The sequence below is a fragment of the Oncorhynchus tshawytscha genome, linkage group LG10 (genome assembly GCF_018296145.1).
Source record: "Oncorhynchus tshawytscha isolate Ot180627B linkage group LG10, Otsh_v2.0, whole genome shotgun sequence".
Classification (NCBI taxonomy): Eukaryota; Metazoa; Chordata; class Actinopteri; order Salmoniformes; family Salmonidae; genus Oncorhynchus; species Oncorhynchus tshawytscha.
The window spans coordinates 64,527,227-64,597,062 of record NC_056438.1 but is presented as its reverse complement, the minus strand read 5'-3'; the positions used below and the strand labels follow the sequence as shown (position 1 = coordinate 64,597,062).

The 69,836-nt window shown below is 41.4% G+C and overlaps 4 protein-coding genes and 1 long non-coding RNA gene across 6 annotated transcripts; 3 read left to right on the top strand and 2 right to left on the bottom strand.

The window, feature by feature from the left end:
* Nucleotides 1-4,849: 4,849 nt before the first annotated feature.
* Nucleotides 4,850-11,783, bottom strand: LOC121847635. The gene is made up of 3 exons (XR_006084472.1): nucleotides 11,641-11,783; nucleotides 7,441-7,578; nucleotides 4,850-5,080 (listed from the first exon to the last, which is right to left on the bottom strand). It is a non-coding gene; the product is annotated as an uncharacterized LOC121847635 (long non-coding RNA).
* A 12,193-nt stretch (nucleotides 11,784-23,976) lies between these two features.
* On the bottom strand, nucleotides 23,977-26,650 carry higd1a (HIG1 hypoxia inducible domain family, member 1A). The gene is made up of 4 exons (XM_024435919.2): nucleotides 26,493-26,650; nucleotides 25,911-25,985; nucleotides 25,222-25,356; nucleotides 23,977-24,514 (listed from the first exon to the last, which is right to left on the bottom strand). The coding sequence occupies exons 2-4, from the start codon at nucleotides 25,978-25,980 to the stop codon at nucleotides 24,423-24,425; spliced, it is 297 nt and encodes a 98-aa protein (XP_024291687.1). The 5' UTR covers nucleotides 25,981-25,985; nucleotides 26,493-26,650; the 3' UTR covers nucleotides 23,977-24,422.
* A 420-nt stretch (nucleotides 26,651-27,070) lies between these two features.
* Nucleotides 27,071-29,046, top strand: LOC112260645 (atypical chemokine receptor 2). Its single transcript, XM_024435918.2, has 3 exons — nucleotides 27,071-27,415; nucleotides 27,510-27,560; nucleotides 27,669-29,046. Exon 3 carries the CDS (start codon nucleotides 27,684-27,686, stop codon nucleotides 28,797-28,799), a length of 1,116 nt encoding a protein of 371 aa, XP_024291686.1. The 5' UTR covers nucleotides 27,071-27,415; nucleotides 27,510-27,560; nucleotides 27,669-27,683; the 3' UTR covers nucleotides 28,800-29,046.
* A 13,232-nt stretch (nucleotides 29,047-42,278) lies between these two features.
* LOC112260644 (5-beta-cholestane-3-alpha,7-alpha-diol 12-alpha-hydroxylase) lies at nucleotides 42,279-44,639 on the top strand. Its single transcript, XM_024435917.2, has one exon. The coding sequence runs from the start codon at nucleotides 42,353-42,355 to the stop codon at nucleotides 43,889-43,891; it is 1,539 nt and encodes a 512-aa protein (XP_024291685.1). The 5' UTR covers nucleotides 42,279-42,352; the 3' UTR covers nucleotides 43,892-44,639.
* Nucleotides 44,640-49,863: 5,224 nt separating this feature from the next.
* On the top strand, nucleotides 49,864-69,230 carry gjc2 (gap junction protein gamma 2). 2 transcript variants are annotated; one of them, XM_024436467.2, is made up of 2 exons: nucleotides 49,864-49,953; nucleotides 67,549-69,230. In XM_024436467.2, the coding sequence occupies exon 2, from the start codon at nucleotides 67,569-67,571 to the stop codon at nucleotides 68,832-68,834; it is 1,266 nt and encodes a 421-aa protein (XP_024292235.1). In that variant the 5' UTR covers nucleotides 49,864-49,953; nucleotides 67,549-67,568; the 3' UTR covers nucleotides 68,835-69,230. The 2 variants fall into 2 exon arrangements, with proteins under 2 accessions (XP_024292235.1, XP_024292234.1); XM_024436466.2 differs by lacking the exon at nucleotides 49,864-49,953 and adding an exon at nucleotides 62,466-62,857.
* The last annotated feature ends 606 nt before the right edge of the window (nucleotides 69,231-69,836 follow it).

Below are 69,836 nucleotides of genomic sequence, written 5' to 3'. Positions count from 1 at the left end.
GCTACAGATTTTGTCACACAATTGCACATTTGTATTGCTTTTCTCAATACAAATTGCTGGCATGATCAGTTATCCACTCCAAGCCTTTGCTGTACTCCGTGTAGACACTAGACAGTGGGCAAGGCCTTGACTAGACGATATACAGCTACGAAAATAATGTACTTTTTTGTAGCAGGTTAGGAGAACTTATGCAGCAGGTTAGGATAATTAACATAGTAGCTTAGTAGAAATAGGTTAATGTTAGGAAAAGGGTTTGAGTTAGGGTTAGTTAAAATGATAAAATTCTCCCCGACCACTAGACCTACAGGCAACATGGGAATGAACAATTGGCCAATTAGGTTTTATTTTCTATAGTCACAAGATGCGAGGGGGCAGCTGTCATCTTCACAGCGCACAACAGGAAATAGGCAGCAGTCACGCTCAAAGACGTGCTGATATTCTGTTCTCTAACAGCTAGGTCTGGAACAACATGTTTGTGGAGGAGGATTTCCCTCATGCTCTTTTCTTCTTCATGACAGTTCCCATTATGGTCTTTTTCTATATATATATAACCATTACTTACTGATTTGTCACAATGTTAGTCTTACATACAGTAGCTATATACTGTATCTTTATTTGATTTTTAACATATCCTTATTAGATTTCTTGTACATTGGGAAATAGGGTTCTTCACTGTTTGACCCAGTGTACTTTGCACCCTGACTTCTCCTTCGACCTACTCTTCCTCAGATCAAGTGGATTACATCATGTGCTAGAGACACACACACACACACACACACACACACACACACACACACACACACACACACACACACACAAACACACACACACACACACACACACCAAACACACACACACACACACACACACACACACACACACACACACACACACACACACACACACACACACACACACACACACACACACACACACACACACACACACACACACACACACACACACACCAAACACACACACACACACACAGGGAGCGACCTTTACCTTAAGGCCATTAAAGCTTGGGACCAGGAAGTAGAGGACAGAGCAAGGTGAGAAACAGGAAGTGCCCTCTGGTACACTTGAATAAATGTAGTCTGACAATAATGTATTACTCTATATGACCTTCAGTGATTGGATCCATCTAACATGAATACATTGAGATGCTGTGCGTGAGCAAACGTTGTCCTTTTGACAGCTGCTTTTGACAGTATCATTAGCCTATGAATTATTATTCATCTGACAATTTTCAGGGGATCTGACATTTCCTGGTCTGATCTATTTCTCCTTCGGACTAAGATCAGCATTCTTATCTGAGCAGGGACTGGAAAGACAAACTGATTTCTACAACCACTGAGAGAGCTTGACAAGCCAAGATAACCAAAGAAAATACCAAGAGAAACATGCAAAAACTAGCCTGCATTCTTAAAATACAAAATGAAATAACTTTGAGGAAAGAGAATATTCCCTTGATCAATGGTACTCTTCCTGCCGTTTGCTATAAACAAGGCAATTGCCCTGTATCTGTTTTGCCACGGCACTGTGATATAACACAACACCAGTCATATCCACCAACCATCTGTCGGCGGGGCGTCATGGACAGCAGTGTGTGAATGTGAAGAGGAGTTGAGCTAAAACGGTCGCCAGGCCTTATCCCCATTTATCCTGTCTTGCTTGTTTAACATATGACTCATGGCTGTACTTACATGTCAACTGGGGTACAAAGGGTATCTGCGTCAGTGGCTATGGCTATCGCTGTGGCAGACACATAACACAGTCAATCATTCAGACTTCCAGGCAGCTTGAGTTGGGCCTATTCATCCTTACTACCTCAGCCATAAAAAGTATATGCCCCTTTGCCATGAGGGATGATTGGTAATAATGTGTGTGGTGTCTTCTCAGTGAAAGGTGAAATACACTACCGTTCAAACGTTTGGGGTCACTTAGAAATGTCCTTGTTTTAGAAGGAAAAGCGCCTTTTTTGGCCATTAAAATAACATCAAATTGATCAGAAATAATGTGTAGACATTGTTAATGTTGTACACGACTATTGTAGCTGTAAATGGCAGATTTTTTTATGGAATATCTACGTAGGTGTACAGAGGCCCATTATCAGCAACCATCACTCCTGTGTTCCAATGGCACATTGTGTTAATTGTGCTATTCCAAGTTTATAATTTTAAAAGGCTAATTGATCATTAGAAAACCCTTTTGCAATTATGTTAGCACAACTGAAAACTGTTGTTCTGATTAAAGAAGCAATAAAACTGGCCTTCTTTAGACTAGTTTAGTATCTGGAGCATCAGCATTTGTGGGTTTGATTACAGGCTCAAAATGTCCAGAAACAAAGAACTTTCTTCTGAAACTCATCAGTCTATTCTTGTTCTGAGAAATAAAGGCTATTCTATGCGAGAAATTGCCAAGAAACGGAAGATCTCGTACGACGCTGTGTACTACTCCCTTCACAGAACAGCGCAAACTGGCCCTAACCAGAAGAGAAAGAGGAGTGGGACGCCACGGTGCATAACTGAGCAAGAGGACAAGTACATTAGAGTGTCTAGGTTGAGAAACAGACACCTCACAAGTCCTCAACTGGAAGCTTAATTAAATAGTACCCGCAAAACACAAGTCTCAACGTCAACAGGGAAGAGGCGACTCCGGGATGCTGGCCTTCTAGTCAAAGTTGCAAAGAAAAAGCCATACTGTATCTCAGACTGGCCACTAAAAATAAAAGATTAAGTTGGGCAAAATAATACAGATACTGGACAGAGGAAGATTGGAAAAAAGTGTTATGGACAGACGAATCTAAGTTTGAGGTGTTCGGATCACAAAGAAGAACATTCGTGAGACGCAGAAAAAATCTAAAGATACTTGTATAGTTTGGAGTGCTTGACGCCATCTGTCAAGCATGGTGGAGTTAATGTGATGGTCTGGCGGTGCTTTGGTGGTGGTAAAGTGGGAGATGTGTACAAGGTAAAAGGGATCTTTAAGAAAGAAGGCTATCACTACATGTTGCAACGCCATGCCATACCCTTAATTGGAGCCAATTTCCTCCTGCAACAGGACAATGACCCAAAGCACAGGACCAAACTATGCAAGAACTATTTAGGGAAGAAGCAGTCAGCTCGTATTCGGTCTATAATGGAGTGGCCAGCACAGTCACCAGATCTCAACAATATTGAGCTGTTGTGGGAGCAGCTTGACTGTATGAAGTGCCCATCAAGCCAATCCAACTTGTGGGAGGTGCTTCAGAAAGCATGCGGTGAAATCTCTTCAGATTACCTGAACAAATTGACAACTAAAATGCCAAAGGTCTGCAAGGCTGTAATTGTTGCAAATGGAGGATTCTTTGGCAAAATAAAAGTTTGAAGGACACAATTATTATGTCAATCAATTATAACCTTGTCAACGTCTTGACAATATTTCCTATTTATTTTCAACTCATTTCATGTATGTTTTCATGTGACCCAAAACTTTTGAATGGTAGGTATAGGCGACATGGGCAGGGGCGGCATCTTGCTGGGGGCGGCACAGGGCGCCCGCACAAAAAAAATCGTAATGGTGACATTTGTGCGATCAGTTTTCTGTTGCTCATTTGCATGTCACGTCAATGATATCATGTCACCGTGTGGGACTGTAGGTCAATTAACCTTGTCGGAGAGGGTGCCCTGATTCTAGTTTGTGTGCTTTTTTTGTTGTTGGGTGGGGTGGGGGGTTCGCCCAGGGAGCCATACAAGCTAGAACCGAGAAGTAATTTTCCAAAAGGATTGCTTTGATGGTAGCCTCTGTCACAGGCTACTATGATAGAGTTGGGGTCAGCTGCCAAGGTGTGCATCCGTTAACATCTGATAAAAGAATGTATAAAAACAGGTATAACTGAGGACAGAGTCATATGAAGACAAAACAGAGGAATTGTCCAAGATAAGATACTGGTGTATTGCAGCCTATGGTTTAGCAATTTGACCAAATACGTGAGCTACACAAAATGGGGTGCTCCCTTTCATTTTCAGAATAAAAGTGTTTATTTGAAGACTCAGAACATTGCTATTCGTTGAGGCCTCAGGCAACATCTTATCTTTTATTATTTCCCAGAAATGTTTTCTTCTTGGAAATAAAAGCAGTGCTTGCTGTACCTGTTGAAAATACAAGATAAGTCTGGAACACATAGGCTATGAATTCAAATTGGTAATTGAAGGGATAATCTAATTTATTAGAATAGAAAGATGCACAAATGAATGTATTTTGTCCATTGTGAAATCAGATGAGATGTTCATCACATGAAATTAAATGATAATTCATTGTCAAAATCATTTCATCAGAGGTGGAAAATTGAAATACAGAATTGACCATACTGCCATCTAGTGATATGCACTGAATGTAAATGTTGACCCTGTCCCGTCTGTTTGTGCTTAAGCCAAGTCTCTGTGTATAATATGTTTGTTATCATTCCAAAGATGAGTTGGTTACAGCACAATATGGTTAGTACTGTTTGGGTGCAGAGCTGGTTTGTGTGCGCAGTTTAAAACCCTGAGAACTTCCCTTTTAAAACCAATGACAGGGAGTGACTGACTGTGATATCAACATCTATCTATATTGTACATCATGATATATTGAATATCAATAGCAATGTCAAGATCAGTTTCAATTACCTTTTCCAAGTCACGTAGGGCAAAACGCCAATGAAGGTTATTCCATAAAAAAATGCATTTTCATTGTTGCAACCTTGATTTCTTTTTATCTAGCCTAAATACCTTTGTTGTAAAACCACAGTCTTGGCTTGCTTTCCTCCTTACTTACTGTAAATGACCAGATTAGGACTCATCTGGGGCAGCATATTTATTTGCTTTCCATTGCATGTAAATGAGAAAGTTGTTACAGTGGGAATGAATAGACTCATAGAGGGGCACACATACCTTCCGTTCATTTTCAGGGCCCAGAGAAATGTTCACACACACAGTATCCCTCAAATACTGATGGCTAACTTAAACCTCTGCGTTCACAGCTTCGGTGGTTGACTTTAGTTTCTGGATGCAGTGAATGGTCTGGAGGAAGCACTGATCCAGAATGAGGGGGAACACCTCTGAGGAGAAGGATGGAGAAAGGAGTCATTGAAACCTGGAATGACAAATAGGTCAGCATGTTTACGTACTGCTGTGTTTACACAAGCTTATGTTTGGCTTGGTGGGTTATTGGGCATTTTGGAATAAATCTACACCTTTCTGCGTAATCCAACTTTTATACAACAACATTAAAATCGTTTGGTTGAAATGTAATTTATTTGAAAGTGATGACAGTGACATCCCTGTAATTACTGAAGTCATCAGGAATAGACATATTAATGTTAATGCTGCATTTGTAAACAAGAGGTGGGAATTTACCTGCTGTGAAGTTGTAAATACCAGTTGGATGCATTCACGTGCCTTGAACTCATTCAAAGCATTCACGTGCTAATGACCAACAAGCTACATAAACCATAAACTAAAAGTACAGCTATCATGCTTGGAAACAAATTACAGTGTTCAAAAACCATATTAGTTTTATAAATAATGTTTTGTTGCCTCATTTAACTGCCGAAAAAGCTGTTATTGAGGTCATTTCCTTAGTAGGTGATGTCAGAGGTCAAAATGTGGGAGAAGTGGGTGAAGTTGGTCTGGATGATAGAGGAGTTTCCCACTAGTAATTTACCAGTGGAAGGGCCGTTGAAGATTTTTCCCAGTCTTATGTGGTAAATTCTCACTTCCCACTTGGTTACAAATGCAGCATTAGACAACATGGAGGTTTACTACTTGGCGACATACAGGAGTGACTGACAGCTCATTTAAGTTGCAAATGAATGCAATATAATGGTACAATTGTATTCATAATTGACTTACACAGAATGTAAAAAACATTAGTCCCGTGTGGCTCAGTTGGTAAGAGCATGGCGCTTGCAATTGTAACGTCAGGAGAGTGATGGGTGTGGAGTCAGGCGCAGAGAGCAGAAGTTTCACGGGGAAAAAACGCTTTAATGTCCACAGTAAACAGGAACAGGTTCAAAAATGGGTGAAGCCAAAACACAGGCGCAACACAACCCAAAGACCACTGTTACATAAAACGGACAGCGAAAACCCAAAATGAACAATACACCTCCAACGTACAATGACAACAAGCCCGCACAAACACAAGCGGGCTAAACAAACTTAAATAACACCCACCCCAAAACACCAACAAGGAACAGGTGAAAACAATTAGACCAAAACAAACGAAAAGGAAAAAAAGATAGGTGGCAGCTAGTAGACCGGCGACGACGACCGCCGAGCGCCACCCGAACAAGAAGGGGAGGCACCTTCTGTGATATTCGTGACAGCAATGCCAGGGTTGTGGGTTGATTCCCATGGAGAACAAGTATGATAAATCTATCCACTCAATACTGCAAGTCGCTCTTGATAAGAGTGTCTGCTAAATTATTCAAATGTACAAATGAATTAGGAAGACATGCTCTTTCCATGACAGACTTGTCACGCCCTGACCAGAGAGCCTTTTTATTCTCTATTTTGGTTAGGTCGGGGTGTGACTAGGGTGTGTAATCTAGGTTGTTTTATTTCTATGTTGGCCTGGTATGGTTCCCAATCAGAGGCAGCTCTTTAGCGTTGTCTCTGATTGGGGATCATACTGTATTTAGGCAGCCATTTCTCCACTGTTTTTTTGTGGGATATTGTTTACGTGTAGCTGCCTGTGAGCACTCCATAGCTTCATGCTTTGTTTGCTTTTTTTATTGTTTTGTGCGTTTCACGAAATACAAGATGTGGAACTCAAAGCTGCGATTTGGTCAGAATGTTATTTCGACGATCGTGACAGAAGATCCCTCCCTCTGCGCCGGTACCCAGTTCGGGTACGGTGTCCAGTCCAGCTCCATGGCCAGAATCTTCCTCTGTGTCGGGGCCCAGTCCGGGCATGGCGTCCAGTCCAGCTCCAAGGCCGGAGCCTTCCTCTGCACCGAAGTCCAGCTCAGGTCCAGTGTCCAGTCCTGCCTCCCTCTGCGTCCGTACCCAGTCCGGGTATGGTGTCGAGTCCAGCTCAGTAGTGGCTTCGGGACAAGTCCCTGAATGTCCTTGAGTGGCCCAGCCTGAGCCTGGACTTGACCCCAATCGAACATCTGGAGAGACCTGAAAATAACTGTGCAGCAACGCTCTCCATCCAACCTGACCTAGCTTGAGAGGATCTGCAGAGAAGAATGGGAGAAACTCCCCAAATACAGGTCTGCAAGCTTGCAGCTTCATACCCAAGACGACTTGGGTATGGCGCCGAAAGGAGATGGCTGCCGTTTTATGATCCTGCTACCAATTGTGCTTTTGTGTATGTTTTTTCGCATTATTTGTAACTTATTTTGTACATAATGTTTCTGCCACCGTTTCTTATGGCCAAAAAGAGCTTCTAGATATCAGGACAGTGATCACTTACCCTGTACTGGAGGAATACTTTCTCTTCAATGAGTCGGAAGGGAAGTATTTACTTCAGAGACGGAGGTATGGAAGATGAAGGTCTGGGTGACTTGTAAGGATCTCTTGCCGAGAGGGTAGTCTACCTTTACCATCAGTCCTATCAGCCAACATACAATCAATCAATAATAAAATAGACAAAGTACGATCACGTGTATCCTACCAACGGGCCATTATTAAAAACTGTAAAATGTTATGTTTCACACAATCTTGGCTGAACAACGACATGAATAAGATACAGCTGGCGTGTTGTAAGCTTTTTCAGAAGGATAAAACAGCGGCCTCTGGTAAAGACAAGGGATGGCAGTCTATGTATATTTGTAAACAACAGCTGGTGCATTAAATCTAAGGAAGTCTCAAGGTTTTGCTCACCTAATGTAGAGTATCTCATCATAAGATGTAGACCACACTATTTACCAAGAGATTTTTCATCTGTATTTTTCATAGCTGTCTATATACCACCACAAACCGATGCTGGCACTAAGATTGCACTCAATGAGTTGTATACGGTGTTACAATCTGGCACAAGAATGTAACAAACAATGGGGAACCACACACTGAGTAAAGGAATAACTAAATTAATTTATTCCTTAATCAGATGGGACATGAAGGTCAGCAAATTAGGTGTCAACTGCCAAAGTCACAGCGAAACAACCAAAGGTATGCATGGAGAGAGGTATCTCTTGCTGAATTGGGAAACAGTGGCTTTATGCCACATCTGAGCTTTCACAGGTGTGCCCCATCAGCACTGACGACCCTCCCAGCTCCGCCCACCTCTCCTAATCCGCCCAGCAAACTCCTGCTGGAAGTAAGCACAGCAAAACCCAGTAGACAGAGCAGGGACAAAAGCAAACAGGAAAACACTCATTCAGAGGTGGCGCTCCTAGTAGCCAGGGACGTTAATGCAGGGAAACTGAAATCCGTTTTTACCTCATTTCTACCAGCATGTTAAATGTGCAACCAGAGGGAAAAAACTCGAGACCACCTTCACTCCTCACACAGGGACGCGAACAAAGCTCTCCATCGCCCTCGATTTGGCAAATCTGACCATAATTATATCTTCCTGATTCCTGCTTATAAGCAAAAAGTAAAGCAGAAAGCACTAGTGACTCGGTCAATAGGAAAGTGGTCAGATGAAGCAGATGCTAAGCTACAGGACTGCTTTGCTAACACAGACTGGAATATGTTCCAGGATTCTTTCAGTGGCATTGAGGAGTACACCATATCAGTCACTGGCTTCATCAATAAGTTCATCGATGACATCGTCCCTACAGTGACCGTAAATACATACCCCAACCAGAAGCCATGGATTACAGGCAACAACTGCACTGAGCTAAAAAAAAAGAAGCGGGACTCAAACCCAGAAGATTATAAGAAATCATGCTATGCCCTCCGACGAAAGCATCAATACAGGACTAAGATTGAATCGTACTACTACACTGGCTCCGACGCTCGTCGGATGTGGCAGGGCTTGCAAACTATTACAGACTACAAAGAACAGCCGCAAGCTGCCCAGTGACACGAGCCTACCACATGAGCTAAATTCTTCTATGCTCGCTTCGAGGCAAGGAACACTGAAGCATGCATTAGAGCACCAGCTTTTCCCGGAAGACTGTGTGATCACACTCTCCATTGCCAATGTGAATAAGACCTTTACACAGGTCAAAATTTACAAGGCAGCAGGGCCAGATGGATTACCATGACGTGTACACCAAGCATGCGTTCACCAACTGGCAAGAGTCTTCACTGAAATCTTCAATCTGTCCCTGACTGAGTCTGTAAAACTAACATGTTTCAAGCAGACCAACATAGTCCCTGCCCAAGAACACTAAGGTAACCTGCCTAAATGACTACCAACCCGTAGCACTCACGTCTGTAGCCATGAAGTGCTTTGAAAGGCTGGTCATGGCTCACATCAACACCATTATCCCAGAAACTCTAGACCCACTCCAATTTGCATACTGCCCCAACAGATCCACAGATAAAACAATCTCTATTGCACTCAACACTGCCCTTTCCCACCTGGACAAAAAGAACACCTATGTGAGAATGCTATTCATTGATTACAGCTCAGCATTCAACACCATAGTGCCCTCAAAGCTCATCACTAAGCTAAGGACCTTGGGACTAAACACCTCCCTCTGCAACTGGATCCTGGACTTCCTGATGGACCGCCCCCAGGTGGTAAGGGTAGGTAACAACACATCCGCCACACTGATCCTCAACACGGGGGCCCCTCAGGGGTGCGTGCTCAGCCCCCTCCTATACTCCCTGTTCACTCATAACTGCATGGCCAGGCACGACTCCAACACCATCATCAAGTTTGTCGATGACATAACAGTGGTAGCCATGAACACCAACAATGATGATACAGCCTATAGGGAGGAGGTCAGAGACATGTCCGTGTCGTGCCAGGACAATAACCTCTCCCTCAATGTGATCAAGATAAAGCAGATGATTGTGGACTACAGGAAAAGGAGGACTGAGCACGCCCCAATTCTCATCAATGGGGCTGCAGTGGAGCAGGTTGAGAGCTTCAAGTTCCTTGGTGTCCACATCACCAACAAACTAACATGGTCCAAAGATGCTAAGACAGTCGTGAAGAGAGCACGGCAAAACCTATTCCCCCTCAGGAGACTGAAAATATTTAGCATGGGTCCTCAGATCCTCAAAAGGTCCTACATCTGCATCATCGAGAGCATCTTGACTGGTTGCATCACTGCCTGGTATGGCAACTGCTCTGCCTCCAACCTGCAAGACACTACAGAGGGTAGTGTGTATGGCCCAGTACATCACTGGGGCCAAGCTTCCCGCCATCCAGGACCTCTACACCAAGTGGTGTCAAAGACTCCAGCCACCCTAGTCATCGACTGTTCTCTCTGCTACCGCATGGCAAGCGGTACCAGAGTGTCAAGTCTAGGTCCAAGAGGCTCCTAAAAAGGCTCCTTCTACTCCCAAGCCATAAGACTCCTGAACAGCTAATCAAATGGCTACCTTGACCCCTCTTTTACGCTGCTACTACTCTCTGTTTATTATCTATGCAAAGTCCCTTTAACTCTACCTACATGTACATATTACGTCAATTACCTCGACTAACCGGTTTCCCCACACATTGACTCTGTACCGGTACCACCTGAATATAGCCTCACTATTGTTATTTTACTGCTGCTGTTAAATTATTTGTCACTTTAATTTTCTATTTTTTACTTAACACTTTTTTAAATTAAAACTTCTTAAAGTATTGTTGGTTAAGGGCTTGTAAGTAAGCATTTCACTGTAAGGTCTAAAACTGTTGTATACAGCGCATGTGACAAATACATTTGGATTTAATTTGACTCAAGCCTGTAGTCGCTACCATGGGTCCTTCAACAAAGTACTGAGTAAAGGCTCTGAAAACGTATGTAAATGTTATATTTCAGGGTTTTTGAATGATAAATTGACAAAAATGTATAAAAACTTGTTTTTGCTTCGTCATTATGGGTATTGTGTGTAGAATTATTTACTGTTATTTTATTTCTTTACTTACCTATTGTTCACCAAATACCTTTTTTGCACTATTGGTTAGAGCCTGTAAGTAAGCATTTCACTGTAAGGCCTACACCAGTTTATTCGGTGCACATGACAAATAAACTTTGATTTGATTTGATGAGAACATTTCTTATTCAATTATTTTAGAAGAAGGCTGTAATGGTAAATGTTTTTGAAAAAGTCAAGGGGTCTGAATACTTTTCAAAGGCACTGTATGAGCTGTAAGTGTAGTGAGTAATTAATTTCGAGAAAATCCTGGTTTCATTCGTGCAGATTGATGTTGTGAAGGGATCCCAATCATAATCATGAATGTTTGGTGTAGCCTAACAGTGTCAAATTGGTTATTGAGGAATATTCAGAATGCACACATCATCCATTGAGTATCCTACACTTAGCATATCAGACTTTGTCATACGATCATTTGAGGATGTTTCTATATCGTGATAATGTAGTTATTGCATATGATAACAATTGGCTCCATCAACAAAAGCTGTGAAGTTACTTTGATACAAAACCTGGCACCGTTGTGGTGAGAGCCTAAAGTAGCAAGTCCTTTGCGTTCTTCTCTGTCTTACCAAGTCAAAGTCACAGTAAGTAAAACGCTGCTAATAGTTCACTACCTAGAGTGCCTCACCTTCGATCCTAGGAGGTGTGCATTGCAACAGAAGCAGTTTTTTGTTTTGTTTCTTGCAGTATGAAGCATTTCTTCATCACCTCCTGAAGTCTGATATTTTTGTCTTGTGGCACTTTTTCTCTCTTTTGCTCGGTCCAGCCGGGACCCGCCAATCTCCCACGGGGTTCTGGGAGAAATAGTGCAGTATTTCAAGCAGCACACTAACTCAGCCATGGGTTTAAATTAAGCGTGATGTGGAGGGACGGGGAGGGAGAGCAGGGGGTTCTGCTGAAATCCTTTTGGCTAACTCCCACAAGGGTACACAGTCCAGTGGACAGATCTTTGGAATCGACTAGTGGAATGAGATGCACAGGTCATATACTGTAGATACAGTATGCATTGAGAACATGCTCTAGGGAACCTAGTTTGTGTAGCTTTAAGTCTGCATTCGTTTTCAACCACTATTCCCCCACATCTGGTTTTAAGTCAGAAGTGATTATCCGCGATAACTCTGAATAAATTGAGAACTATGGAGTGACTTTACTTTATTTACTATTTGGTTTGGGGTTCTCAAATATTTATGTGTGATACTGTAGCCAAGTCTAACTAAACATTACCAAATGTCCTTTCATTGATCAAATTAAAAGAATAATTATGTTGCTTTGTTGCTATAACATGTTGACAACTCCATTGGTGGAATACAAACACACTGCGGCTCTCTATAATATATCTTACAAACACACTAAGGCTCTATAATATATATTAGAAACACACCGAGAGAGTGCTAGAGGTGCTAAAAGGAGGATACACTATATTAATACGATATGAAAGTGACATTTAGAAAAGAAAAGCACCTATGGACAAGTCTATCCACTACATGGGGGCCATCAAAGTGGGTCATTGTCTTTTTGTGGTGAACAGGGTTAGCAGGGAGCAGTCGGGAGACCAGAAACCAATAATGACATTGTATTGCTGAAACAGACAGGCCTGTTCCATTACTGTTCTTCCTCAGAGCTGATATGACTGGACAAGAGGACCTAAAGGTCTTGTGGGACGTTGTTGAAGTCCAGCAGCCAGCCAGGGCCTATTATAACATAGCTAACTAACTCCCCTGGTTTGTGTCCCTGTCCTGCTTGTGTTGTCGCAGCGCCTGCAGGAAGACGTGCTTGACTTGGTTCATCATGTCACTGCAGAGCTGCATGTTCTCAACCTTGGCCTGGAGAGTGCTCCTCAGCTCAGCCCCTCAGAGCTTCATTCTACCCCTGCAGCACCGCCAGCCTGGGGGACAGAGGGAGGGAAACACACAACAACATGGTGGTGTGCTCCACTCATTTAGGAGTTTGTAATGTATGAATATCCTCTGCATTTTGCCAGCTGTTCTTAGTCTTCATAGAAAGCGAAACTCCAATGTGTACACATGTGATGCATCTATCTTTGTTTCCCTAATTGTGATTATACAGTACATTTACATTTGAGTCATTAGCAGACGCTCTTATCCAGAGACACTTACAGTAATGAGTGCATACATTTTTATACAGTTTTCCATTTTCCGTGCCATGCTATACCAACTGAGCTACACAGGAACACAGTACTGTGTACTGTGTAAGTATTTCTAGTATGTTAGTTATATTCTGTAGTCTTGTGTGTGATCTCACTGAAAACTTTCAGTCTTAACAGAATTTAACAGAGGTTGACAGTTTGTTTCTCCAGGCTGTGAGACTGACAGGGTAACCACCCACAACTTCAAGGAGAGATAGAAGACAAAATAACACTAAGTCAGATTCACTAGGTAGTTAGTTCATTGACTTGGGCCTCCCTGGAGAGGTCAGGAGGGCTTCGAGAGGATGATTCCCCCTGTCTCCCGCTGGATGAAGCTCCTGGGAAGCGGAGGAAAAACAACAAATAAGAGAAATAGCAGGAATGGATCAATATATCCCATTTTCAGTCTTCTCACTGTGTTACTGTGTTATAGATCAGTGTGCCTAATCCGAGACTTATTTCCAGTGCCCTTGTTGCTAGTTTTCCTGGGAGTCAATCCTTTGCCCAGATCCAGCTTTGCCTTCTCTAGCTGCTGCTCTAGGGCTACGGCCCTTCTGCGTTCTCCCTGGAATGTTTGCTCTGCCCCTAGGCACCCCTGCTTCACTTCCTCCTCCCTGTCACATCAATCACACCAGCCCAGTCTCTCACTACTACTGTGTGGTCATCATGAAAATCCCCATCAAGTACTGTAAGTGTAGTAATTACAAAGTAAGGAGGGTTACATTTCCATGGTGGAGAGAGATGTAAAAAAGCAGTGATAAAACAAGAAAGAGAAAACAAAAAGGCCCACATAAAATATTTGCATTCTAAACACCCACCCGGGAAACTAAACTAACAAACTTTACACAATACACCCCCAAAATAAAATGCACTGGGTTGCTGTATGTAATACCCGGGTTGCTGAAGCTTGACTAGCCCTAGGAGCCTATCTCTCTCCACACAGGCAGCCTCACAGAGGGTCTGGGACTCTGTACACTGGGGATTCAGGGACCTCACCTCCTCTGAACAGTGTTGACAACCCAAAGGAGCTCCTGCATCTCTGAGATAGTAGTGGTAAGCTGTATCAGTCCACCATAAACAGCTTTTATTGTAGTACTAACTTGTACCACACGCTGCTGAGGCTAAGACTTGCCTGACCTCGAAACTGATCCCAGCTGCTGACAACACTAGTTCATGTCCAAGTTTACATACTGAACTATATGAGAGAAGAAAAAAAACTCAATTGAGAAAATGTATAATGCATCAATATAGTCATTATACAGTCAATTACACTATCAACAGATAATTCAATAATTTGTAGGCAAGTTAGAGGAGTCATATGTACAGGAAATCTACATGGTCATGGATGTACTATAATATTGAGCTTATAACCTCTTACTGTTGTCTCCCCCTGCTGTCGAAGGCCTGGAACTGTCAGTAGTAGTCTTGAGCCTGACTGACCGTCATCCTCTCTCAGCAACACATTTACAAAGTCCATTGTGTTTCAATTACAGCCCTGAATTCCACAGGGCAATTTAATTTGAATACATGCTCTTCACCATATAGCATCCTTGTTACATTTTTCTATACCGGAAACGACAGGAACAAAATGGAACTGGAACAAAATGCTGGTGCCAAAACTCAGAAATAACTTGAATTGCTGCATCTCGTTGTGTTGTTGTCCTCCGGTGGTTAGCTACCTAGAAGAAAATGTCCCTTTCCTAAATTATCCATGGATGGAGATAGGGATTTTGACTTGTGGTTTTAATTAATTCTCCGTACTGGCCAGTGAATATAACAGCGATTCTGATCCAACCATTAATTCATACATTGTTGTGCCCCTGGCCTGAGAGGATGGAAGTCCGATATGTACAGTAGCTAGATGTAGAAGGCTAAAGTTATCTAGCTAATGTTGCCCATGAATGGAAGTTAGCCTAGGACAACAAAAAATAATAGCAGGTACTGTATGACAGAGTGATAGACCGTTTCGTCAACATGAAAAAGAGGAGGATGGCATTGGCATTTCTCCACAAGTAGGATGAGTCAACATGTTTTTCTACTTGCACGAACAAACGAATGCACGCACGCACACACACACACACACACACACACACACACACATGCGCCCGCAAACAGAAATCAGATCCATGGACAGCCACATTATATTTAGCTTATGTTGATTGGACTCAATTGTTAATTTGCTTAACCATGCTGTAGGTTATGTAACTGTCTGTTACATGTGATATGCATCATGGACTTCACTAGATAGAGGTTTCTGTAAGGATCTATGAGTGAACATTTAATAACCACGGACAGGAACAGAATACGGACAGCGTTTGGACAGGGGAAACCGAAAAGACAATAATGCTGACACGGGGATGAAACAGAGGAGACACACAGATATAGGAAAGGCAATCAAAACGTGAAGTAGTCCAGGTGAGTCAAATGAGCGCTGATGCACATAATAATGGTGACAGGTGTGCTTAATGAAAGGCAGCCTGGTGTCCTCGGGTGCCAGAGATGGAGAGCGGGAGCAGGCAAGACAGGTTTCTATCCGGTTTTGTGATTAATAAAAAGGTGTGGTTGAATTTATTCTGAACAAGAAAAAGTAGGCCGTCATTGTAAATAAGAATCTGTTCTTAACTGACTTACCTAGTCAAATAAAGTTTTATTAAAAAACTTTTTTTTTAAATACTTATTTAAAAACTTAGTGTATTCTGTTTAACATTTTTTTTTATAAATGTGCAAATGTTAAATGTGCAAATGTTTTTGCTTTGTCATTATGTGGTATTGTATGTAGATTGATGAATTTAATCAATTTTAGAATAAGGCTGTAACGTAACAAAATGTGGGGAAAGTACTGTATATATCACGGTTGCAAGCACGGTTGGAGTGCTTGGCTTCCCCAATGATTTTACCCACACACTGCTACTGGAGATAGGTAAGTATAATTAGTTCACAATACAATACATTCATTGCACTATAATGGTGACAAATGGTGCCCACAAACTGTTAGGGTCTACATAAAGCTGTCCCAACAGCAGTCCCAACATCTTACGACTGCTACACCTGGCTATCAGCAGAGCCTTGTCTGTCAGCAAAACAGTTCATTCAGCCTCATTTACTGTCTTTTAAAAAACATGGCTGATATGGCTGACTTGCTTAAACAACTGTGGTTTCTAATGACAATTGAGATGTACCAACTATGGCATAAGGGGACGACAAGCGCATAAGACTATCCGTAATTCCGATTAAGACATTAATGAGCGAGCTAGGATGGACGTAGTCAATATAACTATTTGTTTAGCACTTTTGAAGTGTACAGCGACAGAATTCAGAACATGGGCCATTCTTACAGTGTTCTCCTTGTACACCAAGTCAGAAGCGTAGGATAAATAAAGGGGGCATATAAGCAGACAATGAACGCTCTTACCATATTCAAAGATTACATTTCTCTTAAACAGGTTATAGGCTACATGTGCACCACCAAGTGAGAACCGCATGCAAAATGAATAGAGGTAAGTAGACCAAATTATTAGGGTGAGTCATATGGGCTACTAACATCTTAATACACAACACACACTTAGTATTAATTTATTAGCTACAGTATAGATATCTCCCTGGCATATTACTGCAGCATACAATACATTTTTGGACTCACATTGGGTTGTGCTCACTTGAACAGGAAGGTGGCGCAGTGGTCCTTCGTGGGCAAATGTTGTAATCAAAGTCTGGCATTATCTGGATTTATGGTGCTTTCAGAACAACAGGGAACTCTGAAAAAAACAAGGTTGAATCATGATGATGATCATCATGATCATTGTCTTGAACTCACTGAAGTCAAGTTTTCGCAGTTCAGAGTTAACAGTTGATTATTCAGTTCATTATTTATCTTCATATGACAAGTATTAAAAAGAATTTGCCAGTAGATTGTCGACTTGATTCATGATGATGATTGCTAGCTAAGATTTTGAAAGTATGATGTTGACATGATCAGTCCATTCACAACTACAGTACATATAATGTGATTTGAAGTAATTTTATCTGTGTTCAATGACCATGAGCGTTCTTGGATGGGCACTTCTAATGTAACTATATGGCAGCACCCAAGGGGCTAGATTTTTCTAGCTCTACCCTTAGACTTGGCGGTGACGAAGTGTCCTCATGAGTGACAAAACACTGAGGCAATCACGGCGCAATCCACCATCCTTTCTCAGGGCTTGCCCCACCATCACAGAAAGCACTGAGTTAGGCTGAAACACCTCCATTTTAGAGCTGCCTTACTCAAGAAAACAAAAAAGAGACCACGTTTGTGGTCAAAGATATGTTTTTTTTTTTTACATTGTTTGCAAACTGATATGTGACATGTATTAATGCCAAAATAACATGCAAAACAGGCAAGCCCCAAAAACAGGTGGCGTTCAGCCCCACATGCCCTGAATGACGGGTTGCCACTGCTCAGTTGACATGCCGGTAAGCGAAAATGAAAAGCTGATCGAGTTGTCATGTGACCGAATGCATTCACGGGTGACTACAGATAAGCGTTGGTTCCTGACTCAAAAGGATTACCCTGCTGTTTCTCCCTGACCATTAACTCCGCTTTCAAAACTCAGAAATCTCAAACTTCCGACTTCAGTACGTTCAAGACAACTGGGAATTTGGAAAAAACAGAGCTCTGTCTCGGAAAAAATAGTTTTTAACGTTCATCCAACTCGGAATTCCAACTCGGGAACTCTGCCTCTTTCTAGCGCTCCAACATTCCGACCTGAAAATCACTGACATAATGATTTGACCTTGTATTTTTCCAACTACCTAGTGTTCTTGAAAGAACCATAAAACTAATTTTACCCTTCGCCAAGTTCATATATATGTGAAGCTGGATTCAGTGTTTTCGTCTGCATTAAAAACAAATATCGATCCAGCCTTAATTTGACAGCAAAGAAGAGGTGCGCACTGTCGACCACGCCCCCTGATTTTTAAAATCTCCAATGCGACATGCATCAAGCACACCCATCTCATTAGTGTGGAGAGAACATACATTGTGTCTGACTAATTTGCAATTGAATGTCATAGCCCCACATTAAAGGTATGTGATGGTGAGTTGAGAAGACAATCAATGGCTGCTAATTGCATAATTTTTTTTCAGATGGTTGGGGTCATGAGAATTTACAGATTTCAAAATGGGGTGGTGGCCCTAAAAAGTTTGGGAACCCCAGGCTTACGGTATGCATGATGTTAGGCTGCATTGGGGGATAAAATGTTGTCCAACTTTAATAATATTGACCTAACTTTATAAAAATGCACACCTTTTACTAAGATCATCTGTGTGATCAGTGTCTAGCTGGGAGAGGTTCAAGTCGTCCTGGGTCTCAGTGGCCTTCTGCTCCCCTTCTGTTTGTCTAGTCTTCCCTGGTGATGTTTCTCCTGCTGCTCCCGTGGAGCCTCGAACTGTAGTCGTAGGCTATTGGGGGTCATTGGCGGAGATCTGTATAACTGGATCATGGACTCATATGGGTGAGGGTGGGATCAGATTTGTCAATGGGGTTGAAGTGAAGGATAGTACTCCTCGGGGAACTGTGGTTAGTCCGGTGTTGTTCGCCCTGATGACAGATTACATATTTAAGGAGGTGGGACAGGTAATGGGCGTGGCCTTGTATGCTAATGATGGGGCTGTATGGAAGACTGGTGGGAATGTGAAATATGTGATGAGGAAGATGCAAGAAGTTGTGGAAGATCGGTCTCTAACATGGGGTTTTAGGATGTCTGTGGTGTATTCTAGGGCGGAGGTTAAAGACGTTAGGTTGCAAATATACGGTCAGGATATACAGTCGTGGCCAAAGGTTTTGAGAATGATACGCAAATATACATTTTCACAGTCTGCTGCCTCAGTTTGTATGATGGCAATTTGAATATACTCCAGAATGTTATGAAGAGTGATCAGATGTATTTCAATGAATTGCAAAGTCCCTCTTTGCCATATGCAAATGAACTGAATCCCCAAAAAACATTTCCACTGCATTTCAGCCTTGCCACAAAAGGACCAGCTGACATGTCAGGGATTCTCTCATGCATTGACGAGGACAAGGCTGGAGATCACTCTGTCATGCTGATTGAGTTTGAATAACACACTGGAAGCGTCAAAAGGAGGGTGGTGCTTGGAATCATTGTTCTTCCGCTGTCAACCATGGTTACCTGCAAGGAAACACGTGCCGTCATCATTGCTTTGCGCTAAAAGGGCTTCACAGGCAAGGATATTGCTGCCAGTAAGACTGCACCTAAATCAACCATTTGTCGGATTTTCAAGAACTTCAAGGAGAGTGGTTCAATTGCTGTGAAGAAGGCTTCAGGGTGCCCAAGAAAGTCCAGCAAGCGCCAGGACCGTCTCCTAAAGTTGATTCAGCTGCGGGATCGGGGCACCACCAGTACAGAGCTTGCTCAGGAATGGCAGCAGGCAGGTGTGAGTGCATCTGCACGCACAGTGAGGCGAACACTTTTGGAGGATGGCCTGGTGTCAAGAAGGGCAGCAAAGAAGCCACTTCTCTCCAGGAAAAGCATCAGGGACAGACTGATATTCTGCAAAAGGTACAGGGATTGGACTGCTGAGGAGTCCTTTTCTCTGATAAATCCCCTTTCCGATTGTTTGGGGCATCCGAAAAAAAGCTTGTCCGGAGAAGACAAGGTGAGCGCTACCATCAGTCCTGTATCATGCCAACAGTAAAGCATCCTGAGACCATTCATGTGTGGGGTTGCTTCTCAGCCAAGGGAGTGTGCTCACTCACAATTTTGCCTGAGAACACAGCCATGAATAAAGAATGGTACCAACACATCCTCCGAGAGCAAATTCTCCCAACCATCCAGGAACAGTTTGGTGACGAACAATGCCTTTTCCAGCATGATGGAGCACCTTGCCATAAGGCAAAAGTGAGTGGTTCTGGGAACTAAGTGGCTCGGGGAACAAAACATCAATATTTTGGGTCCATGGCCAGGAAACTCTCCAGACCTTAATCCCATTGAGAACTTGTGGTCAATCCTCAAGAGGTGGGTGCACAAACAAAAACCCACAAAACCTGACAAACTCTAAGCATTGATTATGCAAGAATGGGCTGCCATCAGTCAGGATGTGGCCCAGAAGTTAATTGACAGCATGCAACACTGCAAATATTGACTCTGCATCAACTTCATGTAATTGTCAATAAAAGCCTTTGACACTTATGAAATGCTTGTAATTATACTTCAGTATTCCATAGTAACATCTGACAAAAATATCTAAAGACACTGAGGCAGCATACTTTGTGAAAATTAATATTTGTGTCATTCTTAAAACTTTTGGCCACGACTGTAGGTAGGGTGTCCGAATTTAAATATCTACGTATGTGGTTTGATGAGAGACTCACGTGGAAGTTGAGTATATTTAATTTTAGTGCAGGAAGGTGCGGAACCTCATGAGGGCAGTGGCAGGATGTGATTGGGGGTCAAATAGACAAACACTGTTGTGTATGTACCAGGCATTGATCAGGTCAATTTTGGATTATGGGTGCTTTGTATATGGATCAGCAGCCAAAACGGTACTATAGTACCTGGATAAGATACACTCAAGGGCATTGAGATTGTGTGTGGGTGCCTTCAGAACGACACCTGTTGAGGCATTACAAGTTACAAGGATAGTGAAGAACTGCCACTGAGGATAAGTCGGAACAAACTTGCATTAGCGTACTTGGGCGAGGTTGAAAGGGAGTTCAGAAGGACACCCTGCGGTCACAGTAACTGGGGAATGCTGGGAGCGAGGAATGGGTAAGCAGAGGGAGAACGGGTGGACAATCAGGAAGAAAGTGGTAGAATATGGACTGGGGAGAGAGAGATAGGGCGGGGGGGGCAGGGGTGTATATCCCAGATTTCAATGTTAGAGTATGTAAGCATTTAACTGATTTTGTGTCAGTGTATGCGGCTGAGTTGATGGCCATGATTATATATTTGAGATGGGTGGAAGAGGCGAAACCACATACCAGAGTGGTGATCTGTTCTAATTTGGCTGCAGTGTTTAGTAGTGTGAATACAGGCAGGTTGGATAGAGGAGACATGTTTGTGGAGATGATGGTGTTGTTATTGGGATTGGAGAGAATGGGAGTGGTGGTAAGCTTTTGCTGGGTTCCCTCCTATGTGGGTGTGGAAGGTAATGAGAAGGCCGATGTGGTGGCTAAGAGTGCTGTGACGAGAGAGGGAGTAGATATTCAGGTTCCACTGGCCCGCAGTTAAGTAAAGTCCTTGATTGGGGCAAAAGGGCTTGATCTTTGGCAAAGGGAGTGGTATGTTCGTAGTAAGGGGAGGCAATTTTATCACGTTCACCTGTCAGTAAAGGAAGAGGTGGGGAGTATGGGATGTAGGAGAGAGGAAGTTGTGTGGAGTGGACTACGGTTTGGGCACAAGGGTTTGAATGCCACATTGTGGATGATAAGGAAACATGAAACAGGTCTGTGTGATGTGTGTTTAGTGGAGGAAACGGTGGAGCATGTATTGATATTTTGTGAACTGCATGAAGTAGATAGCGAGAGATTGTGTGAAAGGGTTTGGGTGGTGTAGTGGGGGAGGAAAGGGGAGGGAAGTGATCCCAAACAAGAATAAGAAGAAAGGGAAAGCCCCACCCATAATCCCATTGTCAAGATGGCTGCGACTCAGTCCGTTAGTGTGGAGAAGCTAAAACTATATGGTATATCAGCTGGTAAAATGAAAGATGGACAGTCATGTTACCAATAAAATCAGCTTTACAGTCATATCAGATGATCTGGGTGGGACTGGGTAGGTCTGACTTGCTCTTTTGCGTAATACTAACCATTGCTACCAGCATTGTGAAAGGACGCACTCAGAACACATTAGGTATTTTGAACAGATGCTTTCAAAGCCTTGGCATGAATATGTTTTGGACTGTATGTATAGCCAACACACAGTGTAGGCCTATCTAATTGTGTCCTGTTTGTACAATATTTTCTAATTAGTTTTCCACTGGGAGGCAGGGACACAGGCCTACCCACTTGGGAGCCAAGCCCACCCAATCAGATTGAGCAAAAACAAAAAAGAACACATTATTACTACAAAAGGAACCAGTTTATAATTCCCCATGACCTGCTATGTGCAGTGGGGGAGGGGGACTTACTGAAGTAGTTAGACATTTACAGTGTTGCCTCTGAGAGAGGGCTGTGAGATGATGTGATAAAAGTCCCCAGCAGGGAATTTGTAGCAAAGTTGAGGCTGGGTGTAAACGTTTATTGTATATTGCTTTTACAGTGCCTTGCGAAAGTATTCGGCCCCCTTGAACTTTGCGACCTTTTGCCACATTTCAGGCTTCAAACATAAAGATATAAAACTGTATTTTTTTGTGAAGAATCAACAACAAGTGGGACACAATCATGAAGTGGAACGACATTTATTGGATATTTCAAACTTTTTTAACAAATCAAAAACTGAAAAATTGGGCGTGCAAAATTATTCAGCCCCTTTACTTTCAGTGCAGCAAACTCTCTCCAGAAGTTCAGTGAAGATCTCTGAATGATCCAATGTTGACCTAAATGACTAATGATGATAAATACAATCCACCTGTGTGTAATCAAGTCTCCGTATAAATGCACCTGCACTGTGATAGTCTCAGAGAATGACTTATAACATAGATGGGTAAAATTTCAGCAGTTTGTAGACAATAATGCCTTAAATGCAGTTCCATCAAAGTTATGATTATAGGCCTACTGCCCAATTACTTACTCTGTATAAACAATTCAGCCATTAGCTGTGTGAGACCATTTTATTACAGAATATCAATTTATTAAGTTTCTATCAGAAAACAAAAATCACATAAGGATCTCTTTTGAGATCCTGATTTAGGTAGTCCGAGTGCCAGACCTAATAGAGTGTGTTAGCCTCTCCTATTTTCAGGTCACAGGTCACTACCACATATTAGGGGGATGCTTTATTGCACTCATAAGTAAAGGCCATTTGACAATAGTAAGTTGCAACACATATTTTTCATTGGTAAAATACAATACATAAAGATGTACTATGCAGAAATCGCAAAAATTCCAATAGTTTGTCCAATTTCAGTTTGTGACAAAACAAGCAAGTATAGTGTAGAGAATCATTGTACCATCTAAACTGCTGTGAAATGTAATTTCACATAGGCAAAAATATTGTATGTTCAGCTGTTTGAAGCTGGTGCACAAAACCAAAAGTAAAAGTCACAAAAATGAAACTTAAAAGTGGAAAGCATAGAAATAGTGCACATAGAACAGATCCACAGCTAGACTTGCTGTCAATGAGTGACATATCGATTACTCACATTTCTATGTGAATTTTGTCAGGTCACCCAAAAAGTTACACATTGCAGCTTTAATAATAGAGTGAATCTAAATAATGTAATAATCAACCAATAAAATAAAAACAATAAAATACCCTTCAAAGGAAATCCAGAAAAGCATTCAGAGTGATGCTTGGAATAGTGGTGGTTGAGCAAGACCTGTGTCCTAATAACAGCTGGCTGTCTTGTACCAACACAGTCACTTCAACTCAAACTACCCAATAGCCTTTGCTGATCCAGAGCATGTTATATAGCCCTCAAACTCAAAGCCAGTTTCACTGTATTTTTTAATTGTTCCCCTTTAATCAGAGGCTGGGACAATAGGTGCATGCAATTAATTGTCAGGTAGAATAAAACCAGCAGGCTTCGGATCTCGTAGGGTAAGAGTACCCGTTTTATAGCATCAAATGGCTGTTTGCTCCTCATTTGATAACCAGATGTAACTAACATCCAATAAATATTTCATACAACATCCCGTGACCTATCCCAAAATATTGTTCTCCTAAAATCTAAAACATTTTTTTTTTTTTTTTTTAAGAATGTGAGTTTCCATGACCAATTGTCCTCTAGTCAACCACGTACCGTCAACAGGCTTGCATTCACAATAATCTCATACGTCATGTTTTGTGTGTCACTAAGATGCAATACCATCTCAGGTAGTTACAGTTGGCTCATATCTATGTCTCATCAAAGTGACAACCCACAGGAAACACACACATTTTGAAGATATGGAGACTCAAAACTGAGTTGAGGTAAGGCATGGCATCTTCGTCTAAAAAGAGTGCAGTAGACATTCTTGGTGAGTGAGAATTCCTTAAAACTACCTAGTACATTAAGAGGTGTGTTATATGTGGGAAAGGTGTAGATATACAACTTATGGCAAACTGAGGTAATATTAAGGGGACATACAAAATATCAATCCAAAAGAGTCCATATCCATATCAGGTTATTTGTGTTGAAATGCAGTCTGCTGTTGCAATGCCTTTAGTTCTTCTCTTGGCTTCACAATGTAGTCTTTGTACATGGAATAAATGACACCTGAAAAACAGAGGGAAGGAAATGTTTAAATGAAGATAATTTCCAAAACTTGTACATAAAATATTACACTGTATTGGAGCTGCTGTAACTATTAAATAGGAAAGTGTACATAATTTCATACGGTATACTTTTTCATGTAACATAGCAACATAATGACGACATCTGCATCGTGAGAGGCTTAAAGACTAGTTTACATTTAGAATAAAAATGTATCAAAATAACAGTTTCCACATCCTGTGCGATCTGATCAGTAGCCAAATCTGTTTTGGGACAGATACATTTCACCAGAAACCTTACAACACTGAGCTAAAATATTTCAATTTGGCATGTGCCAGAAAACTGGTGCCTGCAACATTAAATAACATTACAACCTCATCCAATCACAATGTGGACACATGACACATTTAAAGGTCATGTCATCAAATACAGATTTCAAGTTTAATACCAGTGGGGTGTTCCAGAAAGCAGGACCATTAAGTTACCAAGCGAACTTTGATAAATATAGCTCTTGATTTTCTAAATGATTTAGAATGCTAAACTTGAATATGGGTTGTCGAGTCAATTATTTAAAGTTTATATTTCTCAAAAATATTAAGTTATTTCATTATTTTTGGGACAGTTTGCTACCTGGCTTACTTATTGATCCTGCTTTCTGGAACAGCCCCTAGGTATCAACAGGGTCCAACAGCCTGTAATACTGTACATACCAATGGTCATAGCTCCCACCACGAATCCTTGGGCCATAACACGCATGTGGATAAGGTGCACTGACATCTTCATGTCTCCACGGCTCTTCAACTTGTAAAGTCTGTAGCCCACAATGGAAAAGAATCCTGCCATTCCTTAAAAAAAAAAAGTTAACTTAGTACACAATATAAAGGATGACTGGACATATAGGACAATGGCAATTGAAGACATACAGTCGATATCTACATAAATAAAAAACAACCTGAAAAAAAAAACAAGCATGAAAAAACTATGATGGATATGGGCTACAGGTGTGGTTGTGTGTGCTGTGTATATAAATTATTGGTAGTATACACTAGATGACTGACATGGGGCACTGTTTTAAAGCCACCATCTTGGCAATCCCCCACCGTCGTAAAAAATATTTTAGTAGCAATGGAAATTAATTTGTCAATGTCTACATTTGTTTTTGCCATTTTCATTCTATTACAGAGACTTTAATGCATACTTTTACATATTATGCGAGCTAAAAATAATTTTCAATTTTCCTTAAAGTATCATTTTTATAAAGTTCTAAATGTTACTGTCCACACTACAACAACAAAATACTTAATACATGTAATTTTGTCCTTCTTCTGGGGAGTGCCAATATGGCCAATACATTGCATCAGCAATCCAGGGTTTACATACAACATTTTATACTACTCACCTATTGGGACAAAAGGATTCTCCTTCACCTTTCGCATAAACTTAGATTCTTCTTCATCATATGCAGACATCTTGGCTGAAACCAGAAAAGTATAATTACTCAGAGGTACTGTACTTTATAACATAAATCTACCAAAGACGTTATTCACAATGATTGTCTCACTACATCAACGACACAGATAATGACATTAAATAGGCTATTAGCAGTCATACTATTGGAAAATATTGGGACATACTTATAGGTCTCAGTAGGCCTATTTGAGCTTGTAAAACCTACAACACCAAACGTAATCAATAACTTGAAGTAGAAGTTCAGATATCAGTAACATGGTGTTCTCTTGGGAAATACAGTAAAACGTCGACTTATTTCAAGGACTGTCAGGATGTAACCTAATAGTTAATATCAGATATTAAAGCAATGTGATAATTGAATACAGAATAACTTTTGGCCTAGCTATATAAGAGTTCCCACGTCAAGGACACTTTTGAATGAAAGTCAAAGGGAACTGTTTCATAGTAAATATCACTTGTGATACCCTAAATAAAGACAACATCCGACATTAGAATTAACATTTATTCTTACCGTTTTGTCAAACTTCTATTGAAGATAATGGATCCGGACTGATTCTTTATGCGCTACACACCAAATAGATACCGCGCTGTCCTTACATCGAGCTACTCAAACAGCAGTCCAAAATTTAGTAACATTTTCACACACGTGACGTAGGCTGTCTTTTTCCATTGAATTATCTCACACGTTTAGCCAATAAAAACCTCTCAACCTTTTTAAATTAATTTGTTCAATCTCTTGATTATTATCCCTTGTTAATGGTACATTTTATTATGGCCTTTCCCTGGAAAATAATAAACTCGAGTTGCAAATAAACTAAATCGTTCACAGAAGAAATTCTGTATGAATTGTAGTTCGGGGGGAATTACAAAATCGGTTTTGACGGAGCATATACCTCCAAATAAAACGTGTTTAATTCCATGATATACACATGTGTATGTATGTATTTAAGGATCAGAGTATACATTTATATTTGAGCTACTTACATTTTAAACGTCGTCTTAAAGTTTATTGGAACGCCATTTCCCAGAGTGCAAAACTAAACGGGTGGGGGGGGCGGTGTGTTAAAATAGCTTGTCTCATCCAATGTGCGCATTCCCCACGTGCTAGAACAGAATGTGCGCTAGTTATTTTGGTTCTCGTGCTGTGAATCGATTTGCATGAAATGGCTATCTTATACAACTCAAATATCTATCATAGGTTTATAGACATTGATAGAATTGACTAAAAACATAGGTGGTTCATGTTTTAAATATTTAAAATAATAAACGTCTATACCTATCTATACATAAAATAGATTCAAGTTAGGTCTATAGAGGTATAGGTCTAGAGGTAAATCGTTGAGTAGTTGAGTTTAACAGCTGTATTTTGAGTTTCCATTAAGAGCACAAAAAAACAACCGGATTTTACATACCTCTTATACGTAAGAGGAAGAGGTAATGACAAATACCAGGAAACAGAGGAATGCTGCTTACTTTGTCATACCTATAGTGCTTATTACTTAAATGCTCTTTTGTATTGCTGGAACAGAACTTTAACTACTGGTTTTTAGGATTTCAGAAACACTTTTTTCCCCCAGAGGTAAGCCTACCCTACTGCATGCATAAAACATCATAGAGGAAAGTTGTTTCTTCTTCTTGACAGTATATCATCTGTCTGACGTCTGTATTTCACATTTCTCCTCCTTAGATATACAAGAGGATAATGGATTTAAACATCCCCGAACTGAGTGATGACTATAATTACAGCCATTATTATGACTATGGAGATGAACCATTGGACGGCTTTGGACTTTGTGAAAAGGCACACGTCAAAGTATTTGGAAGAATTTTTCTACCCGTCTCTTACATTATCATTTGCACCCTCAGCATTATAGTAAATATACTTTTTATTTCAACTTTAATCAAATCCAAACATCATAGAAAAACATTTCCTATGAATATGGCAATTTCTGATATGTTGTTTGCATTAACACTCCCTTTTTGGGCAGTGTATGCCCACAATGAATGGATATTTGGCAATGATTCCTGCAAGACAGTTACTGCGATTTACATCACTACTTTGTACAGCAGTATCCTGTTCATCACTTGTATAAGTGTGGATAGGTATTTAGGTGTAGTATGGACTCTTTCCAGATGGAACCACTGTACACCTATGGAAAACACCTTAGTGAGCTTTGTGGTGTGGAGCCTCTCCATCTTAGCAGCAGCACCACATTGGACCTTCGTTCAGGAACAAGAGTTTCACGGCCAGAAGATTTGCATGTACCCTTTTGGAGAGGAAAATCACTTGCCTCTGTGGAAGATTCTCATGAAGTTTCAGCTGAACGTCTTTGGGTTTCTCACACCTTTTCTGATCATGCTCTTCTGCTACCTGCGAGTCTGCTGTGCTGTAGCGAAGGTCAAAGTGGGACCGAGACGAAAGAGTCTGAAATTGGTCATGATAGTTGTTGTGGTATTTTTTGTGTTATGGTTCCCGTACAACACTGTGTCCTTTTTACACTCCTTGCAACACTTGCATGTGATTTCTAATTGTGCCACAAGCCTACATCTGGATTTCGCCATTCAGGTTACAGAGGTCATTGCCTATAGCCATGGTTTTGTAAATCCCATTGTGTATGCCTTTGTCAACAAGAGGGTTTGGAAGGGCTTTGCTACGATGTGTGGGGGGAAATGCAGAAGAAGAACCAGTGATGAGTATGTGCTGGAGTGCTCCGATAGCACAAAGTCCATGTCAGTTCAGAGTGGAGTGATAGAGTTACAAGCAGTTCAGAGCTACCTAGAGAATAATACTCAACCAACAAACACAGAGCGGAGATAATCCTCCATAAGAGTTGAAATGGCTTTGCACAAATAACTGTTTACATTATAACATGTTTACTATACCTGGGAAGTTAAGTGGATTATTTACAATCACTCTCTATTTACAGTGTGTTTGTGTCCTTCTATTCCTTGTATTCATATACAGTATATCATTGTACAAATAGGGGGGGTATATTGGCAAAATACATGACAATAAAGATGTTTAATAGTTAGGCAGTTTTTTTGCTATCACACAGTGTACTGGATAAATGAAGAAATAAAATAAAGTCACTCAGCATATGTGTGACACCAGTTAAACCTCTTGGCTATCTTACAAAGATAAAGTGGTGTCCTCCCTTCCTGTAACTCATAATTTCATAATGCCAGTACAGATTTTTTTTTTTAAATCAGGGCTATTTACAGTGCATTTGAAAAGTGTTCAGACCCTTTGACTTTTTCCACATTTTGTTACATTACAGCCTTATTCTAAAATGTATTAAATATTTTTTTCCTCATAAATCTTAAATCACAATAATGACAAAACAAAAACAGGTTTTTAGAAATGTTTGCAAATGTAAAAAACAGAAATACCTTATTTACATAGGTATTCAGATCCTTTGTTATGAGTCTCAAAATTGAGCTCAGATGCATCCTGTTTCTATTGATCATCCTTGAGATGTTTCTACAACTTGACTGGAGTCAACCTGTGGTACATTCAATTGATTGGACATGATTTGGAAAGGCACACACCTGTCTTTATAAAGGTCCGACAGTTGACAGTGCATGTCAGAGCAAAAACCAAGCCATGAAGTCGAAGGAATTGTCCGTACAGGATTGTGTCGATGGACAGATCTGGGGAAGGGTACCAAAACATTTCTGCAGCATTGACGGTCCCCAAGAACAAAGAACAAACATCATTCTTAAATGGAAGAAGTTAAGAACCACCAAGACTCTTCCTAGGGCTGTCCGCCCGGATAAACTGTGCAATCGGGGGGGAAGGGCCTTCGTCAGTTCCTCTGGGAAGATGGGAGAACCTTACAGAAGGACAACCATCTCTGCAGCACTCCACCAATCAGGCCTTTATGGTAGAGTGGCCAGACGGAAGCTACTCCTCAGTAAAAGACACATGACAGCCCGCTTAGAGTTTGCCAAAACGCACCTAAAGGACTCAGACAATGAGAAACAAGATTCTCTGGCCTGATGAAACCAAGATTGAACTCTTTGGCCTGAATGCCAAGCGTCACATCTGGAAGAAACCTGGCACCATCCCTGCGGTGAAGCATCCTGCTGTGGGGATGTTTTTCAGCAGCAGGAACTGGGAGACTAGTCAGGATAGAGGGAAAGATGAACAGAGCAAAGTACAGAGCAGTCCTTGATGGATACATGCTCTAGAGCACTCAGGACCTCAGAGTGGGATGAAGATTCACCCTCCAACAGGACAATAACCCTAAGCACACAGACAAGTCTCTGAATGTCCTTGAGTGGTCCAGCCACAGCCTGGACTTGAACACGATCTAACATCCTCTGGAAAGACCTGAAATAAGCTTTGCAAGGGGTCTGAATACTTTCCGAATGCACTGTATCTAGGTAGAGGATATCTACCATATTCAAGGGATATATGTATAAAACTGCTAAAAATCTCAATGTAGTCTTACTGCATCAGATTTTTAACATTTTGTTTAAAAGTAATTTGTAAAAGACTAATCCCGAGGAGGTACTTCGAAAGGTCATAGTGGTAAGAAAGCAACTTTGACCCATCAGACTTTCCACCCCAATACCTGCCAAGACTGAACACAATCACTGAAAAGTAGACCCAACTGAATAACTCTAAAATATCTCCTAGAAGACTGTCAATAATATGCAAACAACATGGACCATAGTACTGTGACCCCTAATTCCCGACAGCAGGACAAGACACAATCACTGATAAGTAGACCCAAAGAGATTGAACTATTCTAAAATATCCACTAGATTAGAAGACAGTCAATAATATTCAAACCACATGGTATTTTTTGGCCATATGACAAAATAGCTCAGTTTTCCTTCAGATCGTTTTCAAAATAATGTGATTTCATATACTACAGGGGTTATATTGTCAAGATACTGACAATAAAGATGTTTATTAGTTGAATTTTCTTTTTTGCTATCACACAGTGTAAGGAATATTTAAAAATGTGGCACTCACCATAATAGTTTATAAGACTGCTACGAATCTCAATGTAGCCTACAGCATTTATTTTCTTATGTAAGTAATTTGTCACAGAGACATCTCAATTCCTGTTTCCCCAAGAGGTACTTCAATGCTCATCATAGGGGTATGGAACAAAACAGGATGCAACTTTGACCCATCAGACTTTCCACTCCAATTCCTGCCAGGACACAATCACTGACAAGTAGTCTCAAAGAGATTATACTACAACATGGAAACAACGTGGACCTTTTTTCTGTGGCCCCTATTTAAAGAAGAATGTATGATCAATGGTGGTATAGATACACATGGCGTGGCTTAACTTAACCACACTCCCGAGTAGTGTACAGCAGTAGGGTATTCTCATTACTCCCATGTAATTAGTCAAACTTTGACGGCATCCTCAGCAAACAACTGAGACTTTTTGGTCGTTTCAATAAACGTTTTCAGCAGCCTCACATGTTGTTATTAACATACTTGGCGGTCACAACAACACGTTACTTGAAATATACTTATTCTGCCACTCTAATCGTCTCTTTGGCTGATAATCGAGACGTACATTCAATGCGACAGTCTATCTGTTCATGCTAATATTTTTACGTTTCGAATGAAAGTGTTTTTAGGAATGATGTGGTTTGTTGATTAAGATAGCATGGAAGTATGAAAAATGACCAACCAAGCCTATCCTAAGTGTTCATAGAATTAATTTAAAAAATGAATACAGCAGTTGTTGGGTCATGAATAAAGTAAGTCATTTAAGATATATGAGTAACGGAGTACCCTATGGCTGTATCCTACTCGGGGCCGTGTTCATGTTAAGCCCTGCCTCGCTGTGTGTATCTATAGCAAAATAAATGTACCCTATCATTTTTGGCCAGATGGCATGTCCCATGACAAAAATAACTCAAGTTTTCCTTCAGATCCTTTTCAAAATAATTTGATTTCATATACAGGGGTTATATTGTCGAGATACTGACAATAAAGATGTTTATTAGTTGAACTTATATTTTTTGCTATCACACAGTGTAATGAATAATACAACAATTGTCACTCACCATAATAGCTTATAAAACTGGTACACATCTCAATGTAGCCTACAGAATTTCATTTTGTTATGTAAGTAATTTGTCACAGAGACATCTCAATTCCTGTTTCCCCAAGAGGTACTTCAATGTTCATCATAGGGGTATGGAACAAAACAGGATGCAACTTTGACCCATCAGACTTTCCACTCCAATTCCTGACAGGACACAATCACTGACAAGTAGTCTCAAAGAGATTATACTACAACATGGACCTTTTTTCTGTGGCCCTTTTGTGAAGAAGAATGTATGGTCAGTGGTGGTATAGATACACATGGCAAGGCGTGGCTTAACGTAACCACACACCCGAGTAGTGTACAGCAGTAGGGTATTCTCATTACTCCCATGTAATTAGTCAAACTTTGGCGGTATCCGCTGCAAACAACTGGCACTTTTTGATCGTTTCAATAAACGTTTTCAGCAGCCTCACATGTCGTATTTAACATACTTGGCGGTAACAACAACACGTTATTTGAAAGATACTTATTCTGCCACTCTAATCGTCTCTTTGGCTGATAATCGAGACGTACATTCCATGCGACAGTCTATCTGTTCATTGTAATATTTTTACGTTTCGAATGAAAGGGTTTTTAGAAATGATGTAGTTTGTTGATTAAGACGGCATGGAAGTATGAAAAATGACCAACCAAGCCTATCCTAAGTGTTCATAGAATGAATAAAAAAATGAATACAGCAGTTGTCGGGTTATGAATAAAGTAAGTAATTTAATCGGGTTATGAATAAAGTAAGTAATTTAAGATATATGAGTAACGGGAGTACCCTATGGCTGTATCCTACTCGGGGGCGTGTTCATGTTATAAACCCTGCCTCGCTGTGTGTTTCTATGGCAAAACAAATGTATACTATCATTTTTGGCCAGATGGGGGCGGCATGTCACAAGATAAATTAACGCGGATCCTTTCTAAAATGATGTGTTTCTAGGCTCCTCACTGACAAGATAGTATAGTGTGATGTTTATGGTATTCTCTCTTTTCCTCAATCATCACTCAGGGTTTCAAAGTGTTATCATGGTGAAGGAAGTCCATGCTTAGTACGTTGCCACCCCACAGTTCAACTTAAAGTGGCACTCCAGTCACCTCTTCTAGTCATTCAACAGCTGATTTACTGAACAAAAGGCACATCTCAAAAGGTAGTCCAAGTAAGTCATGACATGGTACAAGTTTTAAACATTGTAACATGAGGATGTTAGCATAAGAATGACCAATTCATAACACATTGTTGGATGTTCTGGATATTTGTTAATACTGTCTCTAATACCACAATGTCTTTCTGAACATCACAAATGTAGGGTTGTTCTCTTTTGCTCCTCTAGTGTTCCTCAAGCAAGATGGGGGGCCGGTGACATCACACAAATCCCATGAGACCAACTCCTGAATGCCTTGAAGTTTGCAGTTGTCTAAAGCACACTATTTTGCTCAAAACGTATTTGACCCTTTAATGTGTGTACTTTACTGTATTTATACTTGGGATATCACTTTTCAACTGTAAAAGTAAAACAATCGTTGGAGGATGTCTTTAAGATTTGAAGTCCATGGACTTCCACACATCCAAATGAGTCCATACTACGTACACTGTAGCGCAATGTAAACTTGGAGGGTGAGTGTTTCAATGTTTCACAAATTACTATTTTTATATCCAAAATATTATACTTTTCCTGTTTTTTACATTTCAGCAGCACATCAATTCCTCTTTGTAAATTGTTATGGCACCTACATTTGTGATGTTCAGAAAGACATTGTGGTATTAGAGACAGTATTAACAAATATCCAGAACATCCAACAATGTGTTATGAATTGGTCATTCTTATGCTAACATCCTCATGTTACAATGTTTAAAACATTTTTAAAAATCAGTTACACTGTAAGTAAATATGAAACTCCCTGAAAGTTGATTTCAATGGCCTAGAGTTAGTTCCCCTTTCAGGAAGAGAGGAGTTTTTCACAATATACTTATCTTTTAGATAAAGCATACCTTGATACGTGGTAAAGATGTCATCTGCCTGTAACATTGTTGAGGGAAAAAAGAACACACTGTTTTTATCACACACAAGATAGAGATCTGAATGTATTGTAAAAGTACTTAGGGGAATCTGGGGCTAAAAGTAACACAGGGTCAGTTGTAACAGCTAAATAACTCAAATATGAAACCAGGTAGAAAGCTGTCATTCAATGTGCTAGTGGTTGGTTAGTGTCTACATACCTGAGAAGTTTTAGGAGTGCTCATAAATATTCTACATATAAATCATATGTCATCTTTAGCAATAAGAAGAGGTATTTTTATTGATAGAGTTGATGATAATAATTATTGCTCAGATTACACTCAAATTAGTAATTGGGGTCAGATGTAACACGTTACAATTTACCCCTTACCTAAAGTGTATGCTATTTTATATAGTATTTAGAAACATTTACATAATTACATAAAATTGTATTTCTTTACATCAAGTTTCCCAGTACAACTAAGACAATACCTTAGAAACATAATAAATCATACGTTTGAATACTAAAAGTATCATACATAAAATATATACCTTTTGGCTACTCCGTTTTTGTATTTTCATCCAAATAGCAGTTTCAAATCATACAATTTTTCACCCAGGCAACAGTAAAAACATGTCACACCACACAATCCATGATAAAGCATCCCCCTTTGAACAAATTAGTGACAATTATTCAAATCTACAGTATGTTGCATGGATTAATGAGAAAGAAAAACAAAAGTATTTTTCCCTCACTGTTATTATATTTTATTTTATTTCTTTATTTTACCTTTATTTAACCAGGTAGGCAAGTTGAGAACAAGTTCTCATTTACAATTGCGACCTGGCCAAGATAAAGCAAAGCAGTTCGACAGATACAACGACACAGAGTTACACATGGAGTAAAACAAACATACAGTCAATAATACAGTATAAACAAGTCTATATACAATGTGAGCAAATGAGGTGAGAAGGGAGGTAAAGGCAAAAAAGGCCATGGTGGCAAAGTAAATACAATATAGCAAGTAAAACACTGGAATGGTAGTTTTGCAATGGAAGAATGTGCAAAGTAGAAATAAAAATAATGGGGTGCAAAGGAGCAAAATAAATAAATAAATTAAAATTAAATACAGTTGGGAAAGAGGTAGTTGTTTGGGCTAAATTATAGGTGGGCTATGTACAGGTGCAGTAATCTGTGAGCTGCTCTGACAGTTGGTGCTTAAAGCTAGTGAGGGAGATAAGTGTTTCCAGTTTCAGAGATTTTTGTAGTTCGTTCCAGTCATTGGCAGCAGAGAACTGGAAAGAGAGGCGGCCAAAGAAAGAATTGGTTTTGGGGGTGACTAGAGAGATATACCTGCTGGAGCGTGTGCTACAGGTGGGAGATGCTATGGTGATCAGCGAGCTGAGATAAGGGGGGACTTTACCTAGCAGGGTCTTGTAGATGACATGGAGCCAGTGGGTTTGGGGACGAGTATGAAGCGAGGGCCAGCCAACGAGAGCGTACAGGTCGCAATGGTGAGTAGTATATGGGGCTTTGGTGACAAAACGGATTGCACTGTGATAGACTGCATCCAATTTGTTGAGTAGGGTATTGGAGGCTATTTTGTAAATGACATCGCCAAAGTCGAGGATTGGTAGGATGGTCAGTTTTACAAGGGTATGTTTGGCAGCATGAGTGAAGGATGCTTTGTTTGCGAAATAGGAAGCCAATTCTAGATTTAACTTTGGATTGGAGATGTTTGATATGGGTCTGGAAGGAGAGTTTACAGTCTAACCAGACACCTAAGTATTTGTAGTTGTCCACGTATTCTAAGTCAGAGCCGTCCAGAGTAGTGATGTTGGACAGGCGGGTAGGTGCAGGTAGCGATCGGTTGAAGAGCATGCATTTAGTTTTACTTGTATTTAAGAGCAATTGGAGGCCACGGAAGGAGAGTTGTATGGCATTGAAGCTTGCCTGGAGGGTTGTTAACACAGTGTCCAAAGAAGGGCCGGAAGTATACAGAATGGTGTCGTCTGCGTAGAGGTGGATCAGAGACTCACCAGCAGCAAGAGCGACCTCATTGATGTATACAGAGAAGAGAGTCGGTCCAAGAATTGAACCCTGTGGCACCCCCATAGAGACTGCCAGAGGTCCGGACAGCAGACCCTCCGATTTGACACACTGAACTCTATCAGGGAAGTAGTTGGTGAACCAGGCGAGGCAATCATTTGAGAAACCAAGGCAGTCGAGTCTGCCGATGAGGATGTGGTGATTGACAGAGTCGAAAGCCTTGGCCAGATCAATGAATACGGCTGCACAGTAATGTTTCTTATCGATGGCGGTTAAGATATCGTTTAGGACCTTGAGCGTGGCTGAGGTGCACACCTGACCAGCTCTGAAACCAGATTGCATAGCAGAGAAGGTATGGTGAGATTCGAAATGGTCGGTAATCTGTTTGTTGACTTGGCTTTCGAAGACCTTAGAAAGGCACGGTAGGATAGATATAGGTCTGTAGCAGTTTGGGTCAAGAGTGTCCCCCCCTTTGAAGAGGGGGATGACCGCAGCTGCTTTCCAATCTTTGGGAATCTCAGACGACATGAAAGAGAGATTGAACAGGCTAGTAATAGGGGTGGCAACAATTTCGGCAGATAATTTTAGAAGCGCCCCCTTGGGCCAGTCAGTGTAATTTTGTAAATGCCGGATGTCAATGAGAAGACGTACAGTACCAGACAAAAGTTTGAACACACCTACTCATTCAAGGGTTTTTCTTGATATGTACTATTTTCTACGTTGTAGAATAATAGTGAAGACAAACATATGAAATAACACATATGGAATCATGTAGTAACCCAAAAAGTGTTAAACAAATAAAAATATATTTTATATTTGAGATTCTTGCTTTGATGACAGCTTTGCACACGCTTGGCATTCTCTCAACCAGCTTCACCTGGAATGCTTTTCATACAGTCTTGAAGGTGTTCGCACATATGCTGAGCACTTGTTGGCTGCTTTTCCTTCAATCTACGGTCCAAATCATCCCAAACCATCTCAATTGGGTTGAGATCGCGTGATTGTGGAGGCAAGGTCATCTGATGCAGCATTCCATGACTCAACTTCTTGGTCAAATAGCCCTTACAGAGCCTGGAGGGGTTGGGTCATTGTCCTGTTGAAAAACAAATTATAGACCCACTAAGCACAAACCAGATGGTATGGTGTATCGCTGCAGAATGCTGTAGCCATGCTGGTTAAGTGTGCCATGCATTCTAAATAAATCACAGACAGTGTCACCAGCAAAGCACCCCCACGCTTTCACACCTCCTCCTCCATGTTTCACAGTTGGAACCAGACATGTGGAGATCATCTGTTCACCTACTCTGCGTCTCACAAAGATATGGCGGTTGGAACCAAAAATCTCAAGAACAGATATCCACCGGTCCATTTCATGTGTTTCTTGGCCCAAGCCAGTCTCTTCTTCTTATTGGTGTCCTTTAGTAATGGTTTCTTTGCAGAAATTCGACCATGAAGGCCTGATTCATGCGGTCTCCTCTGAACAGTTGATGTTGAGATGTGTCTGTTACTTGAACTCTTTGAAGCATTTATTTGGCCTGCAATTCCTGAGGCTAGTAACTCTAATGAATGTATCCTCTGCAGCAGAGGTAACTCTGGGTCTTCCTTTCCTGTGGCGGTCCTCATGAGAGCCAGTTTCATCATAGCACTTGATGGTTTTTGCAACTGCACTTGAAGAAACCTTCAAAGTTCTTGAAATATTGACTGACCATGTCTTATACTAATGATCGACTGTCATTTCTCTTTGCTTATTTGAGCTGTTCTTACCATAATATGGACTTGGTCTTTTACCAAATACGGCCATCTTCTGTATACCACCTATATATACCTTGTCACAACACAACTTATTGGCTCAAACGTATTAAGAAGGAAAGACATTCCACAAATGAACTTTTAACAAGGCACACCAGTTAATTGAAATGCATTCCAGGTGACTACCTCATGAAGCTGGTTGAGAGTGTGCAAAGCTGTCATCAAGCCAAAGGGTGGCTACTTTGAAGAAGTTTAACACTTTTTTGGTTACTACATGATTCCATATGTGTTATTTCATAGTGTTGATGTCTTCACTATTATATTACTATTATTACTATTAATGAAAACGGGTCAGGAGATATACTTGTTCAAAGTTTGGTAGGGGACAACAAGTCTAATTTGCAGAAAGTCTATGTGTTGAGTTTCTAGGTTCTTATGAGAAGTTGTTGCTCATGAGGGGCTGCATATATCTACAACATGTCATGACTGTAGCTCAAACGGGAGAGGAGATATGCTTGTTTAAAGTGTTGAATTTCAGTTTATTACTATAGCACCCCCATTGTCCCAATTTTGACAAAACTTGGGTGAATGATGTGTCTTGTCATCGAGATCCAAAATTTAATTTGGCAAATGTTGGCTCTCGATGACAAGAAACATCATTCATCCAAGTTTTGTCAAAATTGGGCCAGTGATGTCTGAGATATGAAGTACGCAGATAGCCTAGGGGTTACGAGCATTAGGTTGGTAACCGAAACGTCACAGGTTTGAATCTCTGAGCTGGCAATGTGGAAAAATCATCTGTTCTGGCCTTGAGTGAGGCAGTTGACCCCCAAAAGCAAATGCTCCCCGGGTGCCGATGACATCGATAAAGGCAGCCCCCCTCTCTGATTCAGGTTAATTGCGGAGACACATTTTGGTTGAATGTATTCAGTTGTTCAACTGACTAGATATCCTTTTACTAATGTACGGACAGAGACAGATCCATAGTCCTCCTCTCAGTTTCATAGTGGGGGACAATTACCCATATTTTTTACCATTGAAGACAGTGTTACATTTAATCCTGCAGCCTGTTACATTTAACTCCATCCATAGGGTCAATTGTAACATTTCACCTCCGCCGCTCTTGGTTGAATTGTAAATGACTGTGTAAGGGGTGCGTAACCGGTGGCAGGGAAGTCAGACGCAGGAGAGCAGAACTAGGTAATAGCCGGAGCAGTTTAATAGCAAAACCAACAGTCTAATTGTCAAAGGAATTTAACAATTCCTATATGTGTTCATTAACCAATTCAATTAAAATCATTCTGTCTGTTTCTAAGAATTTGTAAGATCCTTATTTGCATGAAATAGACAGAGACCCGTCCATTAAAATTAGCCAATAGTATTTATTCTCGGAGCACGCTGCTCATAGAACCATGTACAACAGCATATATTTCACATATGACGTCATAGGTTATAAAAGGTATCTCCTCCTCTCGACCAGGACAAAGCAGGTTCAAAAGATCATTCCAACTTACTAGCGCACATACATGACACACAATATATCTGGATTATCTTCTGAAGTCTCACCATAGTTTATTACCACTTAGCAGACAGTTCCAGATACGGAAAACCTGGAGGGGCTCTCGCTGTCTTATTTGATCGCCACAGAGTTATAGTTGAGTCGGTTCAAACATAGGTTAATAATTCTCTTTGCTTACTTTAGACCAGTCCTTCTCAAATAGTGGGGCGCACCCCCTGGGGGGGCTCGGAGCGATGCCAGGGGGGGCGCGTGTGACCCCGGGGAACATGCTTTTTTTGCCACAGGGAGTAGTTTTTTTTGTTGCACCGAACAAGAGCACACAGCACAGAGCAGGAGATATGAAGTGCAGAGACACCATGGAAAAATATTTAACAGGGATGAAAAGAAAGGCGGAGAGAGACGGAGATATTGAGACAAACGTAAGTCTCCCGAAAGCTAAGACGAGGAAATATGACGAAGCGTATGTAGCGCTTGGCTTCACTGTGACTACGGTGGGAGACGAGTAAAGACCGGTATGTTTACTGTGTCTAAAAATGTTGGCAGCGGACAGCATCAAGCCAAATAAATGAAGGCGTCACTTAAAGACATTATACCCCAATCACCCTGATAAGCCGCTTGAGTTTTTTCAGTGAAAACGTGCAGAATATTGCCAACAATCATCATTTGGATGAATGCTACTTCAGTAAACCAGCGAAAACTGTTAGCATCATATAAGGTGCCGTACCAAATTGCTCAGTTAAAAAAACAACACTCCATAGCAGAGGAGCTGATACTGCCTGCAGCATTAGACATGGTCTCTGTCATACTGGATGATGCAAGTGCTGCAAAAATAAAAGTACTTTCCTGAAAACAGTTCCCAATATGACTGGGTGAGAGATCCTTTCAATGCACCAACTCCAACTATTTTCAGCTCTGCAGAGGAGGACCAGTTCATTGATATGACGTCTGACTCCACATTGAGACTGAGGTTCACATCACAGACACTGAGTGAATTCTGTCTGAGTGTAGAGAGGCAGTATCCACTCTTAGGGCAGAGGGCCATGGGCATTCTTCTTCCTTTTGCAACATCTTATCTTTGTGAGACTGGCTTCTCTGCTGTTGCTGCACTGAAGACCAAGTACAGGTCCCAGCTAAACATTGAGCAGGAGCTGAGAGTTGCAGCAGTATCATGCTTCAAACCCCTCATCGAAAACCTGTGCTCTGCAAAACGTGCTCATTGTAGCCATTAATCCTGACTTCCTCATTTAGATTTTTTTTAAATCAGCACAAATTGTTGTATTCATATTTGTTTTATAGGTCAAAGTGTTTCATATATTGTGCTCCTGAGTTAATGTTGCTGATCAATTTGAATGTATTATTTATTGATTATATTTTATTTTATTTTTCAGTATCAAATACAATGGATACAATGTTATGCAGAGGTGTACTTATAACAATTTTATAGACAAATGATATTATTTACAGTCGCGGCGGAGAGCTGGGGGCGCGAAATGTTTACTTCTTCCTAGGGGGGCGTAACAGAAAATAATTGAGAAGCACTGCTTTAGACACACACACACATTATAAATCAGATATAGTAAAACAGGGTAGAATTCAATTAGTTATAGTTATAGTTAAATGTATACATTGTTTAGTCATTATTCATAAAATTCATAACAATAATGAATAACAAGACATGGGTAACAAAACCCGCACGCACCAGTCAACATGTGCACAAGCACGTACAATAAACACTCCACACAAAGACATGGGGGGAACAGAGGGTTAAATACACAACGCTAAATGAGGGAAATGAGAACCAGGTGTATAGGAAAACAAGACAAAACAAATGGAAAATTAAATGTGGATCGACGATGGCTAGAAGACCAGTGACGCCGACCGCCGAACGCCGCCCGAACAAGGAGAGGAACCGACTTCGTTGGAAGTTGTGACAGACTGCTATGTCCTAGAAACGTAGAGTAGTGTGTAATGGTAGCTGAGACATGTATGTTGTGTGTATAATATTTTTATTTATCTAACTCAAACAATCTTTTCATAAATAAGCAAAAGGCAAAAAGTTGTACTTTTAGCCCCGGTCTCCCTTTGTATTTTAACTCAAACCATTAAGGACACGGGGACTATCAATCCTATATTTCAAATACTGTATGTAAAAGGAGGATTATTAAACACAATTATTGTACTTTTCTAAATATTTAACACTTAAATCAAATCAAAAATCAAATTTTATTGGTCACATATACATGGATAGCAGATGTTAATGTGAGTGTAGCGAAATGCTTGTGTTTCTAGTTCTGACCGTGCAGTAATATCTAACAAGTAATCTAACAATTTCACGACAAGTGTAAAGGGATGAATAAGAATATGTACATATAAATATATGGATGAGCGATGTCCATGTGGCATAGGCAAAATGCAGTAGATGGAATAGAGTACAGTATATACATATGAGATGAGTAATGTAGGGTATGTATACATTATATAAAGTGGAATTGTTTAAAGTGACTAGTGATACATGTATTACATCCAATTTTACATCAAATTGTACTTACTGTAATATGCAATTATATCAATGTATTGACCTTTATACCTAATGATTCAACAAACTTGCAACAGCAAGGACTGTTCTGTACTTTTGGGTAGTGCGCAATCTAGTTACTCATTAACTGCTGACAAGGACATCATAGTTTCATCACTGCATGGTTAGATCTGTCCATGTACGGTACAAAATGTTTACATTATATTCTTTCCAAAAGTTTAGACATTTTTGGCTACGGTACTGAACATAGCTGAGTGTTGTAAAAGAAAGTGACTAAAACAGTCCAAAACACCAAAGTCTATAGTGGTTCCCTGAGTCTGTAAAAGTGATTTAGTAAACTAAGGGGACTCCCACAGTGCTTAGGGAAGGGGAGGAGCATGGCTATCTTCAACACAAAGGAATTGAATCTGTGCCCCAGACTGGCTCAGTGAGAACGAAGAGGAAAGAACATGGGCTTTTTGCTTCCAATCCTTCTGGCTTTGCTAGCCTCTGTCCTGGGAGGCCTCTACTTTCTTGGGGCCTTCAGGCAGCGTCGACCCGGGGAACCCCCACTGGACCGGGGCCCAATCCCCTGGCTGGGCCACGTCCTGGAGTTCCGTAGGGACACTGCAATGTTTCTGGAGAGAATGAAGAGGAAGCATGGGGATATTTTCACCATACAGCTGGGAGGATTATATTTCACATTCCTCATGGACCCTCTGTCCTTCGGGACGGTCGTGAAGGAGGCTCGCGCCAAGCTGGACTTCACCAAATTCGCACAGCAGCTGGTGCAGAAAGTGTTTGGTTACCACTCCATGGAGAATGACCACAAGTTTCTGCAGATGTCCAGCAACAAGCACCTGATGGGGGATGGTTTAGTGGTAATGACACAGGCCATGATGAGCAACCTACAGAATCTAATGCTGCACAGTGTAGGGACAAAGCATGATAGAAATAAGACCTGGAATGAGGATGGCCTGTTCAACTACAGCTACAATATTGTCTTCAGGGCAGGCTACCTGGCTCTGTTTGGTAACGAGACACCCAAATCCCCGGGGAGCTTAGAGAAAGCCAAAGAGGTCGACAGAGAGGAGTCCCAGGAGCTCTTCCGTGAGTTTCGTAAGTACGACCAGCTCTTCCCCAATCTGGCCTATGGGGTCCTGCCTCCGGGGGAGAAGAGGGAGGCAGAGAGGCTGAAGAGGTTGTTCTGGAACATGCTGTCAGTGCAGAAGATGAAGACTAAGGATAACATCAGTGGCTGGGTGCGCGAGCAGCAGCAGTTGAGGGAAGAGCATGGCATGGAGGACTTCATGCAGAACAGGTACATGTTCCTCCTCCTCTGGGCTTCCCAGGGGAACACCGGCCCTGCTGCCTTCTGGCTTCTCCTTTACCTCATGAAGCAACCAGAGGCCATGAAGGCTGTGCAGGGGGAGGTGGAGGAGGTGCTGAAGGAGACAGACCAGGAGGTGAAGCACGGTGGACCCCTCATCGACCTGACCCGGGACATGCTGCTGAAGACGCCCATTCTGGACAGCGCTGTGGAAGAGACCCTCCGCCTCATTGCTGCCCCTGTCCTCACCAGGGCCGTGCTCCAGGACATGTCCCTCAGGATGTCTGACGGAAATGAGTACCGCATCAGAGAGGGAGACAGGGTGGCCCTCTTCCCTTACACCGCTGTTCATATTGACCCAGAGGTCCACCCTGACCCACTCACCTTTAAATACGACCGCTTCCTGACCCCAGAGGGGGGTAAAAAAACAGATTTTTACAAAGGTGGGAAGAAGTTGAAGTACTACAACATGCCGTGGGGTGCTGGGATCACCATGTGCCCTGGGCGCTTCTTTGCCACCAATGAGCTGAAGCAGTTTGTCTTCCTCATGCTCACGTACTTTGACTTTGAGCTCAAGAACCCAGAGGAAAAGATACCTGATATTGACATAAAGCGCTGGGGCTTTGGGTCCATGCAGCCAACCAAAGATATCCAGTTTAGATACAGACTCAGGTTTTAAAACTGAGTGACTGACACGAACCAGCCATTTAACAACACTTTGAATGTAAATGTCAATTTTCCGAGCTGTTAATTTGATGTTGATTATTATAAACTAGCTTGCGCCTAAACATGACTTTATCTAGAGTATATAGTACAGCAACAAGTGGTAAGGTATTACAATACTGGATATAATTGTTGTATTTATTAGAGGAGAAATCATCAACTTTGTCTATCAAAAAAAACATCTTTAAGGATTCGTTTTGAGTCAGCTGGAAAGCAGACATTGCAAAATGGAAAGCTGACATGAGTAGAAAACAATAAAGACTGTAAAGCTGGTTTACAGATAGTATTAGAAATGCACAGATGATCAGAACCAACTACATGTAGGAGTTGAGTTGACAATTATTTTAAGATGTGGGAAGAAGTGTACTATATTGCAGGGGCCTACCCACTGGGGAGCCAGGCCGACACACTGAGGAGCCAGGCCCAGCGAATCAGATTGTACATTAATAGGGTTCATAGCTTTCACCTGGATTCACCTGGTCGGTCAATATTATAGAAAGAGCAGATGTTCCTAATGTTTTGTACACTCAGTGTATGCCACAGTGCTTCTATGGCTATATACACCATGCCACTGCCTATTTAATTTGTTCATTTAGCAAACAAGACAGAACCATTGCTCTTTGAAAAACATTGTGATGTTAAGCATTACATCTTTGTGTTTTTTTCCTCCTGTCAAATGTAATAAAATATGCTTTTAAAGCCTTGATTGTCATACAAGTCTTATTGTGCACATGAAATGTGGCCTTGAATGTATTGGCAGAGGTGAAGCTAAGTGAGCAATGACCTGCGACTCTGGGAAACTGTGTCCATCAATACTATAGCCTAGCTCCCATAGATGTGCCCTGAGAAACGCTCAGGTGTACTGCGAAACCTGCCTCTAATGCATTGGTAGAGACTGTCTGGAGTTATTTGGGGTTGAAGCATCCCACAGATTCAACACATAGCTCCCCAACAGCTAAACTAGTAAGCTAGATATAAGGAAGCTTTGTGAAATGCTAAGCTTGCTAAGCTTACTGTGCACATAAAAGGGTGATGCATAATCCTACAAGTGTCCTAGGGCACCCAGTGGACACAAAGGGCAAATGTGGAAATCAGTCTAAGGTTACTAAAGTTGCTCCCATACTCAGGAAAAAAGTATTGGTTAATAAGGTTGTAGAGTATATTCTCACTTTAGTTTAACATTATGGCCTTCAACCATAATAATAAAATAAAAAACATAGAAAACATCAAGCCTAAAATTCAGATCGAATTCATTGTATTTCTGAAAATAGACCAATATTAGGCTGGGATGGCTTCTAACAGACCCCCAAATCAAATCAAATCAAATCAAATCAAATTTTATTTGTCACATACACATGGTTAGCAGATGTTAATGCGAGTGTAGCGAAATGCTTGTGCTTCTAGTTCCGACAATGCAGTAATAACGAGCAAGTAATCTAACTAACAATTCCAAAAAAAAAAAACTACTGTCTTATACACAGTGTAAGGGGATAAAGAATATGTACATAAGGATATATGAATGAGTGATGGTACAGAGCAGCATAGGCAAGATACAGTAGATGATATCGAGTACAGTATATACATATGAGATAAGTATGTAAACCAAGTGGCATAGTTAAAGTGGCTAGTGATACCTGTATTACATAAGGATGCAGTCGATGATATAGAGTACAGTATCAACGTATGCATATGAGATGAACAATGTAGGGTAAGTAACATTATATAAGGTAGCATTGTTTAAAGTGGCTAGTGATATATTTACATAATTTCCCATCAACTCCCATGATTAAAGTGGCTGGAGTAGAGTCAGTGTCATTGACAGTGTGTTGGCAGTAGCCACTCAATGTTAGTGGTGGCTGTTTAACAGTCTGATGGCCTTGAGATAGAAGCTGTTTTTCAGTCTCTCGGTCCCAGCTTTGATGCACCTGTACTGACCTCGCCTTCTGGATGACAGCGGGGTGAACAGGCAGTGGCTCGGTGGTTGATGTCCTTGATGATCTTTATGGCCTTCCTGTAGCATCGGGTGGTGTAGGTGTCCTGGAGGGCAGGTAGTTTGCCCCCGGTGATGCGTTGTGCAGACCTCACTACCCTCTGGAGAGCCTTACGGTTGAGGGCGGTGCAGTTGCCATACCAGGCGGTGATACAGCCCGCCAGGATGCTCTCGATTGTGCATCTGTAGAAGTTTGTGAGTGCTTTTGGTGACAAGCCGAATTTCTTCAGCCTCCTGAGGTTGAAGAGGCGCTGCTGCGCCTTCCTCACGATGCTGTCTGTGTGAGTGGACCAATTCAGTTTGTCTGTGATGTGTATGCCGAGGAACTTAAAACTTGCTACCCTCTCCACTACTGTTCCATCGATGTGGATGGGGGTGTTCCCTCTGCTGTTTCCTGAAGTCCACAATCATCTCCTTAGTTTTGTTGACGTTGAGTGTGAGGTTATTTTCCTGACACCACACTCCGAGGGCCCTCACCTCCTCCCTGTAGGCCGTCTCGTCGTTGTTGGTAATCAAGCCTACCACTGTTGTGTCGTCCGCAAACTTGATGATTGAGTTGGAGGCGTGCATGGCCACGCAGTCGTGGGTGAACAGGGAGTACAGGAGGGGGCTCAGAACGCACCCTTGTGGGGCCCCAGTGTTGAGGATCAGCGGGGAGGAGATGTTGTTGCCTACCCTCACCACCTGGGGGCGGCCCGTCAGGAAGTCCAGTACCCAGTTGCACAGGGCGGGGTCGAGACCCAGGGTCTCGAGCTTGATGACGAGCTTGGAGGGTACTATGGTGTTGAATGCCGAGCTGTAGTCGATGAACAGCATTCTCACATAGGTATTCCTCTTGTCCAGATGGGTTAGGGCAGTGTGCAGTGTGGTTGAGATTGCATCGTCTGTGGACCTATTTGGGCGGTAAGCAAATTGGAGTGGGTCAAGGGTGTCAGGTAGGGTGGAGGTGATATGGTCCTTGACTAGTCTCTCAAAGCACTTCATGATGACGGATGTGAGTGCTACGGGCGGTAATCGTTTAGCTCAGTTACCTTAGCTTTCTTGGGAACAGGAACAATGGTGGCCCTCTTGAAGCATGTGGGAACAGCAGACTGGTATAGGGATTGGTTGAATATGTCCGTAAACACACCGGCCAGCTGGTCTGCGCATGCTCTGAGGGCGCGGCTGGGGATGCCGTCTGGGCCTGCAGCCTTGCGAGGGTTAACACGTTTAAATGTCTTACTCACTTCGGCTGCAGTGAAGGAGAGACCGCATGATTCCGTTGCAGGCCGTGTCAGTGGCACTGTATTGTCCTCAAAGCGGGCAAAAAGTTATTTAGTCTGCCTGGGAGCAAGACATCCTGGTCCGTGACTGGGCTGGGTTTCTTCCTGTAGTCCGTGATTGACTGTAGACCCTGCCACATACCTCTTGTGTCTGAGCCGTTGAATTGAGATTCTACTTTGTCTCTGTACTGGCGCTTAGCTTGTTTGATAGCCTTGCGGAGGGAATAGCTGCACTGTTTGTATTCAGTCATGTTACCAGACACCTTGCCCTGATTAAAAGCAGTGGTTCGTGCCTTCAGTTTCACACGAATGCTGCCATCAATCCACGGTTTCTGGTTAGGGAATGTTTTAATCGTTGCTATGGGAACGACATCTTCAACGCACGTTCTAATGAACTCGCACACCGTATCAGCGTATTCCAATGTTGTTGTCTGACGCAATACGAAACATCTCCCAGTCCACGTGATGGAAGCAGTCTTGGAGTGTGGAGTCAGCTTGGTCGGACCAGCGTTGGACAGACCTCAGCGTGGGAGCTTCTTGTTTTAGTTTCTGTCTGTAGGCAGGGATCAACAAAATGGAGTCGTGGTCAGCTTTTCCGAAAGGGGGCGGGGCAGGGCCTTATATGCGTCGCGGAAGTTAGAGTAACAATGATCCAGGGTCTTTCCACCCCTGGTTGCGCAATCAATATGCTGATAAAATTTAGGGAGTCTTGTTTTCAGATTAGCCTTGTTAAAATCCCCAGCTACAATGAATGCAGCCTCCGGATAAATCGTTTCCAGTTTGCAGAGAGTTAAATAAAGTTCGTTCAGAGCCATCGATGTGTCTGCTTGGGGGGGGATATATACGGCTGTGATTATAATCGAAGAGAATTCTCTTGGTAGATAATGCGGTCTACATTTGATTGTGAGGAATTCTAAATCAGGTGAACAGAAGGATTTGAGTTCCTGTATGTTTCCTTCATCACACCATGTCACGTTGGCCATAAGGCATACGCCCCCGCCCGTCTTCTTACCAGAGAGATGTTTGTTTCTGTCGGCGCGATGCGTGGAGAAACCCGCTGGCTGCACCGCTTCGGATTGCGTCTCTCCAGTGAGCCATGTTTCCGTGAAGCAGAGAACGTTACAGTCTCTGATGTCCCTCTGGAATGCTACCCTTGCTCGGATTCCATCAACCTTGTTGTCAAGAGACTGGACATTGGCAAGAAGAATGCTGGGGAGTGGTGCACGATGTGCCCGTCTCCGGAGTCTGACCAGAAGACCGCTTCGTTTCCCTCTTTTTCTGAGTCGTTTTTTTTTTTTTTTGGTCGCTGCATGTGATCCACTCGGTTACACTGGTTGTAAGGCAGAACTCAGGATCCGCATCGCGAAAAACATATTCTTGGTCGTACTGATGGTGAGTTGACGCTGATCTTATATTCAGTAGTTCTTGTCGGCTGTATGTAAAGAAACCTAAGATGACCTGGGGTACTAGTGTAAGAAATAACACGTAAAAAAAAAACAAAAAACTGCATAGTTTCCTAGGAACGCGAAGCGAGGCGGCCATCTCTGTCGGCGCCGGATGTACAACCCCATAACAGACAAGTAATAGGGTTACTTGAATTAGGCTTCTTATGGGCAGCCCAACATGGTAGGGAAATATACCGAGCTTCAGCCTCCATAGTGCTGCCTGCCTTGTGTTCAACAATATGGGCCATGATTCCTGAACACTGCATATAGTGTGATTGTACTGTAATGCCTGGGGCAAGATAATCATCAGTTCCAACAGAGAATATTTACTCCTGTTTTTTCATTGGCAATTTACAACTGAGCTCTGGGAACTAGGCCTGGTACTGAAGACCTGTTTACACCAGTAAACAGCTTGAATTTGTATTGTGCTAGCAATAATAATGCACAATATGATCATCTTTGAAGCTTGTTGTGCCCTTTGAAAGACACTGTCATTTATTCCAGTTTGATTACCTTCATTCTTGATAAATCCACACTATGACATTTTCAATAGTTGAATCTTTCTGACAGCCCTGTCTAAACCATGAGAGAAAAAAAGGTTCCGTTGGTCTGTATTCTACCTTTGATAAGGCGTACATTTGATGTAATATTAACAAATTGTCTTATGGCCAAATTACATGATGTACTCTTATGTTAAGTTTATAATGTACATTGATAATTACAGAAAATGTAGAAACTACATTGGAAAGAAAGAGGAAAACCTACTGTTCATATAATTGGAATAGGACTTTTTCATTTGTATTTGACAATGGGTGTAAATTCACCTTTTACGTTTGTCCACATTAATACATTATTTTGCTTTACATATTTAGAGAAAACTGTAGTGGTTACTCTCTCCATCTGAGTTGCTGCCGTGAAACACACACACACACTGTTAGTTAAGTCACAAGGCTCTGTAGCTCTGGAGGTTCATAGCAGCATCAGTGACAACTTTCTGGGTGAATAAACAGCTGTAACAGAACAAGTCATCCTGGATGAAATAAACAAATAGTCGAACTACAGTAGTTGAGCAAGAGCACCACCAGTCATGGAGGCGACCGACTGACCAAGCCAGGGAACAATGGGGCCATTGGCAGGAATCCTGAGTGTCTTGCCTGTACTTGGTGGTGAGGGGTTTTGAAGAAAAATGAGCCATTGTCTCTCTCTCTCTCATCCTGTTTCCGAACCTCAGCAAAGCTGAGCAATGTCTCTGGAAGCCGTCCCAGGATGCTCCACTGTGAAGAATACTAGTCTGGTCAAACCTCGCTGGCCCCATGGAGAGGTAGGTGTGCCTTCTTTACTTGTTATCCATTTGTGATGCTCTTGTTTTACCTCAGGGGTGATGTATTTTTATTTAATGCTATGTACGTATTCTAATTATGAGGGCACCAGGCAGATCAGGCAGCTGCCCTCTGGGCAGTGGTCACACCGGTACATTTCTGCATGTTATTTCCAAAGAAGCTTTCTTGGTTTCTTATAGACCATATAATTTACAGTATTTACAATCAAAGGAGAAGTACAGCTGAGTGTTGTTACTGTTTCTGTATGTCAGTTACCTTCGAACTGCAGACTACAATCAATCAACGTTGCCTTGGAGGCTGCTCTGCATGGTGGTCAAGAGCTGGCACAGCCATAACATCTGTTTTAAACCTAACCCTAACTTTAATCTTAACCACAATGCTAACTCTAATGCCTAAGACCAAAAAACACATTTTTGTTTTCATGAATTTTTTACATATTGACAATTTTGACATTGCAGCTGGCCCATCTAGCGTAAACCAGTCAAATCAATTGTTATTTGTCACATGCTTTGTAAACAACAGCTGTAGACTAAAAGTGAAATGCTTACTTATGGGTCCTTCCCAACTATTCATTAAGGAATATGATTGTTATTTGCATACAGCACAGTGTGTATTCTCTTCCTTTTCTGTGAGTACACTAGAATCAATAGGATTTTTCTACCCTATCAAATTTAATAACCACCAATTCAATATTAGTAATTGAATGTCAATGAGTTTATATACCACGTATCTTCCTTGAGTTATTGTATTATCATTATTGCATTGTGTTATCATGTCTTTTAATGGCCATGATTCCTGAACACTGCATACAGATAACTGGAGGATGACCTGATATACCCTTTAACGGGCTGACGACACAAGTCACCCTTGAACTCAGGTTGACATTTATTGCCAAGAGTCCTACCCTAGAGGCAGAACAAACTGTATTAACAAGATCATTTCTAAAAAGATTATGCTGATTTCATTCAAAAACTTTACTTTGTATCAAAGTGTAATTGTCACGACTTCCATCGAAGTCGGCCCTTCTCCTTGTTCGGGTGGTGTTCGGCGGTTGACGTCACCGGCTTTCTAGTCACTACCAATCCATGTTTCTGTTTAGTTTAGTTTTGTCTGATTACATACACACCTGTTTTACATTCCCTCATTACATTCCCTATTTAACCATCTGACAAACATTTCTGTTCTGTCCGTGATTGTTCATGTTGTTAGTGGTTGTGTTTGAGTTGTGTTTTATGTTCCTATTTGGAATTTTGCTTTATTCTTTGAGTAAACTCAGTTGGATTACTCTATACCTGTGTCCTGCGCCTGACTCCGCTTTCACTCTGCACCCAATCGCTGACAGTAATAACAAGATCATTTCTAAAAAGATTATGCTGATTTCATTCAAAAAAAGTCACTTTTATCAAATTTTTTATCAAAGGGACTTTTTTGAATGAAATCAGCATAATCTTTTTAGAAATGATCTTGTTCTTACAGTTTGTTCTGTCTCTAGGGTAGGACTCTTGGCAATAAATGTCAACCTGAGTTAAAGGGTGACTTGAGTCATCAGCCCGTTAAAGGGTACATCAGGTCATCCTCCAGTTAACTGTTGGCACACTACAAAAGTAGATTAGCAACAAGGTCATTCACCTTGTCACCCTGAATCACACTTGAACCAGAAAGAAAGTTCAAATAAATGATTTTTCATTGTAATGAGACTACTATCCAAATACTTTTCAGCCGGACATTGCAGCTGTATTGGGGTATTTCAACAATATCATGGTCCTGTTCAATGACTTCATTGATAGTTGGTATGTAATAAACATTCTCAGTATGGCCAAACCCCTAGACATGTGTTGTGTGTTGACAGAGTAATAGTTACTCAATGGCAACAAAATCTATTGAGATTCATATTTGTTATTCTGCTGGCATTCCTACAGTGACTATTGCATGTTACTAGGCTACCAGCCTTACTCAAAGTTTTACATGCGGTGTCATACTGGGGTGAAGATGATCAGTGTAGGCTCACCTCAAGCCAAACACCTGATGCCTTCTGTAAGTCTGAACCAACAAGTCATAAAATACTGATCCCATATTTAAAAAAGGAATGGGCTGCTATACAAAGGGGTCATGCACCTACTTTCTTTTTGTGTGGGGGGGGGGGCACTGATGGCCAAATGTGATATCTTTGAATTAATTATGCATAAAATATACAATACATTTGATATGCTCAGCTTACAAATGGGGAAAAAAGGTGATTTCTGCTATGTAAGAACAAAGGAGGCTCTGACGGTGTGACAGATGCACCATAGGCTAAGCTATCAGATTTAACACATTATTTAAATATATCTAATATGTTACCCTGTCTGTGTGCATCCACTTCTGATGTAAATGTGTAATTAGTGAACATTTTTTTATTGTGTCCCGTGAAACCCTACAGTGTTGCTACGGTCCTAGTAGAACAAAAGCTTGTCAATTCACTTACAAAGTAGGCTGGATCTGATTACCTAATTCTGACCACACTTTTACTGTAGCATTTGTTACAGGCTAGGCTAAGGATTGTGTAGTGATACAATAGAGAGCCTTTTGTCATATTGTTGGAGTGGCCTACTACCCTGAGACAGCGTGTGCACACACAACCATTCAGATACATGGATGCCACCTAGTGGTTTAAAACATCCACTGTCAAAACCAGATATGGTGGGGAAATTACACCCTGCTTACACACGTTTGTATAGAAATTACATTCTGTATCAGTAACAAGGAATATGACCTCTTGCATTAAGAAATAAGATTGTTCTTTGTATACAGAAAGGGGCATATTCTATCCCTTCCTGTGAATACACCAGGATAAATAGGATTGTTGTACCCTATCAAATTTAATAACAAGCAATTCAATATTAGTAATGGGATGTCAATGAGTCTATACACAGCATATCTTCTTTGAGTTTATTTTGTTTCAGGTAAGACCCAGATGCAGACGACGTTGAAGTAACAGTTTATTAATCAAACAGGGGCAGGCAAAAGGCAGGTCAAGGGCAGGCAGAGGTCAGTAATCCAGATAGGTGGGGCAAAGGTACAGGATGGCAGGCAGGCTCAGGGCAGGCAAAGGTCAGTAATCCAGAAAGGTGGGGCAAAGGTACAGGATGGCAGGCAAGCTCAGGGTCAGGGCAGGCAGAATGGTCAACACCGGGAAAACTAGGAAACAGGACCAATTGAGAGATAGTACTAGTCAAAACTTAGTATTATCTTATTATCAAACATAGTCTACATAAAAACCATAAATCAGCATTAACGAGCTGACTTCAATACCTTGATCTCGTTATTACAGCGTTAGTCATGAAATATCACTTAGATGATGGCAGGAGCAAGAGCCATAGATAGATATGCAGTTCTGGTGTCAGCTATTGTTGTATGAGACAACACTGCATGGCAAAGCTACAGCTAGGAAGTATTGGCTGATATGATATTAGGCCTGCAGTAGCATTGCCAGTGGCCAAAGTTCACTGAGTTACTGGTGCTGCCTCTTACACTGCAGGTTGTTAGAGTACTAAGAGTTCTGGGGGTGGTGTTTTACTGAGCATTTCTCTGCTACTGAAATCAAAATGACCCTGAATAGGTCTGCTACTCTTTGGTCCTGGCCTGGGTCCACCCCATGACATGGCAGTTATGACAAGATAATGTCAAAGATTACAGACCTTCAGCAATCCAAAAAAGGTTTGTTATTTGTTGCTTGGTTTGGTTTAAGGGGAAGTTGTGTAGAGTGATTCTTCTGGTGACCTGATAATCATGCAGTCTATTTTAGAGCACATCGATGAAATATATCAGGGATTATTGAAAGTCTGGACAATCTACTTTTTTCCCCACAAAATATTTTCTATATATTTTTTATATATAGACCAAAGTATCAGCTAACACACCATGTAAAGAAACAACCTCCTAATTTTTTTGTCCTTCTTCATGAAATATAAAAAATGGATTTGTCAACTCTGTCAGGCGCCATAAAAGGCTTTTCATTCTTAAACGTATGGTACAACAAGTGTTTGAAACCTTGATTGTTTAATTCTTACATTAGATTATTCAAATATGAAATACGAATCTCCAAATGTTGTTTTGTTTTATATATAATGTTATATAATGTTCCAGGTCTAATGTTGTTAGCATTTGACATGTTCTTCTAGATTTAGAACATGTGTTACGGAGTTGACAAAAAGGGCACTTTTCTAGGTAGCAATTTAGTTTTTCCTCAGTTGCATTGACTCTAAAAACCGCAAAGGTTGTGATGTGTACCTTATGTCTCACATAAAGATGACTGATGGTCGGCTAGTAATGTTACAAACATCTCTAATCATCTAATCATTTATTCTAGACAGATCACATCTTAATGTTGAGATTAAAAAGGCTAACTTTTTTTCAAATGCAAAAATATTGCATGAAAATCTATTTAGACATCAGCAAAGTGCTGAGGTGCTTTCACCTCAGAACCAAGGTGAATGGACAATTGGGTGCTTTTCTGGCATTTTTCATGCAGTTTTTCATGAAGCGGCTTAGAGTGTGTTTTATACAATCGAGAGACATGGTCCGTACCAAGCAGACAGTATTAAGCACTTGTTAGAACATACAGTCAGGTCCATAAATATTTGGACATTGACCAAGTTATTATTATTTTAGCTGTCTACCACAGCATATTGGAATTTAAATGAAATAGTGCAGACTTTCAGCTTTAATTTGAGGGTATTTACATCCAAATCGGGTGAACGGTGTAGGAATTACAGCACTTTTTATATGTGGTCCCCCCATTTTAAGGGACCAAAAGTAATTGGACAATTGGCTGCTCAGCTGTTCCATGGCCAGGTGTGTGTTATTCCCTCATTAGTTAATTTACAAGTAAGCAGAAAAAAAGTATAGAGTTGATTTCAAGGGTGGCAAAGAGCTGTCACTGCCAGTGAAGCAAGAAATTATTAGGTGGAAAAATCTTAACAAACCCATCAGAGAGATGGCAAAACATTAGGTGTGGCCAAATCAACTATTTGGTACATTCTTAAAAAGAAAGAACGCACTGGTGAGCTCAGGAACACCAAAAGGCCTGGAAGACCACGGAAAACAACTGTGGCGGATGACAGAAGAATTCTTTCCCTGGTGAAGAAAAAACCCTTCACAACAGTTGGCCAGATAAAGAACGCCCTCCAGGAGGTAGGCCTATCTGTGTCAAAGTCAACATTCAAGAGAAGACTTCATCAGAGTAAATACAGACGGTTTACCACAAGATGTAAACCATTGGTAAGCCTCAAACAGGAAGACCAGATTATAGTTTGCCAAACAACATCTAAAAAATCCTGTACAGTTCTGGAACAACATCCTATGGACAGATGAGACAAATATCAACTTGTACCAGAATAATGGGAAGAGAATAGTATGGGAAGGGAAGGAACTGCTCGCGATCTGAAGCTTACCACCTCATATGTGAAGCATGGTGGAGGTAGAGTTATGGCGTGGGCATGTGTGGCTGTCAATGGAACTGGTTCTCTTGTATTTGATGATGATGTGACTGCTAACAAAAGCAGCAGGATGAATTCTGAAGTGTTTAGGGTTATATTCTCTGCTCAGATTCAACCAAATGCTTCAAAACTCATTGGATGGCACTTCACAGTGCAGATGGACAACGACCCAAAGCACACTGCGAAAGCAACCCAATACTTTTTTAAGGCAAAGAAGTGGAATGTTCTGCAATGACCAAGTCAATCACCTGACCTGAATCCAATTGAGCATGCATTTCACTTGCTGAAGGTAAAACTGAAAGCAAAACGCCCCAAGAACAAGCAGGACCTGAAGACAGCTGCAGTGAAGGCCTGGCAGAGCATCACCAGGGAAGAAACCCAGCAGTTGATGTCTATGGGTTCCAGACTTCAGGCAGTCATTGACTGCAAAGGATTTGCAACCAAGTATAAAAACTCCCAATTGAATGTATTAATATATAAGTTTGTACAATTACTTTCGAGCTCATAAAAGTGCTGTAATTACTACACTATTCACCCAATTTGGATGTAAGTATCCTCAAATTGCTCATCTTGATTGTTTCCTTTCAAATCCATTGTGGTGGCGTACAGAGAAATAATGATAATAACTCCAAATATTTATGGACCTGACTGTATGTGGGTGAGGTAATACATGCTTTCTAGATACTACCTACCAAACGTGCAGAAAATAGGATTGGTGTAGCTCAGGTAATACGAATTACATTTTTGGGATCATCCATTAAATGAACAAACAAATCACTTTTAATCTGCAGAAACTGAATTTAAGACAGTCCTTAGGCTTACATCTCACTCACTACAAGTGCAACATCTGCCTGAAAGACAGAGCACTGATACATCACTTCCTACTGACCCCAGAATAGACACAGCAGCATATGCTTTTCCACTATTTCTTTCCATTTGCATAAACATTAATGGGACATGGATGTCTGCTCATCATGTCAACCCTACAGGCAATGCCAGTCTTCAGGCGAGAGGTTCTGTCTCAATATACATTAGTACAGAATGTCTGCATAGAGAAGACTTCATTCTTAGTGTGTTTATACTATCTGAACACAATACAACCAAAACCTCCAGTTAGATATTTAGCAGGCCCAATGTTCTATTGGAACATCCTTTTTGGCTGTAGTTGTAGAAATGTCCTCTTTGTCCGTGTTTGTTCTAAGAAATTGTATGGAGTTACAGCGTATGCATAGTTCTTACGTAATGATAAGCAAGGGTTTCATTGGAGGAAGAGTACTTCAACCATTCCAATTCATTCTCAAGTTGTTTGGGGAAGTCAAAGTTTACAGGCTATTTATGTTCTACATCAGATGTACATTATTCTATTATATAAATGTACAGCAAAATGTCAGGGATCTTGCGCAATATGTTACCACGTCCTACACAACTATATTGCAATGCCTTGTTGACTAAGAGTAGACATCCAAGCTCAGCTGAAGGAAGTTTTTCTGGGATAATGTTGGCATTCACCTCTAGGCTCTTCATCCCCAGTCGCTTCAGTGGACTGGAGCCTCCATCAAACTGGCATGGGACGCACAGAGCCAGGGGGTAGGATAGAATAGGCTTGAATAAAAAACGGAAAGAAAAGTGAACAAATGAGAGAGGACTGCCACCACTCTCAGGAAGCCTATAGGATATACTCCACTCTGCTCTGTGCTGCCTGGGAAGAGCAGTTGGATGGTGTGGGGAAAGGAGAAGGGGGGGGGCAAGCACCAATAGAGTTGCTATGCTTTTCTCTGGTGTCTTGTGTCACTCTTTTCTCTGGGGGCCCCATCCAAGTCACATGGCTGTGCTTGATCTGTTACATAAACACAGACCTCTGTGGCCCCCAGTCGGCTCCCATTAACTTAGTTCTGCAGAGAGAAAAAACTCTCTGTGTCTGGGTGACATTGGCAAAGGGCTGAGGAGAGGAAAGCTGTCGAGATGTTCACTTCTTGTTGTCCTTGTTGTTGTATCATTTAAATTCCACTGCAGACAGACAACATAACTCTCAATGACCTCTTGAAGGTGATAACTGATTGACATTGTATAATTGTGCGCTTATCAAATGCTTGTGTAAAGGGTTGTTTGAACAGGATGCACCATTTTGTGCAGCAAAAGATGACACACTAAAATTAATCTGTTTGTCAACTCAACAAATCATTTTGTACTTTTATTTTGAGGAGATACAATTCTTGGATGGGATAGCCAACACAAACTTACATTTTATGTCAGTTTACCATCACACCCTTAAAACCTCTTAAAGATCTGACCCTTTTTTTTCACTCAGAACCTGAAGCACATTCTTGATACCATTTGAAAGGAAACACTTTGACGTTAGTGGAAATGTGAAAAGAATGTAGGAGAATAACACATTAGATCTAGTAAGAGATAATACAAACAAAAAAACATGTGTTTTCAAACAAAATTGTTCCATTATCTTTGAAATGCAAGAGAAAGGTCATACATTAAGGTAGGATCCTAGGTGTAATTTAGATTTTGTCCACAAGATGGCAGCAGTGTGTGCAACGTTTCAGACTGATCCAGGGAAGAATTGCATCCCTACACAACAAGTCTGCCAGGAGTTTGCGCAAACGTGCCGAATTGGTCAATTTATACATTTTCAAGTACATAACTATACAGAACATACAAAAATACTATAATAATACAAAAATTAAGTTTACACACTCCCAGGAATGTCATATATGATGGATCATTAGCTTCCCTACAGAAAATACACTAATTTTCACACATCTAGATGGGCGGGAGGGAGGAGTCAGAGACAGTAGTGGGGTCAAACTGTGGAACCCAGATCCTACATTTAAATATAAATCTATGCTACATTTAATCTATGCTACATTTTATCTCTGGGACCCTCAGGATGACAAATCAGAGCAAGATTACTGAACGTAAGTACATTCATTTATCTTCAGAGGTGAATGTATCAAACCAAGTGCCGTAATAAAAGTGTTTCGTTGTTGTGCACTATACTCAAACAATAGCATTGTATTTTATTTCTGTAATAGCTACTGTAAATTGGACACTGCAGATAAATGAACAATAATTTAAGCTTTCTGCCCATATAAGACATGTCTCGGAAATTTGGCTGTTGTATTCAACGTTTTCTAGTCACGTTATTGCATATTGAGCAACAACCGTCCCGGTTTAGGGACACAGTAGAGGTTAAATTGAGTGGCATTTTTTCAATTGGAGATTACATTAAATGCTGAGCTTGAACAGAAAGTTTCATACACTGTCTTAGTTATTAACTGAGTGAGCACCACTTAATATATAATGACTAACTTATAATAACCAGAACATGTATATAAATAGGCTAGTTACTGGACCATCTGTGTCTTTAGGATGGCAGCAAGATTTTGGAGCTGTGCATGTGATCCGACTTGGAGAAGAAGCCACGTGATGGCCTGACTGTGTTGCTTCCCCCAGGGACAGCACAGCACATGGCTGGCTAGATGAACTCCTAATGCTCCAGTCATTCCAGCAGCATCCCCTTTTCTCCTCTAGATCTCCTCAGTCAGATTGGGGGAGGGAGGGATGTGTGGAGGAGGGGATGTTTTGAAGCAAGGCCTCTGGAGGATGGGTCCTTCAGGCCCAGCTGGCTTGGTTTCAGAGCCAGCACCCCACTCTGTCCACTCACTCACACAGCCTCATGTCTCAACCACTAAAATGACCAAGATTCTCTTCTTGAGCACTCTCACCCAGCTCACCACTCCCTCATCCAGCTCTCCACATTCTCAACCAGATCTCCACACTCTCACCCCGCTCACCACTCCCTCACCCAGCTCTCCACATTCTCAACCAGATCTCCACACTCTCACCCAGCTCTCTACTCTCTCACCCAGCTCTCCACACTCTCACCCAGCTCTCCACACTCTCACCCAGCTCTCTACTCGCTCACCCAGCTCTCCACACTCTCACCCAGCTCTCCACACTTTCACTCAGCTCTCCACACTTTCACAAAGCTCTCCACACTCTCACCCAGCTCTCTACTCTCTCACCCAGCTCTCTACTCTCTCACCCAGCTCTCTACTCTCTCACTCAGCTCTCCACACTTTCACTCAGCTCTCCACACTCTCACAAAGCTCTCCACACTCTCACCCAGCTCTCCACACTCTCACCCAGCTCTCTACTCTCTCACCCAGCTCTCCACACTTTCACTCAGCTCTCCACACTCTCACAAAGCTCTCCACACTCTCACCCAGCTCTCCACACTCTCACCCAGCTCTCCACACTTTCACTCAGCTCTCCACACTCTCACAAAGCTCTCCACATTCTCAACCAGATCTCCACACTCTCACCCAGCTCTCTACTCTCTCACCCAGCTCTCCACACTTTCACCAGCTCTCCACACTCTCACCCAGCTCTCCACTCTCTCACCCAGCTCTCCACTCTCTCACCCAGCTCTCCACACTTTCACTCAGCTCTCCACATTCTCAACCAGATCTCCACACTCTCACCCAGCTCTCCACACTCTCACCCAGCTCTCCACACTCTCACAAAGCTCTCCACACTCTCACAAAGCTCTCCACACTCTCACAAAGCTCTCCGCACTCTCACCCAGCTCTCCACACTTTCACTCAGCTCTCCACACTTTCACTCAGCTCTCCACACTCTCACAAAGCTCTCCACACTCTCACCCAGCTCTCTACTCTCTCACCCAGCTCTCCACACTTTCACTCAGCTCTCCACACTTTCACTCAGCTCTCCACACTCTCACAAAGCTCTCCACACTCTCACCCAGCTCTCCACACTCTCACAAAGCTCTCCACACTCTCACAAAGCTCTCCACACTCTCACCCAGCTCTCCACTCTCTCTTAAGTTGGATCACTTTTCACTGGACTCCCATATCATACTCTCATGCTTGAATTTAAAAAAAAGTATATTTCAAGTGGGCCTCTTTTGTCTTCTACTGTTCCTGCAAGCCAGGGGGGAGGCCAATGCCATCACACCAGATCAACCCCTTGAATAGCCTTCTCCTTGAAGTTTGCAGTTGTGTAAACATATGTTGTTCCCCTTAAGTGTGTGTACATTACTGTATTTATACATGGGATATTGCTTTTCAACAGGAAGTTCAAAAATAGCCAACGTTTGTATTTAAGAACTGTTAAATAATTAATTTTTTTCTGAAATACTTGTCCCCAGATGAAAAATATGACCAGTAACCCTAATCCTGCGTCCGAGGTTTCCAGTGATGTCTGAGCAGAAATAAAACATTGATGTGAAACATCAAATTACAGTTGATACAAATGACAAATCTGTTACCCACACACCCCAGTATACTAACAACAGAGATGGATAAGGCTTGCATCTGCTTTGTATCCAGATATACTTAATTTAATTATGATTATTGGCGTCATTGAGGTATCTTTTGGAGGAAGACTGTAAGTCACTACACAACACAGCTATATGTTCATTGTAACACTGGCCAGATACATTTATTTTAACATTAGCCAGATACTGTTTTCTTTATACTGTTGTGCACCAAAGGAATTTGAGTTTAGCTCAAGGTCACTTACAGTATTAAATAGCATACAGTACAATAGCTAGCACATTGGGGAATGATTTTTCCAATTACAACTTATGTATATGAACTATGATTTCTCCTTGGAAACAAATATTTCAGCCTGACCTTAAACACTGGACGTAACATAGTAAACGTAAATCTGTGACAATCAAATTATTCTCAAAAGTATGATATGTTGCATTTGGTATGTTTACATGAGACAGAAGGTTACTTGAGCCCAAAAATGTATACATACCATACAAAGTGTGACATATCATGATAAATGGAGGGAGACAGATTTAGGTTAACTATATTAGGTCTACCCCAGAGTCCAGGTTGAATAGTTATGAAGTAGGGATATAGAATATGGGCAGAGAACAATACAATATGAATAAGGCATGGTTTGCTTCCACTGTACACATAGATGCTATTTTAGTCATGTGAAAAAAGCTGGCACATGCACTATTTAACATTGTGTGCTATTGCGTTCCAGTTCTACGGCCTGACAAAAAGCCTTGAGTGTAAACACCATGTCGGAAAAGACGCAGAGTGTAGGGCAGAGTGGGACCTGTCCACCAGTCCCATCTTTGGCCATCCGCCTGGATGGAACGTCTAAATATTTGGACATCTGATATGACTGAGCGTACCTGTTGGATACATTCAAACAAATCTGGTGTAAGGCAATGTGGTTTTTATCTCTGGGTGGCACTTTGGAGAGTGGATATCCCAGCAGGCTCTCCCTCTCACTCTCTCTCTTTCTCCATTGTTGATTGTTACAATTGAGGACACCTGTTATAATTATGACATATAAGTAGAAGTACAGTTGTTCCGTGTGTGTGTGTGAATGAGAGAGAGAGTGAGAGCACTCACACGCATGACTAGCCATATGCCAACTACTGTGAAGATGCGGCTACTTTACACATTGTGCATTTTCAAGGCAAGCTATCACATACAGAACTATAGCTGTACAGGTAGCCTAGGTATGGGGAGGTGAGGAGAGGCAGTTGTGTGGAGATAACCATGTGTTGCTGAGATCAGAGAAGTGGCAGAGAGATGGAGAGCTGTCATGTGTGTTACTTACTGAGTGTTGAGGTATAGGGGGTGGGTGTTGAGCAGTGTTGAGCTATAGGGGGTTGGTGTTGAGCAGTGTTGAGCTATAGGGGCTAGGTATTGAGCAGTGTTTAGCTATAGTGGGTAGGTGTTGAGCAGTATTGAGCTATAGGGACTAGGTATTGAGCAGTATTTAGCCATAGTGGGTAGGTGTTGGGCAGAATTGAGCTATAGTGGCTGGGTATTGAGCAGTGTTGAGCTATAGGGGGTGGGTGGGTAAGAAAAGGGTGGGGGTATTGCCACTAACAAGCCTCCCTCAGCTGGGTGGGTGTTCATTTCAAACTGCAGTCAGATGTCCTTAAGTTTGACCCTTCTGATGAGGGTCACTTGCCAGGGGAGGGAGGGAGAGATTTTTTTCTTCTCTTTTTTATACTTCCTTCTTGGGCAGAAGGCTGGCGTAATAGAAACCAGACACGAGTCAGAATGTGAGGCATTCACAGGAGAAAGAGTTCAGTTCCGTCCTCACTCAGTGGATAAACAGAAAAGAGAGAGGATAGACAGAAAATGCTGTAATAACATATAGTCTTATTATAAGATGTTTGTTGTTTTTACTATGTGGGGAAGCTAATGTTGTTGTTAGCTAGTGGGGGTCACGGCATCAGATCAGGATCAGGATCAGGATCAGGATCAGGATCAGGATGGACCCTCCATGCCATTGCTGTTGTGGAGACTATGCACGGGAGCTCTAGAGATGGCCGTGGAAATGTGGACAAAGTTATGTTTGAACAGAGCGTGCGGTGCAACTTCTTCTCCAGGTGGGTTTTCTCAGTTCTCCGTCAAAATTTTCTCCAAACCCTAGGATGCCTATATCTGCCGAGTTACCATATTTTCCACTGTCATACTGTAGGTGTTGTATTTGGGAAATAGAAAGCTGACTTCAACCCATAAAGAACTTGTCTCTGATTGTTAATGATTGAATTTGAATGATAGTTATTTTTTATAGACTGAAAATGCAATATGAAATTCCAAGAACTGTGTCTGGGTAAAAATGCAAAATGCAAAAGTAGAATGTAAAATGAAACTGTTATGCCAGGTGTACCACCGTTTTAAATGCACAGGGTAAAAGTATAGCTTAGAAATAACATTGAGATAAGTGTCTATTAGAAATACTCAAAGGGTTTTTGTTCCATATGCTCAACTAGGGCTGGAAATTGCCAGGGACCTCACCATGCAATATTATCACGATACGTAGGTGCCGATACGATGTGTATTGCGATTCTCACGATTCTATATGTATTGCAATTCGATGCTGTGATTTTATTGCGATTCGATGTTTCAAACATATTGCTCACCATGTGTCTTCTGCAGAGGGACAAGAGACAGCCATGAGAACAAGTTTTGATCAGTCAGGGAAATAAAAGTGCTGAAAACAAATTGGCTCCCTGTTTAAAAATAAGATTGTCCTCAATCTATAAAGGGCAACAGGTAGCCTAATGATTAATTAAGAGCTTTGGGCCAGTAACTGAAAGGTCACTGGTTCAAATCCTGAGCCAACTTGACGAAAAAGTCTGACGATGTGCCCTTGAGCAAGGCACTTAACCCTAATTGATCCTGTAAGTCGCTCTGGATAAGAGCATCTGCTAAATGACTAAAACGTAAATGAAGGAAAAATACTGGAGTTTTGGTACAGCCAACTAGCACAAAAATCATATTGCGATATTGTCAAAAAAGATATATCGTCAAAAATATACCTATACGTAAATGTATCAATCCTTTCCGCCATCACTATGCTCATCACTTTAAAGCCCAATATGCCTCCTCGCTCTGACAACAATTTAATCTCAAACATCTGCATCCTTTAAATCAAATCAAAAATCAAATCAAATTTGATTTGTCACATACACATGGTTAGCAGATGTTAATGCGAGTGTAGCGAAATGCTTGTGCTTCTAGTTCCGACAGTGCAGTAACTTGCTTTAGTCCTGCTGTGTAAAACGTATTTTGCAGCAAAAAAAAAAAAAAAAAAGTTGTTCAACTTGACATACACCTCTGACCAGGGGCACAACTTTCAGTGTGGATGGGGTGACACCTGTCCCTCCCAGTTTTATCATTGGAATGTGATACAAAAGCTGGCAACGGTGTGCTTTAGGACCATGCGGATGCCTCCGTGCGGTCGGATAGGCTGTTGGAGAGTTTATCTGACCGGATATTTTTTTTTACAAATAATAATAATATGTCTCCCCCCCACTTCTAAAACCAAGGTTGTGCCCCTGCATCTGATACCAAGTTGTTTGCAATTCTTTATCATGTATATTCTCTCAGGCAGCTACAACCTTTGTACATTTCTAATATTGGTGGTTCTCAGTTGGAGAGACAGATGGTGATGCAACCTGTGCAATAATGGGGATAGAGATTAAATCCAGAGAAGAAATTCCACGCAATTACAGCAACATGTGCTACTGCAACTTGTTTACACCAGACTTGTAAATGCTTGTTCTACAGTTGTAAGATATTGAGGTATAGTTCTTGTTATTGTTTTCACCTTATGCAGACTTGTACGATTTGGAATATATTTGACGTGTTCAAAATATTGGTTTAGATCATGTTCAATGATGAATAAAAGTGATAAACTACAACTTTTCATTAGTTATTCATAATAGGACACAGGTCAAAGGTCAAGGTCAAGATCTTGAGGGCAAGTCAAGTTGCACTCCTCAGGTGCGATTGCCTTCAATGGGAGAACAAGGCTGGGTTCAATTCAAATTGAAGGCAGTCAGTTCAGGAAGTAAACTTAACTAAAAATGTATCTATTTTCAATGACTTCTCAATAAACTGAGGAGTAGAAGCTATTTACAGTATTTCAAAGATCCCCCAAAAAAAAAATGTATACATGAAAATCACTTTCTGAATTGACTGCCTCCAATTCTTATTGACCTCAGCCCTATGGAAGCCCAAAGCATATGTTGTAATACAGAAATGGAAAGATAGCCTACATAATAACAGTGCATCTTTTTGGTCATATCACTCTGTTGTTTTTTCCTTCAGCTAAATCCAGATACTGAAATCGATATTTACAAGATGAATTTATATTAGGAAAGGGAATGACATAAGATATGCCTACAATTAAAACTAACACATAAAGATAGTAATTGCGTTCATTAATACAGCATTCTCAAATCATGATTTTTCCAATACTTTGTTAAGACATGTTTACAGAAAGTAAATATTGTTATTCCCCAAAGGCTCTGTTAGCAGACTTGTGAGCATGAAAACATGTGTATTGCTTTCTTGCATGGGTAACTTGCTCTTTCTGACATTAAGCATGGTATATACAGTACGTGTTAGAGACCCCACAATAAAACAGTACAATATCACACAGCGGAAGAGTCGTGTTAACAAGCTACAAAAAAACATATTCCCTTTTCAAGTTCAACTGTATGAAATACCAAACTGAATAAATAATGTTGCAAACTACCAACAAACCACTGAATTGCTGTATACAGTTCATCCTCTAAAGCAAGCCCTAATTGGGGCACTATTCATAATAAAGCCAAGTCATAATCCTCGATTGGGCTTCAGTTAAACAAACCTGCCTTACCTCAAGATCTAGGCAGTGACGTACATTAGTGAAGTGTAATTTTACGGATACGGTTTACTAACTTATTACACTAGGTAAGTGTTTCAAATAAGGGTTCACGCAACTATTTTTTACACCCCTGGTCCTGGGGCAGATGAAGAGTTACCCACAGTAGCTGCCATCTGTGGCCTGGCCATGTGGTGCTAGCTGATCCTCCCTCCCTCCTCAGTGTGAGACAGCAGCACTGGGTCTGGAGGGCAGGCCTCGTGGCAGCTAGACAGATGAACAAGCCTCTCCTGTTCACTGTGTTCACTCAAATGGCAGCGAAGGGAGATCAGAGGAGATGGCACGTCCCACGCCAGGGAAAACAGTACTGCTATACAGTCATGATACTATCAACTCACAAAGCGGGCAGTCGGCCTGCTCTGTGTGTGAGGGGAGTAGTAACACTAGTGGGACAACATCCTGGGGTATAGATGGTTTACTTTTGACTTCTAGAATTTGAATTTTTATTAGGATCCCATTAACTAACGCCATGGCATCAGCTAGTCTTCATGGGGTCCATAGAACTTAAAAGAGATTGCAAAAAATTACATTTACATTAAGACATTACAAACATTTAACAGGTAGACAGACGTCTCTAGACTAAGATTCAACAGCCGATCTGAGAGACCCAGGTCAACGTTCAAGGGAACCTATAGGGATTCTCTCTCAGAATACCGAGACCAGCACACAGAGACACCTCCACATATGTGTTCTCTCTCTCCTCCTCCATATGCCTCCTATCTTCATATCACCCAGCTGCATCACTCAGTACACTCCTTTAACCTGGGGAGAATTCATCTAGTTATCCCTTCATTCAGCCATCAGAAGCTGCGTCATTAAATAATATGAGAATAGTAGAAGCTTTTAAGTAATCTTTACAGTAAGTTAGGTACCCCTCACTATGTATGTATATGTTTGACTAGTCTAAGGTATAGCCTATGCAATGGATTACAATTTAAATGAGTTATATCATTGTCACACTGGTAGGAATTTGTGTGATATGTCAAAAAACATTTGTGTGTTTTTAGCTAAATTGAATTGATCATTAACATTATTTAAAAAAGAATGACTCCAATAGTTTTATGTGTGTTTAATAATTATAGTGTATAAAAAAGGACATACAAGAAAGCCAAATTAGGACATAGTTTTTTTGCACATGGAAGTGGGAACAGTCTATTAATGGGAACAGTCTGTGGGAACAGTCTATTAATCATTTGATTCATTTCAAACGGGGCCCAGGGATTATCTTCATAGTTGTTGCTTTTAATTAACATTAGTCTGTTGTGTTGTGTCCCTCTGAGGTCTTGCATGTCCAACGCCTTGGTTGACACTGTAGTGTGAATTTAATTGGATTATCTTGACTGCTGATGGGCTGAGGATCATTAAATGCCTCAGCTTGCCTTACCAAGCAACATTGGCATCATATACTATTTATTATAGCAAAAGTTGTGTGAAAATATATAATTTTAATACATTTATTTTGTCTTCATGTTGGGATTATCTCAATATCAAATAATTTCTGGGTAACCATGAATTACCTAACTATGATTGTTTACAATTGAAATGCTTAAAAAGAACCAACAATAGTTTATTTGCAAAGAGCAATTTCTCGAGCAGAATTTTGATAGGACTGTCAGAGTGGAGTGAGTGGGGAGGGGGAAACCAAAAACTAGTTGTTATTGGCAGAGAGCTTTGGAACCCTCTTTCTTATTGGTTTGTTATCTAATTGACCGTCTGTTGACTTAACAGTATTATTCCAACTTCATAGTGTGAAAACATGTATAAAACACAGAAAATCACATTTTTGACTGCACTGGGCCTTTAAAAGAAAAGCAAAAGTTTTAATGAACCAAACGCCTAATTATACTTATTCTGTGTTCCCAGATTCTAGTTGAAAAGCCTCTATGACCACCATGAGCTGGAGCTTTCTAACTCGTCTTCTGGAAGAGATCCACAACCATTCCACCTTTGTGGGGAAAGTGTGGCTCACAGTACTCATCATATTCCGTATCGTGCTGACTGCCGTGGGGGGCGAGTCCATCTACTCGGACGAGCAGACCAAGTTTACCTGCAACACCAAGCAGCCCGGCTGTGACAACGTGTGCTATGATGCCTTCGCTCCGCTTTCGCATGTTCGCTTCTGGGTCTTCCAGATCATCATGATCTCCACCCCCTCTGTCATGTACCTGGGCTATGCCATACACAAGATAGCCCGCGCTTCCGAGGTGGAGCGCCGGAAGTTCCACCGCCGGAAGAAGCCCATTCAGGCCCACAGGTGGAGGGAGAGCCACCCGCTTGAGGAGGTGCTGGAGAATGAGGACGATGATGCAGAGCCCATGATCTACCAGGAGGACGTGGTGGAAGTCCAGGAGGTCAAGCTGGAGCCGGCCAAGCCGCAGAAACATGACGGCCGCCGGCGGATCATGCAAGAGGGCCTGATGAGGATCTACGTTCTGCAGCTTCTGTCCCGGGCTGTATTTGAGATTGGCTTCCTGGTGGGCCAGTATCTTCTCTATGGCTTCCATGTTAATCCGTTCTATGTGTGCAATAAGGTGCCCTGTCCCCACAAGGTAGACTGCTTCATCTCTCGGCCCACAGAGAAGACCATATTCTTGCTCATCATGTACGTGGTCAGCTGCCTCTGCCTGCTCCTTAATGTTTGCGAGATGTTCCACTTGGGTATCGGAAAGTTCCGGGACACTCTCCGCAAGAGGAGGAACCAGGGGGGGCGACGGACATCGTACAGCTACCCGTACTCCCGTAACATCCCCACCTCTCCCCCCATGTACAACCTGGTCATGAAGTCAGACAAGCCCAACAGGATCATCCCCAACAGTCTTATCACCCACCATGAGAAGAACATGGCCAACAATGCCCTGGAACATCACCAAGAGTGCACCAGTCCAGACGAGAACATCCCCTCAGACCTGGCCAGCCTACACCGCCACCTACGGGTGGCCCAAGAGCAGCTTGACATGGCTTTCCAGACCTACAACACTAACAAGAACCAGCCCACCTCCAGGACAAGTAGTCCAGTGTCTGGGGGCACCATGGCAGAGCAGAACAGGGTCAACACAGCCCAGGAGAACCAAGGAGCCAGGCCGAAATCAGCCACTACAGAGAAATCTGCGACCATTGTAAAGAACGGAAAGACTTCTGTGTGGATTTAAGAATGATTAACTTCACGTGGTACTGTAATCATACTGAAAAGCCATTTTTCAATTTCCAGGACCATATTCTGTGGATACTGGAAGATGTGAGAGATATTAAAGATATTAAAGGCTTTGGTGCATGAATTGATTGCACTGCCCGAATACACTGTAAAAAGTGCAATTTCATTCAGTAAGGCAACCAGCTGCAATAGGATTGTGAGTTTGCTAAACAACATTTTCACACACACACAACAGTTTTGTTGTGAGTTTGCTCAACAACGTGTTTGTTGAGCAAACACACAATCATAGTCAACATCTTTCTACAGTATATATTTAACTTTTGTTACATTTATTTAACTAGGCAAGTCAGTTACGAACAAATTCTTATTTTCAATGACAGCCTAGGAACAGTGGGTTAACTGCCTGTTCAGGGGCAGAAAGACAGATTTGTACCTTGTCAGCTTGGGGATTTGAACTTGCTACCTTTTGGTTACTAGTCCAACACTCTAACCACTAGGCTACGCTGCCGCCCCAGTGTGACATGTCGGATCAGGAGCACACAAAATAGGCACATTGTGACCAACAATAGTAAACACATTTGTTTTAAACAAACAAACAAACAAACAAACAAACAAACAAACAAACAAACAAACAAACAAATACAGTAGTACGGATCCTATTATTAGTATGTTATTGTGTGCTTTAAATGCCATAGCATGAACATAATTAATATATGCATATGTTGCTTAGTCAAACTTTTATAATTTTTGCGATTTATAGGGAGATATAAAATAAACCATGCTGGCAATATAATTTTACCCTAGCTATTGAACTGGATCAATTTGAAAAAAGATATTTATAAGGGTTTTAACTATAACAATTGTGGCCTCGTTAGCCTAGTTAAAAGCAATGCAGTGGTAAGCACTGTTTAATGGTACTATGCTTGAATCATGATGTTTGAAAAATGGACAGTCAACCAAATGTGAAGATGTTTTTGTTGTTGAGAAATTCAGAACTGTT

Bases quoted from the DNA above. Each gene is read 5' to 3' on its own strand.
- higd1a (XM_024435919.2), bottom strand. From the start codon at position 25,980: ATGTCTGCATATGATGAAGAAGAATCTAAGTTTATGCGAAAGGTGAAG. The intron at 25,357-25,910 runs GTGAGTAGTATA...TTTTTTTTTAAG, and splicing joins GAATCCTTTTGTCCCAATAG to GAATGGCAGGATTCTTTTCC. The intron at 24,515-25,221 runs GTATGTACAGTA...TCTGTTTTTCAG, and splicing joins GGTGGGAGCTATGACCATTG to GTGTCATTTATTCCATGTAC.
- LOC112260645 (XM_024435918.2), top strand. From the start codon at position 27,684: ATGGATTTAAACATCCCCGAACTGAGTGATGACTATAATTACAGCCAT.
- LOC112260644 (XM_024435917.2), top strand. From the start codon at position 42,353: ATGGGCTTTTTGCTTCCAATCCTTCTGGCTTTGCTAGCCTCTGTCCTG.
- gjc2 (XM_024436467.2), top strand. From the start codon at position 67,569: ATGACCACCATGAGCTGGAGCTTTCTAACTCGTCTTCTGGAAGAGATC.